We start from the raw sequence: 65356 nt of genomic DNA, 5'->3' as shown, positions 1-65356 counted from the left end.
TGATAGGGGCCTTTGAGAAGTTGCGAAGCGAGGAAAGATAGCACCCACTCATCTTCCACGGCTCGTGGATGTATCTTCTGGAGGTCCTGGTCAATAACGGAGTAGCAACTGCGGGTGGGCACCTATGCTTATGCTTATGCTTTATGGACCGCTCTAAAGATAATGCACTTCTCTTTGGCATTATTTTCGTAACAATTTTCAATGATTGTTATTGTCATGATTGTATCAAGCTCGAACAACGACTCAAAACAAAAAAGTTGTTGACACTCTGCCATTTGCAAAGGGCGCATCTTTTATTTACCATTCGCTTTCAAGTAATGAAAACAACGCCGCAATCAACTCGAGTCAAACCAAATTGAATTCTCTTGTGTTTTAAGCATTAAAATGGTACAAGGCAACAAAGACTTCAACGTGCGACTCATTTCCCTGGTCAAAGCCCATCCCATAATTTGGAACCGGAATGATCAGCACTACCGCAGCACGCGTAACCGCAGAGAGAACCATCTGGTCGAGATTTGGAAGCATATCGCCAGCGAAATCGGCCAAGGAAGTGAGTAGATTTTATTGTTCTCTAGTGCCTGAACTTGAATGAATACCGCCTCAAAATTGTTTCCAGTGACCCCCGATATGTGCAGCGCCAAGTGGAGCAACCTCCGGGGGAACTACAGCCGGTACCTGCGCAACATTGCGGTCGGAAATCCCGGCAAGTTCTTCATGTCCGAGGAGATGAAGTTTCTGTTGCCCCACATGGACGTGAAGCTGCCGGAGGAGACCGCACCCGGCAACGAAACCGAGGAAAACAGCGTTAACGGTCAGGATTGCGCGGAAGCGATGGAGGAGGAAGATTCCGAGGGAAGCGGGAGTGGGCCTACCGGCGCTAAAACCTTCCGACAGTGTAAGCACCTGGTGGTGGACTCGCAGAATACGGATGCGGTTTTCCTGCTGAGCTTGCTACCAGATTTGGGCCGCATGAGCCCCGCCCAGAAGCGACTGTTCAAGCAGGGAGCCCTCGAGTTGTGCCAGCTAATCTTGGATTAGGGGGTGGTCACTTGAATTGTAGAAGATTAATGTTAATTTTTAAGAAATGTATAAAACATAAATGTTTTTAATCAAGAAAACATAAAATTTTGTATTTACTACTCAGTGAACAAGTTTTGAAAATTCTCTCCCATATTTTGAGTTACGTAGTAAAATCACACGCCTTTAGGATTCTTAATCTTTTGGGCAAAAATAGTTTTAACCGGCTGAAATTTTTATTTATTTTTTTTTTTTTCTAAATTCAGACTAATACAACCTTGAACGTTTGGCAGATAAAGCCAGATGAAAGTTATGTTTTGTTTTGATTTTTATTTTTGTGTCCTTGTTTTCATCGCTTTTTTCGTAACATAAACATATCGGTGAAAGTGTCAATATTCAATCATATTTTAGGATTAGTTTCATTATTTAGGAAGTTATGCTTCGCCTCAGATAGTTTTCCGCCAATGATATTTTAACAGTATTTTTTTACGAAATCAGAACCTTTTATTTTCAAAATGGACGCACAAATAAAACGAGCGAGATACCTTTCCTCGAAGGAGTTCAGCGTGCTCTTCGCCCAAACTGTGCACATCTTCCCGAGCATCTGGAACCGGAGCCTGCGCGAGAACCGGAGCCTAATAGTGGTTAATTTAGCCTGGGAGAAGATTGCTAATATTCTTGGCAACGGCTGTAAGTAATAGAACAATATTGACCAAAACGTTAACTTGTGTTAATGAATTTGGTTGGAATTTGAAAGCATTGTTTCCGAAATCGGTGACAGCTGGACCAAAAATTGTTTACTTCCAGTAACGGCCAAGCAATGCCAGCAAAAGTGGCGTTCGATGCGGAACAACTACACGGCCCAGCTCCGAATGGCGGCCCGCGACGGGACCGACCTCGTGTTCTTGAACGGCGCCATGGACTTTGTCCGTCCGTTCACGATTTCCGGCCTGGGTTATCCTGCTGGCAACGGTAACGATTCAAGCAGCGACTGCGAAGTGGTCGAAGAGGAGGAGGAGACGATGGTTAGTTCCGGTGTCAATAAGCCGGATGACGAACCGCAGGTCACGACGACGAATGGTGACGGCAAGGTAGTGCTTGAAGATGCTCCGGCAGCTTGTCAGCACGTTCAGATAGATAGCTCCGACGGAGATGCGCTGTTCCTGCTGAGCGTGCTGCCGGAAATGGAAGCAATGAACGAGGACCAGAAGCGAGCCTTTAAGAACACCGTGCAGGCATTGGGCAAGCAGTTTCGAGATTGATAGGTTATGAGAAGAGTTTAGAGTTAAAGTGGTTAAAGGTTACAAATAAAAGACTCAACATTTTAAGTAAATTTGAGTAATTTAATTCTTTAAAAAAAAAATAAAGAACTAAACCAAACAGAGCTCGTGTTATCAGACGACAGTGATTTTGAGGGGTTCCTTCGGCCAGAATCGTTCTGCGCAGACTCGACCCTGGCACTGTATCGCACCCTCGTCCTTTATCAACCATCCCTGCGTGAGTCCTTTTTCGTAACAATCATTCAACTACGTGCCAACAGGAAGCTTCCCAGAACCATGTCCGCCAAAAAAATCGAAACATTCCTCAAAAACACAGCATTCATGACCGAATTTATACCGCACGTGCAATCCTTCCCATGTCTGTGGGACAAAGACTTTGAAGAATCCCGCAGCCGTTTTTCGCGACAACAAGCCTGGGTGCAAATTTCGGACAAAATCGGACCGGAAAAGCGTAAGTACAATAAGTCCTGACAAAAACAGGGGCTGAACTTCCGCTCTTTTCCACCCACAGTCACCGCCAAAGAGTGCCAAGCGCTGTGGACCAAGCTGCGGATCTGCTACACCGTACACCTGCGCCATCTGTCCCGCGGACGCACCAGCCGATTCAAGCTGGCCAAGCCGCTGGAGTTTTTGGGCCCGTTTGTGGACATTCAGCTGAGGAAGCCGGTTAAAAGCGCGAAGGTGCTGCCTGTGGCGGACGAGGGAGATTCCGACGAGGATGATCCGCCACCGGTCGCGGAGAACGGCGTGACCGAAGAGGACTGCCTGATCGAGTACTGCCCGGAGGTGGATGGAGAGGAGGAGCAGGTTGACGGCTTGCAGAACATTGCGGATCAGACGATTGTGGTGTACGTGTTGTTTCCGGAAGCAGCGTGCTGAAGGCGTGCCAAATATTTGTCATTTACTTTTAGTGTGTAATTTTAGTAAAGAATTTTTAAATACTTTTGATTGAAAAAAAGTTTTTGTTAAAAAAAAGTCAAGCAAGCGACGACCGAAAAGTGAACATCCAAGGGGTGGAGCCTAAAGGAGGCGTGGCCTGCTGCCTATAAAGTGAGCTGTCACTTGCGATCTCTGAATCATTGGCACTGCGAGCGTCAAGTTTGAAAAGCATCGTACAACAAAAACTCGTAAACAAGTGTTTCCGTTTTCGTTGAAAAATATCAATCAAAATCAGAAAATAAATCCGATGCATCAAGTGATTTGTTAACATTTGTTGGCAACCTCCGCAAACGTCAAACCATACAAATTTGTCGGCGAATCTTTTCCGATATTTTGCATCTCGCATAAGTCAATTGGGTATTAAAGCCCTATGTCAATTTTTATGTACAACGGTAAAAAACACAATTAAAAACCATTTCTGATCACTTTTTTTTTCATTTTAATGCAATTTTTTTTTTCGATGGATCAACTATGGTCCCCTTGGAACGGGCTGTCAAGTAGGAGCTTTTCTGTCAAGAAGGACCGCAAGCTCGACCGCGAGGTTAATTTTTCAAAATTGATTTAAAAATCCATTTTAAACTCTTTGTGGTCGTACAAAGGGTCATTGTACTCAGAAAAAAAGCTTTATCGCTGAAAACAATAATATCAGCAATCTAAGCTTCATTTTAGGACCCAATTCTTTATGTAAACTAATGTCAAAAAGATAAACAATGACTTTTAAGACCCGCCGTTTGACATCCATGATTTTTAAAACCCGCCAAACTAATCGTAGCAAACTAGGCGTTGTCAGGTTATTTTTTAGTTGTTTGGAAATTTTCGTTTGGTGGAACTTCCTGAGTTTGGTTCAAGTTTGGTATTTAATAAATTGATCTTTAGTTATTTTATCTTAAATCGGCATAATCTAACCACGTCCTCCCCAGGTTTGAAAATACTTTCGCTTCAAATCGTTGGAACGTCCGGATCATGTTTAAAACGGCCCTGTAACCGCCTCCGGTTAACTGACGGAGAACGCAAACGACGTTCGCTTCCCTGATGCTGAAGAGCTTCGTTCCGACATCAGCGCCACGGTTTTGTGAGCGGTAGAAACGGATATTTGTTCCGAATTCAGTAATTCAGTTCGGGATTTTGGTAGGACCGGTTGATTCGGTTTGAGAACCGGTGCAAGGCTGAAAGTTTCGATATCCGTTGGAGTTTAGATGATGGCAGCCAAAAAAATCGCATATGAAGTGGCTTAGACCTTTGGAGAAGGTAGCAAGATGTATATTAAAAAAAATTGTTGAGTTGTACGTCAAGATTCGATAAATAGAGTCAATTGTTTTAAATAAAACCGTATTTATTTGTTTTCTTTGAATTCAATAAAATTGAAGGGGTTTTTCATGGTTTTTATTTTTATATTTGTTGTGTTTTTTTTTTGAACAGGGGATCGATCTTCAAACTACTATTCATCGATATACTGTTGATAAAGTCGTCCGGATCTTGACTGCACTGTAAATTTCCAATAAAAGATTCCGGAACATTTTCTTCTGCCCCTCGCAAGCTGTGTTTATAGCCTCGTACTCTTCGAATTGACCATGTTCTTAGTGTTTAGTGCTGAGAGTAACTGTCCAAACCATTGCCGTGCAAGTTACATTCAAAATACTTTTTTCAGCAGGGTGAAACTGCAAAGATACTAGTTATTTTATCACACGCCAAACCCTTCAGGGTTTGATAAAATACAAAGTGAACTCCTACAAACCTTTTCCAACTCAAATCCAGGTTTAGACCGTTAGAATTAAGCTTTAGGAAATCGTGACAATGGATTCGCAGTTGATGTAAACAGAAAATATTTGACAATATTTTTAGTTCCATCGCAACCAAGTAAGTTTGCTGCGATTTGTTTGGCGGGTTTGAAAAATCATGCATGTCAAACGGCGGGTTTTAAAATTCATTGTTTATGTTTTTGACATTAGTTTACATAAAGAATTGATCTAGGTGATTTGACATTAACCGCTGAGCATATCGGTAAATCATCGGAATTAGCATAAAAGACACTTGAAACAAATAAACGAATTCTTTTGAGCAGCGGATTAGATTTTTACTTGAAATTGACAAAAAAATAATCATAATGAATGGTCAGTCTTTATTATCTCGCCAAATTAAATTAGTCAAAATTCAAACTAATCTTAATTCTCCTCCATGATATCAAAGGTCAGATTCATGACGCCCGCCTTAAACTTCCGCTTCTGCCGTTCGTTCATGTTCTTAAAATCGGGCAGCAAACTCAGCAGAAACATCACATCACAGTCCCGTTGCATACTGTTCGGATCAAAGTCGATTGACACCGAACTGTTGCTGAACCGGACTTCATCGCTTCGACTCGAGGACGTCGCCGGATATGAGCTGGACGCCGGCTCCGGTTCTTGAACCGTTCGAGATCGCTTTCGCGACTCTTTCCTCTCCGGTTGAGGTGTCTCCATCGGCACTGGCGATGGTCGCTTCCGTGCCGTAGGTCTCGCCTCACTGACCGGTTCTACGAGCAGAGATTCCTCCTCGATGCAGGTAGGTTTCAGGTCGAGTTCACCCTCGTCGGACGATTCGATGATTTCCACCTCGCCGAGTGTGATCGACGGCGTAAAGAGGTGACTGTTGTCCGAAACATCGCCGGGTTCCGTTCCGATCTGTTCGAACTGGGCATCGGTGAGGCAGAGGCGGTTCTTCATAAAGGGAAGCACGAACCGTAGCGCACTGGCCAGGTAGTACGGCGTGACTGTGCTGTCCTCGGAGTACGCCTTGATGTACTTTGTGAACCGTCCGCGGATGTTCCGCCAGCGGGCTTTGCAGTCCTGTATGGTAGCTGAAACGAACGGTTTGAGTATTTTGACTTTAGTTGACTTGTGCTGGGAAGTTACCTCCGATTCCGAGCTCATCGACCACCTGCTGCCACCCTGCATCGACCTTTTCCGCTATGGCGTAGTCCGGGTGGGTTGTGTCGTAGATCCACGGATAGCACTCAATCAGCGCCACGAACTTGTAGTTGACCCGGGGATCGTCAAACGAAGTCATTTTCTTTCTCTTGTCAATAGGACGTAACCTTAGATGTAAACAAGGTGATTTTATTCAAATAATTATTACAAGAATACGCTTTTACAACAAACTCAGTCAGAATTTAGTTGAAGACAAACTGACGCAACTGGAAGAAGAGCTCTCCAGTGAAGATCTGCACTCAAAGCGCGCTGGTAGTGGTGTTGTTAAGGCACGATAGGCAGCAGTATTTTGTTTGTACCTGTGCTTTGTTCTGTTCATTCGTAATAACAAACGCGCGTTCTCGTTTGACAGTTCCTCTGACGTTTTTGGCATTTTGTTTATAACTGTGTAGTTTCAAACAGAAGGGACAAAAACAAACCGGTAGCGTCCAAACAACTGACCATGGCCTCCCACGATCCGGACTTTGACTTCATGTTCGTAACGCTGGTTCAAAGCTTCCCGAGTTTGTGGGACACGAGCACGGCCGAATACTGGGACGCCGACCAGCAGGAGAGTGCGTGGCAGGAACTGGCCGCGGACATTGGTGATGGATGTAAGTAGGACTCCACAGAGTTCATGACCCCGTAACTAATCCGTATATTGCGCTCGTTGTAGATACCGTCGCGCAATGCAAATCCACGTGGACCACGATGCGGGATGCCTTCGCCAAATACCGCCATGAGTTGGCAGAAGGGACAAATCCGGAGAAGTACCCACTGGCCGATTCGATGGAGTTCCTGGTTCCGTTTATGAAAGTTGAAAACGGCGACGCGGAAGTCAAAACCGAACCATCCGTGGTAGGTAACGGGGAATCGTCGGATCCTGGCGCCGGTCACATGGGCAGGGTGGCCATTGCGGCGGCCGCCGCCTTGCAGTCCGGCTCAACGATCGTCACCAACGTGGTCGACGAAAGCTGTACGCACAACGTGACCGTAACGGTGGCGGATCGTCCACTGTCGGCGATGCAGGATCCGACCAGTAGTAGTAGCTACGCGGACGAGGACTACACGATGGAGGACGATTCGAACAGCTGCAGTCACATGGCGGTGAATGCCAAGGACGGAGACGCGCTGTTTTTGCTGAGCTTGCTTCCGGACATGAAGCAGATGAACGATCAGCAGAAAAGTAAGTTCAAGGCAAAGTTGCTCACATTGAGTGGGAACATACTGACGGCCAAACCGGGACCGTCTTTACTCCGAGCGGCGTTAGATACGTAAGATTTTGAGATATTATTAAAATGTAAGCGTTTCTTTAACATGGAAATTACACTCAAAAATTCGATTATTCCAGAAGAATGTTTATAAGTTCACATCAAATGTTCAAAATCTGAATTTCTAATAATAAAAAGAATTTCTCAAGATTAAAAAAACATTCTAAAATACAAACTTTCAACCCGATTTATTCACTTCCCTACTTCCGCAAACAACTCTGCACAGCCTTTTTCGCGCCCACCATGAACGCGCTCTTCCGCTTCGCGTCCATCCGTGCCATATCCTGCACGAATCGTAGCAAAAACAGCACATCCTCATCGCTTTCGTCGTACCGGAGGTACCTGAACCGCTCGACAATCGCTGCTGGTGCGTTCAACCCGCGCTCTTCCCCTTGGCAAAGCTTCTTCCGAGGAGGCCCAGCTCGCTTCGCCCGCAGGAAGGGATTCAGAAAGGCCAGATGTGCCTCGATGCCGACCGGTTTCATCCGGGTTCCGTCCAGCAGAAAGCGGGAGTACCGCTCTCGGAACCTGGTCCACCGGGTTTGACACCAATCAACTGAAATAGAAGAAGTTGAATTCGGAACTAATAACAAAGAAGTATCACTTACTAGATGTCCCCATTCGGTTGGCAACGTCCTCCCAAGCCGCCGGCTTGGAACCATCCCGTTGTCCGTTGTAAAGACACCCATGCTCGCGGATGACACCCACCAACCGCACGTTGTACTCCAGACTATTCTCCGGAGTTTCACGCCAAAACTTCAAGTAGGGCTCCAGAAACTCCAGGTAAGACTCAATCCCGTACGGTTTAATTTTAACCCCATTCTTCAAGAACATCGTGTACCGATGTCTCAAATTCCGCCACTGCACCTTAAGTTCTGCCCAGGACGACGCCTTTCCGGCACCTCCGATCGCTTCCGCCACCTGTTGCCAAATCGGATCGAGCTTGCTGTTCGAGTAGGCGCCATCGTACAACACCGGATGGTGCCGCACGATGCTGGCCAGCCTTGCGTAGTACTCCAAGCTGTCGGCTAGGGTACCGCTCGCGGTAGTTTCCTCCGCGGATGGTTCCAGCTTTACGTCCGGGATCAGAAAGTCTAGATGCGGCTCAATTCCGGCGGGTTTCATGCGGCTGCCGTTGCGTATGAAATCTGTGTAGCGGCACCGCATGGTTTGCCAGCGGGCTTTGCATTCTTTGGGCGTTGCTGGAATTGTGGGTGATTGTTAGTTTTCTAGCATATAATTAAATTAAACTTCAAAAAAAAATTATTCAGTCTTCGATATTCGACTAAAGTCTTCATTTTAAAAAAATGTTGCAGGTGTTGCATGATCAGTATTCAAAAAGTAACACCAAGCTGATAATGGTTACCCTCCAACATCCCTGCTTAATCGCAGCTCGATCCGGAACGCTTCTTTAGTGTGGATTAAGATCAGCTTGAATATCCCTCTTGAATCTCCCCACAAAATAAATTGCACCGGATTTTGACATCGTTACTCGTTTGAGTTCACAAGGCTCTTCAGCAATCCTGAACCGATCAATCGTCAGTCAGCCATGCCAAAACGAATCAGATGATTCGCGTTGTACTTCAGATCAGGTCTCCCCAGTTTCTCAGTAACGGGTTACGTACAGATCGCTTGAATCACAGCAGGTCATTTATTCCCGAGGATCGGTCAACATCTAATATATAATACATATCATGTAACTGACAAGTGCTACTTGGTCCAAGCGGGTCTTATAGTTCTTAAACCTGGCGCTGTACTCGGAGAAAATGTGCCGCAGCTCAGCCGAACTGTAGAGCCAGTGCTTCCTTTGCTGCTTCCTGCGGGTCGAGAGCGATCCTTCGTTTTCCGTCCGGGACTGCACCCGGCAGCGGAGGGAACTCCGTCGGAGTGAACACCGGAACTGCTGGAATCTGCTTCTCCGCTTTCCGTACGGTCTATGGGTTTGGTTTCGACGCCTGCACGCTTGGGGCAACTTAGACTTTGCACTCGTCCGTCTTGTAGGGACCTCCACAGTTGTCGCACATCCCCTTGATGTGACAGTTTCTAGTTCCATGACCCAGCTACAAGCAGTTCCTGCACTGCGTCACGTTCGGTCGCTTGTTCCGGTACCCCTTGAAGAACGTAACAATAGGTAACAATGTACGGGGTTTCCTCCGACGAGGCTAACTCTTATTTTTTTTTATGGCGGCACCTCTAAATCATCCAGTCTGTGCGATTCCTTTAGGTTTTTCTTGACGTACACTCAAACCCCGATGGTTTGACACCAACTGTTGTCAAACGAACGGGGTCACTTTTTAGTTTGACACCCCTTTTACACGGACTTCACACAAACTACAAAACGTTTGTTTTGATTGTGTGCGTGAGCGCCGTGTAAAAAGTGACAGTTCGTCACTTTTTAGTTTGACTTTGACCAACCAACGGGGTACAAAAAACGAAAAAGTGTCAAACGAAAAAGTGACCAACCACCGGGGGTTGAGTGTATTCAGGTGAAGCCGATGGAATTCCTCTGACAACGACGCGGAGTTGCCGCTTGCTTCGTTTCTCGTAGGTATAAAACTCCACTTTGTTCGCAAACAAGTGGGCCGGCGCGGTTTCGAAACGTTCCTTGGAGAGACACAGCATTTTGATCCCAAACGGAGTCAGCTTGTAACTTGGTCTGCCCTTCAATGTGGTTAAGTCAGCCCCCTGGCACCACTGTAAATGCCTAGAACGTTTGACAGTTACCAAAACCTCGAAGAGCCCACGCATCAGTATGTGTGAAGAGCCCACCATAAACAATGCATTGGATAGAGTTTGAGCATTAGTATGTGTGAAGAGCCCATCATAAACAAAGCTTTGGATGAAGTAGTATTGGTGTCTTCTGATTGTTTACATAAAAATAGGGAAATGGCGCGCTTAATCAAAGATAATAATTTTGTGATAAAATTATTACAAAATTTGATTCAAGTGGTCACGCGAGTGGTCCTGTGTATCTTGGGCATATTTCCGGACGTTTATCGTGTGTGTATGAGGCCGGAAACCAAGGAGCTCTTGAATCGGCCGGCTGGCTGGCTGCAGCCGGAGAAGCAGAGTAAAATTTTACCTCTTCCGAAAATCGGTACCGGCCGGGTTGCTGTTTTTTCGGAGCAAGAATCCGACCGAAAGCTGCTTTGAATCGTGGAGTAAGTAAAGAACCTTCAACAATAGCAATGGAGGATAAACCATATTAAAGGAAAAAATCCGAATCGACCGGGAAAATCGGGGACCGAGGATCGACAATTGTTCACCCCACTTTGTTTATTTTTCAAAATCTGACAGTAGACACCTTCGTTTTCTTCTTTGTTTTCTTGGTGTTCGTCATCGAATATTTTGGTTTCATAAACATGGCGGCAGTGACAGGGGGCTGGGTTAAGTAGACGCTTGTGCGCTAACATAACTTCAGTGACATACCTACATTGCCGATATCGTTGGCCACCTTGATCCAGAGCCGATTCAGAACCACAGGTTTAACGTTGTAGTACGTTCCGTCGAACTTATAGATATGTTTCTTCACCGCTGTCACAAAACTGGCCACTTGTTGCAGTTCGGACGTTTTTTCCTCGTTAGTTGTTGACATTTTTGAGGCGGAAAGCGGCGAAACGTTCCCAACTTGTTTTGTTTTTGTTGTTTGGAGATCTTCTCAGCTGTTTTATTTGTTCATCCTAAAAACGGTCAGATTTGGAATGAATGAATTTTCGAACAAGAAGTTTATTCAACTCATGAAACCATGCACGCACACTTTAAATTAGTTTTAGTTATTTTCAATTTTATTGCGCTTTAAAACAAAGTTGCCGTATAATTAATTTACATCTAGATTTTCTGCATATCACGTCAGTCAGTCAGTCAGTCGCGTCATCGCCGAGAATCTCCCGGGCTGTCTTAACCGCCCCAATCCGGAAGCGTCTCTTCTGCGCCTCGTTCATGCTTGCCATGTCCGGCAGAAAGTTCAACAGATGCATCGTATCGTTGTCCCGGATATCGATTTGCAGGGCCTGGCACTGCCGACCAAAGGTGACCAACAGGCCAGCTCGCCGCTTCGCTTCCGTCATGTGGGTTTCTTCGGCAGGCCGTTTATACATCACGTACGGCTTTAGGAACTCTAGCCGTTGAATTAAGGCGGGATTTTTCAACTGAAACGTTGTGCCCTTCAGATGAAGTTTCAAATTTTTGCGCAGTTTTCGCCATCGGTATCGGCAATCGCTGGCAGTTGCTAGGGTTTTGAAATAGATCAAATGTGGGCCATGAATAAATTATTCGGCAACTTACCTCCGTTTCCTAACGTTTTAGCCACATTCTGCCAATTAGTTTCAAAGATTGCAGGATTGAATTTGGTTCCATCGTACAGGATAGGATAATCTCGGACGACGTCAATCAGCTTGTACAGAAACTTGTCGTCTTCGCTCTCCTTCAAGGGTGGCGGCGGTTTTTGTGAAATTTGTGGTTGCACATTCACGTACTCGTTCAAAAATTCGAGATGCTGTTTCATTCCGTTTGGTGTCATTGGAGTTCCCATTCTCAGGGAGTTGGTGTATTTGTTTCGCAGTCTCAACCATCTGGTTTGGCATTGTGTGCCAGTTGCTGAAACATAACGAAATAATTCACAATTCTCGTGTGTGCTGAAAGTTGTTACATACTTCCATCTTCCATATCCGTTGCAATCTGCTCCCAAATGGATGCCCTAAGTTGCTTGCCACGTTTGTTGTACAGGCAAGGGTGCTCTCGAACTAAACCTGTTAGCTTTATCAAGTACTTCAAACTATTCATCGGATCAAGTGCCCTTTCTTCGGTGGTTTGCAGCTGCTTCATAAACGGAAGCAGAAAGCTCAAATGCGGAGCCAGTGCACTGTTGGGTGATGGCGAAGTACGGCCTAGGGACAGGCTAAACTCCTTTTTCAAGTTGCTCCACTTGATTTGGCAGTCCTTGGGGGTTGCTGGAATTTAAACCGTGAAGTTGTTTAATGTTGAAAAGTTAACCACACATGTTTTTGAACATCTTGGTAGACCAAAGTTAACTACACAAAAGGTAGCGATCTGTCAAACGTAACATTACCTTCCTGTCCTATTCGCTTCGCAACCAAGCCCCAGGCAAATTGCCTTTTTCTGTAGTGGATCGTTCCGTCGTACAAAATCGGATACTGTTTGACGATTCCTGCGAGCATCACGGTGTTGCCAAAACTCCACTCCATTTCGACTGTGTCTTTTTATTTAATTATTAACAAAAATTATAAGAAAAATTACACTTGAAAAATTGTAAACAAAACTGATCGAAACAAAAACGCCCGTTCAACAAATTTCCCTGAACCATCCTGCAGGTTCATTCAATGAATTTTCGAACTCAAATGCAAACTAAGTTGCACGGTAAATTAGAGTCAGTTACATTCTTACCAAATTCGAGTGTCAGATGAACCCAAAGATAAACCTCGTGATTTTGAAAGATCTTTTTATACCTTTTCGGACCAGCTTATGGAGAAAACCAGTGTAAAAAAATAAATTGGTTTATTTAACAACTTTACGTCTCACCACACCATCCAAAACCGCGCGGGATGCCTTTACCGCACCAATTCTGAATTGCCTTTTTTGTGATTCACTCATCTTTGTCATTAATTCCAGAAACGTAAGCAAAAACTGGGCATCCGGATCCGACTCATCGACGTGCAGACGATCCACCCTCCGGCCTGTAGCGGGAACTGCCTTCCCTACAGGCCGGACAAGCTGTTCAGCTGACGCTGGGAGCGGTCTTTTCGGCGCGAAGCCCGCTATAAACGCGTTCAAAAATGTCAGGTGGCCTTCAATTCCGCACGGTACCATTTTGCTTCCGGTTTTCAGATGCCGCTCGTACTTGCCCCGCATCCACGCCCACTTGGTAATGTATGTTTCGACCGAAAATACGTTCCCCAAGCGCTGCGCTACCTCGTTCCAGAGCACAACATTTTGCCCAGACTGAGTGCCGTCGTACAGTGCGGGATATTGCTGGACTGTTTCTATCAATTCTCTTGCTAAACTAAATTCTATGTTCTCAACCGGTTCTTCTATAAACGGCCTTAAGAAGGCAAGGTACGGTGCGATTCCCTTTGGCTTTGCAATATATCCTTTTTGCAAGTGGAACTTGTAATAATAATGAATCTTCTTCCACGTTAGCATGCTGCTTTCTGCAGTTGCTAAAACATAATGAATGTTACTTAATATTTCCTAAATTCATGACAAACTAAGCTCACCTCCACCTCCGAGTTTGGCCGCAACCGCTTCCCAAGCCTCGGGTCTTGCTAAAGCATTACTTCCATCGTACAAGTAAGGATACTGCCGTACGTAGTTCACCAGCTTGATTGCGTACTCCAAACTATCTTCAGGTTTGATATCTTTCGGTTCTTTCGGTTTGATGTCCATGTGCGGGTTCAGAAAGCTTAGTTTATCGTGAATCCCGGGAACTTGCATGCGGTACCCGACCCGGAGATATCTGCCATGAGCGCATCGTATAACTCTCCAGCGGTCCTTGAGACTTGCGACATGTTCTAAAATGTGTACAATACGGTTAGAAAAACTGTGTACAGTTTGAAAGGGGGCCTACCTTCCACACCAAGGTCTTTGGCTACTTCCACCCATGCTGCTGCGTATTGTTCACGCCTTTTCGAAAAGTTTAGCGCGTCGGAAAACAAAATTGGACGTTTCCGAACTGCCTCTATTAAGGCATACGTAAACTCAGCACTCGTGTCCATCGAGTTGCTGTTTGTTATTGATGTTTTATAACAGAGTGATGAACAAACACTTATTTAAGTAACTTATTAAAAGTTTAATTTGTTTGATCCTGAAATCTAAATAACTTGCTGCTGGCGTCTTTTTACCGAACGACCATTGTTGACATTAAAATGTAAACAAAGTCTATATTATTATGGTCCGTTTTGTTTACCACTTTCCAAATTCATCTGAGTTCGCATTCACCAAATGAATATTGTACACTGTAAATTTTAACTAAAAATCGTGTCGTTTTCCCATCTTCAACTGATGATTGTTGAAATATTTCAACCAAAGAAAAACAAAAACAAAAGAAGAAAAAACGCCAAAATGAAAGAAATTCTACAGTCAAATTAAGTGTAAAACTTTTAGATCAGTTAGCAATGAGATTTTGAAAAACTGTAGCAGTAAAAGATTTCATTTTCAAAACAAGAAAAAAACTTTCAATGTAGCAAATTTTTACCACCTTTTATTTCAACATTAAGTTACTTTTGTCATTACAGTAATATTTTTTTGTGTGTAAATACAAACTAAAAACGTTGCTTAATCCACCTTTAGGTGATTGGTGCCTTCCTCACATACATATAGTAAATATCTTCACCCAGAATTGCATCATTCCCCCTTAACATCAGATGTTTAACAAATTAAGCTTCAATACTCATTTCTTTCGATAGGGTTTTCAGATCTTCAATCCTTTCGGCTCATCGGTAAGGTCTTTTGATAACTTATCCAACGATAGTTCGCATGATAAATCCGGACAACGTTTTCATCAAAATATCTGAGATCCGGCCTCTAAAAAGTGTATAAACAACACTAAAGTGCATATAACTTGGTTATCAGAACTTTGATGTGTAGGCTCAACTGACGACGGGTCGCATGATGGACCCGGACATCATTTTAGTCGAAATAACTGAGATCCGGCCTCTGAAAAGAGTATAAATGCCACTTAAGTGCTAATACCTTTTGATAGGATAATTAGATCTTCTATGTTTTAGGCTCATTGGAAAGGTCTTTCAAATACCTTTCTAAAAATGTATATCATGACGGGACCACCCTTTTTGCAATCTTCCGGACTTTTGTTAAAAGACGGATCGAATGAGACCAACACGGTCCAAATCAGTTCAGCCATTCTGGAGATAATCGTGTGCATATTTTTCGGTGCACAGACTCACATCCAGACACACGCACAGACATTTGTTCAGAATTTGATTCTGAGTCGATAGGTATACGTGAAGGTGGGTCTACGAGGTCGAATAAAGAAGTTCATTTTTCGAGTGATTTTATAGCCTTTCCTCATTTAGGTGAGGAAGGCAAAAAGTCTCAAACGGAAAAGTGACCAACCACCGCACTATGGTACATTGGGTGGCCAAGTTTCAAAAAAGTTACCTTCTCCAAATATTTTTTGGTATTTTTTCTCGAAAGTAAACATTCTAACTAAGAAAAATCCAAATTTTCAAAGCTCTAAGTTTGTTCATTACGGAGATCAAAAGCTGAAAGTAAAAAAAAATGAGTAAAAAACTAGCGTTTTTCGTAAGAAAGGCTGGTTGTTTAATTTTAACATAGCTCAGCCATTTTAAATATTTTATTAGGACAGTTATACATCGTTGGAAAGGTAATGAGATAAGCTTTGAAACTATTAATAGATAAAATGTTGTTTCCAAACCAAAAAGTGAAGTTTTCATCGAACAACTGAAGCATTTTTTTTGACAAAACTTATTTTTTTGTGTTTGTTAATCGAGTACTTTTTTTGCTAACCGATGAAACTAAGATCACTTGAAAGATTGGATCATAATCTAACATTGCTGAAATTTCCAGCCTGCGATTTTTTGCGTTTTCGGAGATATGCCATTTTGAACATTTACGTTTTATCAAAATTTGCTGCAATCTACATATGCGCCCGTTTATTTCACTTGCTTTGCTACCTTTTTCGTGGGCATCGTCGCTTCAAAAATCAATACCTGGTTTCAAGTAGTTCGAAATGACTTTATTGGAATTTTCTGTTGCCTTCATTTAAAATTGATTACCTTAGTCAAACTAAGGTATTCGTACTGAAGTTTCTCAAGCGAAACTGGAGAATGGAGAATCTTAGTTTGACACCGAAAAAAGTGTTCAGCAAAATATTGACTAAGCATGATGAATTTCTGCAATCAATCCATGAAACTGATCCACATTTAAGTTAATTTATTATTTTAATTAATATTTTAAATTAAATTGATTTTTCTGTTATTTGATTTAACAATTGAAATTTTCGCAATTTAAACGCGTGTCAGCCAAACAAACATCTTGGTACAGATTTTCATTAGGCATAATGTTTTAATGTCACTTCTTTGTAACTTTGTAACTGTAAGCCGTCATCCATAAAGTACGTCACGCTCTAGGGGGGAGGGGGTGTTGTCACAGTGTGACAAGGAGAAGGGTGTCCGTGAGATTTGACGTCACGCTTGACTGTTTCTTGAATACTGAAAATTTAGGCTTAAAATATATTTAAAAATAGTTTATTGTTTGATAAACTTTACTCATAAAAGAAACTAGAGACATGTTTTAAAAAACATACTTTTTGATATTTGAATGAATCAAATTTTGAAAAAAAAAAAAATCAAACTCAACCAGCAAAAATAAAAAAAAAGTACAAAAAATCGAGATGGGGGGAGTTAAGGAGGTCCGACAAAGCGTGACGTACTTTTGAGTGTGACATGGGAGGGAGGGGGGTTGATTTTGACCAATTTTAGCGTGATATACTTTATGGATGACGCCTAAAATCACTCGAAAAGTAAACTTCTGAATTCTTGAACTTCAAAATAAACTGTTTTTTGTATGAAAAGTACTTGAATGATCTTTCCAGTGATCCCAAAAAAAATCAAGATCTGATAATCCTATCAAAAGTTTAAATCACTTAAGCGTTATGTATACACTTTTTTAAGCAGCATCAAATTTTCTTTAATGAATCAATACAATAAATGATAAATTTACTTAATTCGAATCAGTTAAAATCACTTAGCATATCCGCACTTAGCGTGACTGCACATACTTTAAACTTCCTTCGCTGATGTCCGGTCATGGCCTTCAGGTGGGGCAGGATACTGAGCAGGAAAGTGGCATCCTGGTCTCCCGGATCGTACCCGAGGTGGTCGTAATCCTCGACTCGAGTGGTTTCCGACTCTGTCGGCAAATCGGAACATTCCACCGATTTGGGGACGAAATTTGTCTTGATTGGAAATTTCAAATGCGGTATTAGAAAGTGCATGTACGATTCGATTCGTTGAGGACTATCTTGGGGACTATCTTGCATGAATTGGACGTAAATTCGACGCAGAGATAGCCACTGTGTTCGCATGTCTTCGGAAGTTACTGAAACTATGAAAATGAACCTTTAATAAAAGTTTACGTAAATTTTTACATTGAATTACCATCATCGCTCATGATACTGGCGATTTTTTCCCACGCCTCTCCATCCTCTGCTGTGCTCCTTGGTTGATCGTTATAAAGCCACGGATGCTGTTCCACGAGTTTGACTAACTCAATATTAAACGCTAAGCTACGTAATTGAGATCTTTTTGCTTCCTTGTCCTTATTGGACTTGATCCAGCTATTTAGAAAACTGAGCCGCTCGTGAATGCCAGGAATCTTTATGGTATTACGACCTGTCCGTAGAAATTTCGTGTGATTTCTTCGAAGGACATTCCAGCGTTGTTTGCAGTCAGTTGCATTTACTAAAAGACGAAAAAAATGTTACAAAATCGTTTTGAAGTCATCTGTATTCGGTTAACCTCCTTGACCGACTTCCGCTGCCACTTCGTTCCAAGCTTGCACATGATCCGCGCGACGGGCGTTGAAGTGGGACTCTCCGGAGTACAAAAGTGGATACTTTTCAACGGCATCTATCACCGCCAGAGTTACCTCCTTCTTATCCATTCGTTTTATCTACGGCCACTCCGAGTTATCTATCAGTAACATAAGAGTGTTTAATACACACCTGCAAACAAAAAAAGTTTAGCAATAAAATATCCTCAAAACTGATAGACATTGAGCTGTTAAAAGGTTTGGCATAAGGAATAAATTGAACAGATTGTAAATAAAGCTAACACCTAATGAAAAAGACAACATTTGTTAAATAGAGTACCTATTTCACCGTAAGGTTTGTTAACTAAAACCTTCTTGTTAAAGTTGTAAACTAATAACTAAATAACAAAGAGTAAAATGACGTTGCACGAACTCACACTAGTGTCTCATAAGGAATTACCTGTTTTCACGAATACATTCGCGGGTAGTACATAGCTGATGAATATAAACAAAATTTATTACAACCAAAAAAAAAATTCATTTGAAGCTGCACACACTGAATGAACATTCAACCGGCGGTTCATCCAACAACACAGTTTGTTTTGGTTTGTTGCACTGTTAAGCGCTTCGATGGAATCGAGCCTGGAAATCACTATCCAGTTCGTTGAACTCATCCGGAAACATCCCGTCATATACGACGGGACGATCAAATACCTCCGGAATCCCGATGCCCACATTGCCGCTTGGGAGGAAGTGGCTGCCAGAATAGGAGGTAAATCCACCGCGTATGACAGAAAGCACACCTTGAGCATTGCATATCTTGACGGCGTTTAACGCAGCAAGGTGAGCGATGCTGAAGGTGAGCCAGTTGTCACACGAATTTGAATGATTTTTTTTATTTTTAGCAACCACAGCGCAATGTAAAAAGTGGTGGAAGAAGCTTCGTTCCTCGTTATGCAGAAAAGTAAGAGATAATAACCACAAGGTAAAGCCAGACGGTATTGAACCGCATCTGAGCTTCCTCATACCAATCGTAAGGCCAAAGAACGCGGAAGGACCAGAGCTAGAGGATCGCTTAGATTACAACGTAACGTTCGTGAATTTAGTACGTATGCGACCCTCTCTGTACAACGGAACCCATCCCCAATCAAGACCGACCCTGTGGGAGGAGGTAGCGCAACAGTTGCGGGAAGCCTATCCGGCCAGTTCCGCCAGCGGAGCAGAGTGCAAACGCCGGTGGGAAAAGTTCCGGTATAGTTACAACATCTTCCTGCGAAAGGGCTACCGGTTTCGGCCGTGGGGAATCGAGAGGCACTTTCGGTTCCTGATTCCGTACCTGCAGTACCGCGTTCCGGACCGGGTGGACGCATTCAGGGCTGCGAGGCAACTGATAGACCTGGTTCGGAGTTATCCCTGCCTGTACGATGGTTCCGATCGTCACGCGAAAACCTACGCTTGGGAAGCGGTGGCGAAGGGCATGGGAGAGGCAGCAACCCCCCTGGAATGCCTCCGAAAGTGGCTCAAACTGCGAGACGGATTCCAGCGCCATCTGAGGGACGGAAAAGATCTCCATCCGCGTGGCATCGAGGAAGAGCTGCGCTTTCTGGAGCCGTACCTCTCCACGGAAGAGCCGCTGGCCGAGCGGGGCCTGCCAGTCGATGAGGATGAGCTGTTTGTGATGCAATTTGTGGAAGATATGGGGCGGATGAGCGCGTCCCAGAATAGACTGTTTCGGATTGAGGCGATCAGGGCTGCGCGGGAGATTTTGGATGGTTAAACAAAAGCGAATTGAATATTTTCATTTTCAAATAATATCATAAATTCTAAATAAAAAGTTTCCTTTAAATACAAATGCTTAAATTGGTGTTTTTAATAGTTTCAAGGGGTTATTGCACTCCGGGAAACTTTGTTTGCAAAAAAAATCATGGAAATTGTATTGTAATATAAATATAATGAACGGTAAAACTAACCCGAAACAGACTAGTTCTTACAGAAGTGTGTACAGTGGAGAGTAAACGTTAAGCTTGAATATGTGAGTTTGATTGAGTTGTGCTGGAACCAGTAGACGGAATCCGAAATAGGACACGAAGGAAGCGGACATGAGACCAGTGGGTGGTTGGGAGGTTATTAATCGGCAGCGATGGTGCTGCGTCCGGAATGTCGTGTCTCAATGAGCCCTGGTTGCGACTCTACACTTATATTTATTTCAGAAATTATCTGAGATTTCGGACAATGATTATTTTTTTGCATTTTTTAATTCAATTTAGTGAAAACAATTGAATTCAATACAATTGATTTGAATTTAACTTTGTATGTACTTTTTCTATGACCAAAAAAGGCATTTTGCATCATTAGTTCATTCATCCAGGTTTCCATACAATCTTGACAGCAGTCCAATACAAATATGCTATTTAAAAATTTAAAAATCTGTATCTTGAGAACAGATTTTGTGATCGATTTGGTGTCTTCTGTAAACAAAACTAGCAAATGGCATCACTCACATGCAACTGAAAATTATTTACCAACTTGAGGAAAGGCTTAAGGTAGATAAAAAAAGTAAATCTTCCCCTGTTCCTAAGGGGAACACCCGTGAAGAGTATAGGGGCCGGCATTTACAACGCGAATTCAGTGGCAGTTTATTAATCAACATAATGTTAAGGTTAATGAGCAATTCTCTACCAAAACCGGAAATGGATTTTATTTGTAATTTTTTATTTGACTCAAACTTTGTGGGGGCCTTCCCTATGACCAAATAAGTTGAAGGAGCGGTCGTGGCTGAATGGTTACGATGTTCGCTTTGTAAGCGAATGGTTCTGGTTTCGATACCCATCTGCTCCCAATGAGAAAGTTCTGGACTCATTGAATTTGAAATTAATGAAAAAACTTCAAGCTCACGGCGGGGTTCGATCCCCTGTCCTTAGGATTGGCAAGCAAAATGCTTTCCACTTAACCGTGGAGCAATGGTATACACTGAAAGCCCGACCATGGTAGTTTTAAGAAAATTTGCTAAAAATGCTGCTTATTAAATTAACTGTGGCTTTTTGGTGAAAGTAAACGCAAATATGGTAAAATGTACCATGCTTCCACAAAATTGCATGGTAGCAAATACGAAATCATTATAATTCTCTCCATAATCGAGGGTTAAAATTACCATACCGCTCTCGACATAGTAAAACTGACTGCGTTAATCAGTCAATCCAAGCACGGAATGTTTTTAGCAAAAATACGTCGGTGCGTGTTCTCAATTTAACCCTACAATATGGTAGCAACTACCATGGTTGGGTTTTCAGTGTAGCTTGAGGAGGAATTAGACTGGTATAGTTGAATCCAAGAATCGGACAAAGAGTCAAAATTGAATGCAAGTTGAACATCAGAACTCAAACAAGATTGCATGCAAGATTGCAAGCGCAGTTGAAATTGAATCTAAAAATACCTCGCTATAAATAGCCTGGGCGACTGATAGAATTCATCCAATAAGAGATGAGAAGAATTGATAGCATTCCCATTAGAAATGAGAACATACGAAGAATTCGAACAACAATGCCAAAGGTCGTTACCACTCCCCTAGGGTGGCTCCTCAGACCATTCACCTTCCCAAAAACCGTCCAACTCCAAGCGAAACTTACTTGAGAATACCGTGGAGATTTTCCCTTAATACTCTTAAAAAAGTGAAGCATCAACACTTCCCGTCTTCCGCATCCCTTTCCTTGTCCCTGGTGCGCGGTGGAGATGGGAGCGGCCGGCAATGGACGGCTGCCATGGTGGTGAGAATCTGGTTCAGGTGGAATTGGTTCTATTCCCAATTATCGATTCCTAGGCAACTTGGGCTTAGACAATCATCACATCACATGGCGAAAATCCAGTATGCAATCCGCTAAAATCACCGTCTCCTAGCGAAGCGAAGCCTTCTCTATGACCAAATAAGCTATTTTGTGTCATTGGTTCACCCATACAAGTCTCCATACAATTTTGGCAGCTGTCCATACAAAAATGGTATGTAAATATTCAAACAGCTGTAACTTTTGAGTGAATTTTCTGATCAATTTGGTGTCTTCGGCAAAGTTGTAGGTATTGTTGAGGACTTTTGAGAAAAAAATAGGTACACGGAAAAAAAATTGCATATTTTTTTCTCAACTTTTTTAGCACTAAAACCAAACTAAAACTAAAACTCAATTTCAACATGGTCAAAAAATCTGCCGCCGAGTTATGAATTTTTGAAAAAAATGAGATTTTTGGAAAAAAATCGAAGTTTCATGCAAAAACAAGTTTGACATTATTTTTTAATGCAAAATTGAATTTGCATTCGAAAAGTACTTTACAGATTTTTTGATAAAGGGCTCCGTTTTCAAGATATAGCCACCGAATGTTTGATTTTAGCGAAATATTTGCAGTTTTTCAATTTTTAAAAATAGTGACCATGAGTGTTCATTTCTAAAAATATTTTTTTTGAAAAGTTCAGAAAAGTTCACTTTGAAATTTTTTAAATCAAGACTAACATTTTAAAAGGGCAAAACATTGAATATTACGCCCATTTAAAATGCTAGTCTTGATTTAAAAATTTTTAAAACATTTTTTTCAAAAAGATCGGAAAATTTTACGAATGTTTCATGTATTAACATTGAAAATCGGACCATTAATTGCTAAGATATCGTCATTAGAAAATGGTGGGCTGTTTGGGTGTGACTTAGAAAACTTCAATTTTAGTGTTTCTTTTTCTTTAAGCCGCTGTATCTCAGCAACCAGAGGTCCAATCTTCAATGTCTCTTAGACAATTTTATAGCAAATTTTCTGAACTTTTCAAAAAAAATATTTTTAGAAATGGTCACTCATGGTCACTATTTTTAAAAATTGAAAAACTGCAAATATTTCGCTAAAATCAAACTTTCGGTGGCTATATCTTGAAAACGGAGCCCTTTATCAAAAAATCTGTAGAGTACTTTTCGATTGCAAATTCAATTTTGCATTAAAAAATAATGTCAAACTTGTTTTTGCATGAAACTTCGATTTTTTCCAAAAATCACTATTTTTTCAAAAATTCATAACTCGGCGGCAGATTTTTTGACCATGTTTCTCTATGGCTCAAAAGTTGCGAATTTTTGTCCCCTAAAACATATCAAAAAATCTCGAAAATCAAAAAATACGTATTTTGGGAAATTGAGTTTTAGTGCTAGAAAAGTTGAAAAAAAAATATGCAAATTTTTTTTCCGTGTACCTATTTTTTTCTTAAAAGTCCTCAACAATACCTACAACTTTGCCGAAGACACCAAATTGATCAGAAAATTCACTCAAAAGTTACAGCTGTTTGAATATTTACATACCATTTTTGTATGGACAGCTGCCAAAATTGTATGGAGACTTGTATGGGTGAACCAATGACACAAAATAGCTTATTTGGTCATAGGGAAGGCCCCCACAATGTTTGAGTCAAATCCAAAAATACAAAAAATAAAAATGGTCGAAATCGGCCGATTTCGTAGAGAGTTGCTCTAATGTTAACATTCCTTAGGTTGTCTCTTCCTAAGGTTTCTTAATAAGGTCCAGACGATACACTACCTTCCTTTTGCTAAGCAATCGAGAATCCAGAAGGGAAAAGATCACCAGTTGTGTTGGTCCGAGCCGGGATTCAAACCCCGATCTACAGCTTGCAAGGCGGAAGCGTTACCACTGGGTTACGTGGCTCGGTCAGATAAGGTTACGTATTATTATAGTTCAGGCCTTCACCTTATTTATTTATATTTTTTATATTAAAATTCATGAAATATCACTAGCTTGCAAGCATTTCCGCACTCAGCTTCACAGCGCCCATCTTGAACTGCCTTCGCTGCTGCCCGGTCATGACCTTCAGATGGGGCAGGATGCTGAGCAGAAACGTGGCATCCTGGTCTCCCGGGTCGTACCCGAGGTGGGCGCAGCATTCAACTCGTGTGTTTCTCGGCACGAGTGGCGTAGACGGTTTCCGGTTCCATTCTGCCACCGGTGGCGGCGGCGGAGCGAGTGTTCGACTCTGAATACGCAAATGTGGCCTCAGAAAGTGCATGTGCGACTCGATCTGAGCTGGGTGGTCCGGTTTCCGAAGTTTGACGAATTGGGCATATTTCACGCGGAGCCACCGCCAGTGGGCTTGTGCGTATCTGCAGGACACTGAAAAGGTTGTAAATGTATTAAATACAGAAGGATATTTTCAATAGCGAATTTTCAACTCACCACCCAAGATTTTGGCGATTTCTTCCCATGTTTGAAGTTGATTGGTGCGCATGGGTTCGTGGACGTAAAGCGAAGATTTCTGTTGCACTAACTTAACAAGCTTTAAATTAAATTCCATGTTATGTTTTAACTTAACATCTAATTTTTGAGCCACATTTCGGAACATTTTGCTCAATAAGTTATCAATTACGGACTTGAATCGAGTAGGTAACTATAAGCTAATGCCAGTAAACAAATCAAAAACAGTTCGTCGCTGTCGTGCTAACATGTCGTACGTGCATTTTGGGCCAAACTGAGTTAATAACGCCATTTTGTGCAGCTCACAATGCCCACCTTTTAACCTTCACAGATCCCCAATATTCGATTTAAATTTTGTCACTTTTCATAATAAAGTTTCAATCTTGTCGTGCTATCTTGACACAGCTTCAAAATTGATGTAAATGCGACAACTGGCCAAAGGGATTTCAGGTCAGAACGTGTTTGACACAAGTACGAGCTCGATTGCCGTAAACATTTCCAATTATAACTCGGGACTCCAGCAACCAAATTCAACCAAACTTCAGGACAATGCGCAGAATGGTCAACCAAACAAAACGTGTTTGTTATTGTTTTGATTGCGTGCTCTCGTTTTTGTTTATTCAAGGTCAAACATTAAAACGCATTTTTCTCGGAACGTCAAAAAGCGACGTGCGACAAGTTAGCACGACAGCGTCGAGTTGAAGAAAACAAAAATGTAAACAAAATGAATGTTTTTGACCAACACATGTAAGGAAAATGAATTTTGTTGATTTGGATGAACTTTTCGATTCATTTGGCCGGTTTGGCGCAATTTTTGTTTATTTTTAAAGAAAATGTTTTTCAAATGTTCAAAATAAAGTATTCTTTACGAGAACACCCACTCAATTGCATTAAAGTAAATTTTCATATAAACATTCAAAATTATTTAAATCAATCATAAGCTCAAATTTTTTTTTCATCAATTCATTCTGAAATAAACATTATTCGTTCAGTGAATCTTTAGGTTTCTTTTTGTTTTGATTTACAGTTTCACAACAAGCAACATTTTACTTCAGAGAGATTATTTACACAGCAAAAGATTTACATCAATCAGAAAGTTTTAAAAGGATAGGTAAATATGAATGTACTATAAACAAATAACTGAAACCAAATTAAGGTTTTTTTGTACTTGCACTTCCAGAATCAAGATACAATAACACTTGCAATAATAATGAGTATCGAATGGAGTCTGGAATCTGTCAAAATTTTAGTAGAAAATGTCGAAAAGTACCCATCGCTGTACGATGGCCTCTCAACCTACAATAACTCAGGATCGATACAGGAAATATGGGACCTCATAGCGGAATCTGTCGGAAATGGAGGTGATAATGCTTAAATGTAAACAAAAGCTCAAAAAATTCTGAAATTTTGTATTCCAAATGTAACCGTAGCAACTGGCTTTATTTGCAAACGTCGCTGGCAAGTCCTTCGAAACGCGTACCGCAACCATGTCAAGTTTGGTTACAAGGTGTCACCGTACGGAATAGAGCCGCACCTTGGGTTTATGAGGCCTTTTTTCCGCTCCAAAGCGGAACTGCAGGCCAAAAACAACCCGGAGGATTCGCTGGAGTACTGCAAAAAATTGACGCAAATCGTGCAGGAGTATCCTCACCTGTACTTCGATAACCGGTCCACCGCTAGCAGTGACGATTGGCAGGAAGTGGCCACCCGAATGGGGAACGCAGGTTGGTGCTTTGGTATTTGACAGAAGCCTTACCTTCATCATACTTTCACGCAGAAAAATAAGGCATATTTGAATCAACAAAACGTTTTGTTGATTTGAAAATCATTATTTTTGTTGAATCAACGCTAAACGTCAAAGCAGCTTTTTCGAAACAACAAAAGACTTTTGTGTAATCGAGAAAATCAAGGCTTGTTTCAACGCAAAATCGGCGTTGATTATATTCAACAAAAATTTTGTTGATTCAAACCTCGTACAGGCTGATTCTACAAAACATTTTTCTGCGTGTTGCATTGGTTTGCGAAGAATGCATCTGTCAAACGCAGGGCTGGATTTAAACGTGTTATTTGCCAACTTCCTAACTTTCCAGACTCCCCGGAGCAATGCACAGCTCACTGGAGCAGGCTGCGAACCCGGTACAGCTACCACCTGAAGCGAGGCTACAAGATGAGACCGGCGGGGCTCGAACAGGACCTAAAGTTTATGGCCCCACTGTTGGCAGCCCGTGAGGAGGCCACCCTAGAGACTACCATAATGTTGGTCGACCTTGTTCGTGATCATCCCATTCTTTACCAGCACGGGAATGTAAAAGAGCATCAAGATGTTTGGAAAAATGTGGCTGAAATGATGGGAAGTGGAGGTTAGTGACATCTTACCTTACCTTAACTTTGACACTCAAAGCAAATAACTCAAGAGGTGTCTAACTGTCAAACGAGACGTTGGAACTACCTTTACAATAGATTGTCTAGTAATCCGATCATAGTATTTACCACTTTGACGGTCAAAAAAGGTAAATAATATGATCGAATTACTAGACGAAATTCAACATTTTGTGTGACAGTTACCCTACCTCTGCCACAAAAAAAAATTCAAATGGTTTTCGAAATTTCCCCATTAATTTAGCAACGGCCCAGGACTGCGAGAACCACTGGAGGAGCCTGCGGTACGCGTACACCAAATGTCTGCAGAAGGGTTTCGCGATGCGGCAGAGCGGCATTGCGGAACATTTGGAATTTTTGAAGCCGTACCTGAAGCTACCGGAAGGCTCGGACTCGGAACCGGCGGCGAAGAAGATCAGCCTGGTGAAGAAGGCGCAGAAGTGGGAGTTGAGGCGGGAAGCGGCCGTGGAGGCCATCCAGAGGCATAAACATTTGAAATTTGACGGGGAGGACGAAGATACGTTGTTTTTGTTTGAACTTTTGCCGGATATCGCGAAAATGAACGACACGGACAAGATGGCGTTCAAAGTAGGCGCGGTTCAACTGGCTCAAGAGTTTTTGAACGGATGAATTCAGATTTGTAAGCGAAGATGGCGTCATAAATGGTGCACGCCCGAAATGTAAAAATTGCGCCGCGGTATCATCATTAGAAAAAAAGTGTGCCGTCATGCCATGGCACACTTCTTTGTCATGTTGGTACAACTGTGCGATTTTGACATTTCGAGCTTGCATCAATCGTAACGCCATTTTTGCTTAAAATTCTGGACAAATCGATTTTCTCAATAAAGGAAATTTTAACACATGATTTGTTACAGATTTTATTATTTTCCAAACTGTTTCGAACAGACTACTTTTTATTTCACTAACACGACTTGACAAACTTTACACACAGTCTGATGTAAATACGCGTGGATGTGCAAACACTAACTGGAAAAATACATAAGAGATGTAAATATTGATAAACTGGACTTTTTTTTCGTAGGTTTGCTGACAAAAAATATTTTCTTTAAATAGAAGTACTATTTTATAAATATACAGTACGTACACAATGTTTGTAGTTTAGAAATGGAAATGATGCAAAGAATATGTAAAAAAAAAATCTCAAAAGCTCAGCTTCAGCGGATTGCCTTAACTAAAAATTCTAACATTTGCTACAGTTTTTTGATAGTTGCTTGCTGATAGTCTTTTTTCTGCTTTGTGTAGATTAGAAAGAAGCTAGTTTTGTTTGTGGTTTATCTAGAATGGCGAGTTCATGCCCAGTTTGGTGCCAAAGTCCAACCGCGCTCGGCGAATGTACCGATTGTTGACCCTGTTTTGGGAGAAAAAATATTGATTTAGACAGTTTGCACGCATGACTTTAGGTTACCTAAATGTCGAATTGCCTTGAGTTCAATGCTTATCAACATGGAGGTAAGCTACTTACTTGATTTCTTCCCACTTGAAGAACTCGGTGAGCGCGAGCGTCAGCAGGGAGGTCAGCATCAGGAACAGTACGATGGGCCAGACCCGGTTCATCTCCTGCCAGTAGTAGTCGTCGGTGCAGGTCTGCACGACGATGGTGAGCAGATGAAACAGGAGCAGCCCGGCGGCGACGGAAACCCAGCACAGGTTCGTGAGCGGGCTCCGCTTGAACGTGGTGTAGTCCCGGTGGACGAAGGAGGTTGAGATGGTGATGAAATGGACCACGATTCCGAGCAGGATGAAGCTACGCGCTACGGACAGATCTTGGTGGAAGTTTTCCGGCACGTCCTGTTCGTCGTCGGAGAAGATTTCGATGGGATGGGAGAGGAAGGAGCAGTACGAGATGACGAGGAGCAGGACGACCAGGGAGAACTTGATGCCGTAACACCAGAGGACAAAGACCACCAGGCGAGAATCGATCGAGGTTTGCTTCTTGCCGGTGGCCCGCTTCATGATGGCCGGATCGGGTTCAATCCGAAGCAGGGAGAGGGAAATCAGGGGGACTGCGAAGCACTGGAGATAGAGGACGTGATGTGGGACTACCATCGGGGGTAGGGACAAGATGGCGGTGATGGTGTTCATGACGGCGAGGGAAACTCCGCAGCACACCCAGAACTGGACGCAGCTCCAGAGACCCTGGAGAAAGCGTCGGGAGAGTTCGATGACGGCCACGATCGAGATGGGATCGTCTCGGCAGGATGAGATCGAGCAGGAGATCGAATTGAGCATGCGACTGAGGTAGATGGGTGAGATGGTAACGATGCGATCGGGGATCGAGCGGAACAGTTTGGAGCGTGGCGTTCGGCGAAGTTTCGCTTTGTTGTTGTAGATGTTCGATTCGGTGTACGCGGGAAAGTCTTGGCAGACCTGCGGGTAAAGGGGTTCGATAGCTAGCGAGCAGTCTCCCTGAAGGAAGATCTCCGAGTTGGCATTGGAAGCGGACGATCCGAGGCAGACCACGATCTCGCCGTATTGTTGCATAATTTTGAGCATTTCTTTGGTCGCTTCTGCCGAACAGTCGGTGAAGAGCGATACCAGCAGCGGCACGTTGTCTACGTTCTCCAGGTGCGGCCGAATGTTCTCGATGCCTCGGGGCAGTTTGGCACGGTTCGACATGTCAAAGTTGATCGGCGCGCTTTGCTCTGTGCTGTCGGTAAGGCAGCTCAACGAGCGGCAGTTTTCGTCATTAGCGGCGCAGTCCATGGCAGAGTCCTGCGAAGTTCTTCGTCTATGGTTCGTCCGCAGGTCTCGCATTTCGAAACTGTCCTGCGATTGGTCCATCGAAGGGTTCCGGTTGTGCACGATCAGACTTGAGTCGGGGTTCGAAATAGCTCCCGGTGCGGAGGAACTCAACGCTTTTGTCCCTTCTAGCGTCGGCAGCAGTTTGTTCAGCTCGTTCTCCTCCGTGACCTGGCTGTGGTGTTCCTTCGACCCGGACTGTGTTATCTTGAACTCAAACTGTTTCGCCGCCGGTGACGGAACTCCACTGTCGTTATCGCTCAGCAGAGAAATGTGACAATTCCACCCCGATTCCAACCCCATCTTCTCGGAAAACACCCGCGATCGGAGTTCGTTCTCCTTGCTAAAGTGAACAAACCGAATGCACGCCCGTTCCAACCGTTCGATCAACTGGACAATGTCCGTCTGTGCCTGGTACTGCATCGTAATCATGCCAATAAACACCTGATGGCTCTGCATCTCGTAACATCCGTCTACGTCGGAAATGTCCTCTTCCTTGTTCTCCGTAAACAGCAGCGAATCCGTACTGATCGAGTGGTGCGTCAACGGGGCACCGCCCCGATCAAACTCCGGCAAGCGTTCCCTGTTGATCTGCATGTCCTTCCGATTCTTCGTTTCCGGTGGCAACTCCAAGTAAGCAACCTTCCCATCGATCCCCCGAGCGCCCCCGTAATCCCGTGCCTCAACGGCCTGTACGCAAAGGCTGTGCAGTACGCCGTCAGTGCGCTCCGCTGGTAGAACTCCTGCGCCCGCTTGCGTTCCTTCTCCGTCAACGGGTGCAGGTCCTGGCCGTCCCAGTAGTCGTCGCAGCTGTCCAGCACGATGTCGGCGGTGCCCTGGGTCAGCAGTTGGAGCGAGCCGCCGGGCATTTCGCGCATCACCACCGACAGCGAGTGCGGAAAGGGAACCTTGACCTTGGCGGCCAGCTGGAGCGAGCGGGCGAACTTGATGTCACGGCGGACCACGTCCGGTTGCTGGCAGGAATAAACAAATGCAATGCAAAGATTCTCATGTTTTGTAGTTGTTGGTTCGTTCGTATCCACTCAGCGCAAGACAGTGAGCAAAAGAGCAAATCCCTTCTCTAACCTTTTCCGCCTTGCTTCAGTTTTTTTTTGTATTTTACTCTTGCTCTAAATCAAGGAAGCAGAGAAAACGGTAAGAATATTGACAAAATTGTTTTGCTTTAATGCTCAATATCTTGACTTTGAGAAAATGATACAACTTTATAAATATGTAATATTTTCATTATAAAGGAGCCATTACACTACCGCAAACAAACAAACAAACTCGCACTTTTTCGTCTTTGATAGTTTGCCAAACTCGCAAACTTGTTTGCGGCAAATCCTCAAATAAGTCAAATTTTTTTATACAGACTGACGTTTGTACAAACAAATGCAGGCAAACAAACAAAGCAGACGAACTGGCAAACTGTCAAAAAGTGCGAGTTTGTTTGTTTGTTTGCCGTAGTGTAATAGCTCCTTAAGTCTTACCAAATGCCGATAGCTGGAAATTTGTCCCTCCAGGTTGAAAATGTCCCGAGCGTGCGTCGTAAAGCCAATCTGGCGGGCCAGCTCACACAGACAGCGACTGCATTGGTTGGGCGAAAAACAAATGTAGATCGCGAAAAACTCTCAGTTGAATTTGTCGGGTTAGGGGGAGGCTTAGGACATTTCCGGATTTGGATGAGGAATTCGAGGGGCGGATCAGGGATATTTAAACGAACGGCTTTACGCCGTTCAATTTTGCGGTCAGAAATCCAAACAAAGCCAATCGAAAAAAAGAAGTTGATTTTAATTGTGAAACGCAATGCTATTAATGGTAATATTGTTGTAAAAGCTGAAATTAATAGATTTACAAAGTGTATGAACAATGGCACGAACTGCGAAAAAATATGAAAATAACTTATAAATTTTGCATAGAAACACTGAACACAGCTTAGTAATTTAATATTCAAATTGTCAAACTTTAACAGAAGAGAAGAAAATCTATGAGGGCATAGCGTGAAACAGATGAATAAAAACTACATAGATAAATTAAGATGCATTGAAAACAGTAATTGAAAAACCACAAATGTAGCAAAAATTTAAACGATTTTGCCCAAATCCAATCGAAACAATGATGAATTGTAGTATAAAACATTGATTTACACATTACCTGATGTCTACTTTTGGCTAAAATCTCTTATTATTGCAACATTTAAAATTTGTTTGAAAATAAAAAATGGACCTCGATTTCTGATCCTTTTTTGAGATTTGATTTTTGAAGACCTATTCTTATGTTAATTTGGAAATTCATGCCTTTTTGCATTTTGCATATCTCCAAAAATCATCACCTCAAAAAATAAAAGAAAAACACAATGTAAGGAAAAAAAAGTGGAGTAAAGGAAAGTAAAGAAAATCAAAAATAAAATGAGTAGCAAACACCAAATTAGCAACTTGGTATGCCTATTACATACCCATGCATAAAACTATTCAAACTCGACTCTACAATCGCATACCGGTTGGTCACGGGGACCAAGTCCTTGTCCAGCATCGCCACCGCCGTCACGTGGCCGCAGAACTTGGCGTAGTGAGCCTGCGTCAGGGGGCAGCACGTGTTCACCAGGATCGCGAGGCCTGTCGATGGAGGGAAGGGGATTTTTGGACTGATATAAATTTGAAAAAATATGAAAATAATTTCCAGCAAAAAAAGTTAAACAATAAATAAAAAACAATCGGAACTGTGGGGTTGGGACCAAATTGGTAGGAATTAGCCATGTTTGGTCAATAATAGTATCAAAATAGTCAATTTATTATACCGAGCATGAAATTTGATATTTTTATAGAATCGCTTTAAATTTTGATTGTCGTTTTTTTCTTAATAGACTCTTTTGTATTTTTATTATCTGAAGATTTTCTTTTTCATTCTGGTCATGTCTGTAACATAGCAACTTGCACCTTTGTTTTGGCAACCATTTTTTTTTCAAAATATAAATAATATGCAGTAACTTTTTACATGCCCGGACTTGACCATAGGCATTTTTATAATTTTGAAGCTTAAAATATGAAAAAAAAAACACTAAAAAAATATGAATCCTCAAAAATGGAAAAAGAATAGACCAAGAAATAAACATACACTGAAAAAAAATAAAAGTACCAAATTCCTAAATTTTAGGAATTTTGGCTCCTTTCTTTATTAAGTAATCCAAAAAACCCGATTACTAAATAAGGAAAAGAGGCAAAATTCCTAGAATGAAGGAATTTGGTACTATTTTTTTATTTCAGTGTAAACATAACAAGTTAAATGCATATAAATATACACTCATACCCGATTGTTTGACACCAATTGTTGTCAAACGAAAAGGGTCACTTTTTAGTTTGACACCTCTTCTACACATAGTTTACACACACATTGTTTTGATAGTGTGCGTGAGTGCCGTGTAAAAAGTGACATTTGGGACTTTTTAGTTTGACTTTGTCAAACCAACGTGTCAAACAAAAACAGTGACCAACCATCGGGGGTTGAGTGTACTAAAAAAACACCTTAGAAAAAAAAACAGTAAAGGGTTAATTGATTTTTCTTGCACAGTTCAAACAAAATGAAATATCATAAAAATAACAACAAATTAAAATCTTACCCAGTGGCTTCAGCGAACTAAGATGATTTTTGTAGTCGTGGTCGTCAAACTCCAGCTTGAACGGGCTGTGCTGATCGTGGGTCAAATCCAGCACTTCGGCAATCGCTCCGGAACCTTCCTTTTGTGAACTCTACAGCAAAAATATTTCGCAAAAAAAAAAAAAATAAAACCGAAAAATCATCGATTACTAACAAATTTCGAAGTAAAACTTTCACACAGACATTTAGAGTAAGCCTAGTTTTGTTTTGGTTTGGTTATTTGATTTTCCGAAAACAACTCGCTGGAAGGAAGAAAACAACACCAAAAGTTCGAAAAACACAAAAAAAAATCACTAAAACGTGACTAAGAGGAGATAAAAAATGAGTACCAGCTCGATTATATGCGAGAGTGGGTGGTAGTGTTCCTGGCAGCACTGCAAAAGCGACAGGAGATTATCACATTTTGTTTTTTTTTTTAAATTATCGGTTCAATTTAGTTCGGGTTCAATGTGGCAACTTAAACAGTGCAAAAGGAGTGGTGGTGATCTGGGGGGTAAGGGGATGAAATTTTGCGTAAATTGTCCGAATTCTAGGGATAATTTGAGGGGTTTTGTGTCGTTTGAATCAATTGGATTTCAACGACACGTGCAAAGTGTTTTAAAGTATTTTTTGGTTTGTTTTGAAATTGTCTTAAGAGATCAGTGATATATAGAATGTATATTTTTTCAGTTCGATTCAGCAGGAATTTCGTGCTCCGGAATTTTTATATTCTTTTTTAAAGTTTTTGAATTTTGAAGAAAATTTTCAAAAAAGTATGCAAAAACCAAGGCATTTTTTTATGGGAACTGTCAAATCGCTTTTACTGAAGTTGTCTGTTGATTTGTTATTTGAACTGGTTTGACGTTGGCTGAGGTTGCCGAAAAGTTTGGTTATGTCACCGCTAACAAAATAAAACAAATAAAAAGCAGTGCAACCTTTTCGACTCCACTCTACTATACAAATTTTCTGCCGGATCTTATCCGAAAGAGATCCGAGACGAATTTGTATGGTTCGACGTTCGACGTTTTAGTCGAAAAAAATTTAAACACATCACTTTGTGCATCAGGACGGCCTCTGCCAGTAGTTTTTGTCTGAGTAACTTTTAAAAATGGCGTAACCCAGAATGTAAACAAAAAAGTTCTTCCCACAATCTTCAGTTTATGTTTACATTCAGTGATAGCGGGATGAATTGATGTTTACTTTGAGTTGCTTGTTTATCTAGAAACAATTTACACCGTCACTGACCTCTCAAGAAATCTCAAATACAACCGCGATTTCGAAGAGGGGTGACACTTCCAAAATTTGTGGATCCTCAAACTGGATCTAACAGGATCCCAGTATAGATCCGAGCCAATGTGTCATCCCCCTTGGATGTATATCAGTCCAATGCCCACACTCTGACCATTTACGCAAACAAACCTGCGAGTTCAAACTGCTCTGCTCGGACTGTTCCGAGTTGTGGTGACCCTCTTCGCCGGATCCATTCCGCAGGAAGAACACCTTCTCCGCCGTCGGGTTCGGCCACGACAGGATGCCCTTCTTGTCGACGCAGCAGAGGGCCTACAACGGAAGTTTTTATAAGTCGATTTTAAAGGTTATTCAAGCGCACTTCATACCGTGATCGACCCCAGAACCTGCACGACGTTTGCGCTTCGGTTGAGCAGTTCGCTGCGGCCGGCGAACAGCCGCCACCAGTAGTACGTCACGATACGGCGAGGCAGCTTGACGTGGTCCAGGTCGCCGGTCGGGGTGTCCAGATCTTCTTGGAAGGATTTTTGCACCTCGGCACGCATCACGGATTGGGGAATCGATAGGAGGGCTTCGAGTCGGGCCGTTCCCCATAGGTTGATGGTGATCCAGAGCATCGGGAAGACTAGCGGGAGGATGGGAAGCAAAGCGGCTGCTGGATTCAGGAGGAATACGTTGCGCCAGTTTGTGGGGACTTTGCCGTTGAAGTAGAAGCCAAGGTAACGGAGGGCACCGACGGTTAAGGTGAGTAGCAGAACCACGAGGAATCCCCACTGCTGGATGCAATTGGTTATTAGCAAGTGGCGCTGCTGGTTGATGATTGTCGTTGGACGGTTCAGGAAGTTGTCCAGGGTAGTACGGAGATTGTCCAGGTACGGGGTGACTTCTACGACGCAGGTCAGATCGGGTATTGGTGCTCGTGCAATGGGTCTCTTCGGGGGTTCCATCGGCTTGGTCAACCCGTAGGTTTCACCGCACTTAAAAGACCGCTTTCCGGATATCTCCGTACATGTTCCGGGGGAAACCTGCCCCGGTCGCATGACTATGTGATCTCCTCTGACAAGCAATGCCCAAGGAAGGTTCACGATCTTCCCGTCCCGGTACGTCCACTGAAGGGTCACGCAAGGTGATAACGGACTGCACTGATGTGGATAGTTGAACGGGGTCCACTCCCTGCACAGTTCCGTTCCGCACTTGATCTCTCCAAGCACGCTGCGGACCTTCCGGAAGATCTCCGTCTTTCGCAGGTTGTTCTCCCGAACGGTGATGAAAATGGCTAGCACTAGCAAAACCAAGAGAAATCCCGCCGAGAAGTAGTAGCCGATAGCGAAGAACGCTACCACCAGGATTGCCGTTGCCAGCATGGGAAACCAACTAAGTGCACTCGTCATGTTACCGACGAGCGCCGACCGGAACTTCAGGAACCATCTGGGAATAATCGATATCATGCACCTTCTACCCTTCATGCGTATCAAACCCCAAGACCAACCTCTGCTTGGCGTACCGTTCCTCGTACGCGGCCAGCACCGTCTCGATGTCGTCGTGGAGCCGCTGCAGGGCAATGGTCGTAGACAGTCCGAGGTACTCTCGCGGTTGATCCTTCTCCGACTCGCCATCATTTTGGAAGCCCATCCTGGACCATTCCAAAATGCTCTCTATTTACCCTTCCGCAAAAGCTCAACTCCTGAGCTGGTGGTGGTTGTAGGTACTACGATGGTGTTGAGGGATCCGCTCTCTGGACAAGCTTGCACCCCGCCAATGTCTACATTGTAGGCCAGAACACGATTTCACAAATCCGATGGTCGATGCGAAATGCACGATTTTTTCCACTCTCTGCAATCCACAATAAACAACACTGGCTGACTAGCAAGTTAAACAAGCACTGGGCAAGGTAAACTGATAACAGCTGTCACTTTGGTTGGTCGATTCATGACTGTGTATTTCGTCTACTTTTTCCGTTTTTGTTTTGGGTACAGTCTTTGCTCGACTAAATGCTTCTCTTTGGATGGCTTTGTGCCATGAGTTTGTTGGTGTTCACTGTGCCGGTTTTACTGGATGAATGTTTGGATTCGTCTTTTGGCTTGTTAACTGTTGCTAAATTCACGCACTCACGTTGTTTGAAAATTGGTATTTTCAAAGAAACAAAAATAGGCGATACGATCTCAAATATAGGGGAAATATACCCATTTTAATCACTCTAAGCCGATCGACCAATTCTCATCACTTTTGCCGTTTTCCACTATTAAATCAACATTGTTAGATGTATCAACAATGAAGAGTTGCTTGCTCACTTTTATTTGAGCTATGTATTACTTTGGAACAGTAAAAACACTTTATGAAAGCTGTAATTCATGATCAAAGTGATGATAGGCCGATAATAGAAATAGGCTGAGAAAGGGTATAGTTCCCCTAGTTAAAAATAGTTGAATAGAAAACATTTTCTTTTTAAGTTCTACTTTTATTATTATTAAGAATTGTTTTGAACTTTAGTGTAAATGAGAACATACTCGACGTTGAAGTCCGTACTTGAAAACATGTTTGTTTGATTGCGACTGCTGGTCAAAAAATCAAATAAGAGATGAGAAGAATTGAAAGCTTTCCCATTAGAAATGAGAACACACGAAGAATTCGAATAACAATGCAAAACGGTCGTTACCACTCGCTTAGGGTGGCTCCTCAGACCATCCACTTACCTAAAAACCGTCCAACTCCAAGCGAAATTTACTTGGGGGCACCGTGGTGACTTGCCCTTGACCCCTTAAACAAGTGGAGCATCAACACTTCCCGTCTTCCAAATCCCTTTCCTTGTCCCTGGTGCGCGGTGGAGATGGGAGCGGCCGGCAATGGACGGCTGCCATGGTGGTGAGAATCTGGTTCAGGTGGGATTGGTTCTATTCCCAATTATCGATACCTAGGCAACTTGGGCTTAGACCATCATCACATCACATGGCGAAAATCCAGTCTGAGACTTGATCCCTGCATTTTTACAGTCACTGGAATCGGCCTCAAACCTAATTAATTGGTTTGGTTTTTCGTACATGGACTCCTTAAATATAGTTGTAGATGATTTAATGCAGTTTGAACCATTTTTCAAAAGTTTTTTAAACAAAAATTACCAGCTTTTATAAACATGCTCAATTTTGGTCTAAAAAATAATATTGTATGTTTTCAAATATTTTACACTCTAAACTTGATTTATTTTGAATCCAAACGTTTATGTTTTATGAGAAAAACTGTAACTTATAGAAAATCAAAAGTTAGGATGGATAATAAACATATTGCTTAAGCTTTCTTTAAAATGTTGAACGGGGGATGAAGTTACTCCTAATGTTTTGAAAATGTCAGTTTAAAATATATTTTTAAAACGTTTGGTATGATTCGAAGAATTCATCTGATTAAATACCCTTATCAGCCAAACATAGTTAAATATTTTAGCTTCCAATTCATGCATAAAGTTGTTTTGTGAAAAATTAAGAGAGTTATGTGTGATAAAAAGGTGATCCAGTCTCCCCACTCTCCCCTACATTAATTTGAATTCATGGTTTTGTTTTCGTGTAATCGAATTTGGACTTTAATCCATTTAATCCATTCAATTAATTGTTTGACTCACTATACTGTAAAGTTTGAGAACAGCAGAGTAGCAGCAGTAAGGCAAGAGCTTATAAGAGTAATCTGGGACTATCATTTGAGACTGCGAACGGTTTGGGTTTGAGATCTAACCGGTCTCACGAACAAACATTTACAACCCAAACATTTACCTTAAGGAATACATTGTAGAAAAAAGCAAAAACTGCTCAAATGGAATTGCTCCATTGGCATAATGAATAATGATATCAAAATTTCAACAGTAATACAATATCAGAATCGCTTCAAATAAGACATCGGGACTTGTGATAACTGCTGATACCAATTGATTTTTTCCTTTTTTAAGGAGGCAAAAAACTCTCTTTACTAGGGATAACTGCTGAATGAAAATTCAACTTATGTCAGCATGCTGCAGCCTGCCCCTGATCGCATAAATGTCCCATATGCATTTTCATCGTTTTTGAGTTATTGAGTATATTAACTTTAAATGCGTTTTTCTCAGCTTGCTGATTTTGCATATGGGACATTTAACTTTTGTCAGCAGTAATGACAGTCAAGAGAGTTTTCCCTGCTTTAAAGCATTACACAGTTCAACAAGATTTTGTCTCTGAGACGAGTATATGTGTTCCTAGTAGAATTTTGCCTGCTGAATCCGAATCCGGGTTCAGAATTGCTCCAAATGGTCCCAATTTTGAGATACACCCGTTTGAAATGTTAGTTTTGGCCAAAATTAGCTACTTTGTCGACTATTTTACAAAAGAACTATTGAATAAACAACTGAACCAATACATGTATTTTATAGTTCACGTTTTCCCCTTTCTGAAACACCCCTGGTTTTTAAAATTTGATTGTTTCTATGCATATTTATAGCCATTTTAAAATTATTTTTTCAGTTGGTTCTCATTCAAGTTTTTCCAACTTGCATGCAAGTCATATTATGCTGGGATATCAATAATAAAAATCAAAAATGCTTTGCAGAACGTTAAAAAAGTATGTCTCGGTAATCTAATTGATCATATTTCATGTAATTTTGTCTGCTGAATCCATTCCTATCATTAGATTTTTTCAAAAAGGTCAGCTTTTTGAGTAAAAATTGAATTTTCGATGATTTTTTCAAAATAAAATCTATTTTATGCTAAAGTATGACTTAGAGATAACTAAATGTCGATGTCTCGTCAGTCTAATTGATCATTTTTTTTGTATTTTTGTCTGCTGCATCCATTCTCATCATTGGATTTTTTCAAAAAGGTCAGCTTTTTTAGTAAAAACTGAATTTTCGATGATTTTTTCAAAATAAAATCTATTTTATGCTAAAGTATGACTTAGAGATAACTAAATGTCGATGTCTCGTCAGTCTAACTGATCATTTATAATGTATTTTTGTCTGCTGAATCCATTCCCATCATAAGATTTTTTCGAAAAGGTCAAGTTTTTGAATAAAAATAGATTTTTTCAAAATAAAATCAATTTTATGAGCAGCTCTCTTCGAAATCGGCCGATATCGACCATTTTTATTTGTTGTATTTTTTTATTTGGCTCAAACTTTGTGGGGCCTACCCTATGACCAAAGAAGCTATTTAGTGCCATTGGTTCACCCATACAAGTCTCCATACAATTTGGGCAGCTGTGTGTGTGTGTGTGTGTGTGTGTGTGTGTGTGTGTGTGTGCAACCAACCAAACGGGACCACGCGGTCGCTTCTTACAAATTGAGTTGTTTCCATGTATTTTTAGCTCTCATTCTATACATGCAAATAACTCGCATAGGCATTTGGAAGGTGTTAGCTCTGCCGAGCTTCGGTGACCCATTTCTACGCTGGCTAGCCGAGCGCGAGGTACTTCAGCTTTGTCGACAAGCCCCGCCCTGAAGAACGTTTGGACCAATCGGATTCAAACGTTATTTAGAACTTCCGAACCCTTGTCAAATGGACAAGGACCCAGCGCGTATATAGTTGATGGTGGTAACAGTATTCCTAATTCCAGTCATAGCTCACCATGTCGCGATGGCCTTAGTGGTTAGCATTTTTGCTTACAAATCCAAAGGACGGGGGATCGAACCCCGACTCGAGCGACTTAGATTTTTCGTACATGTTCAGAGTTTCAAGATTTATATTTCCTATACTTTCTCGTTGGGAGCAGATGGGAATCGAACCCAGGACCATTCGCTTACAAAGCGAACACCGTAACCAGTCAGCCACGGCCGCTCCATCCATACAATTTGGGCAGCTGTCCATACAAAAATGGTACGTAAAAATTTAAACAGCTGGAACTTTTGAGTGAATTTTCTGATCAATTTGGCGTCTTCGGCAAAGTTGTAGGTATTTTTAAGGACTATTAAGAAAAAAATAGGTACACGGAAAAATTGCTGAAAATTGCTCAAATTCCCAAAATACGTAGTTTTTGATTTTCGAGATTTGTTATATGTATTAGAGGACAAAAAACCTCATTTTTTGAGCCATAGATAAATATGGTCAAAAAATCTGCCGCCTTGTTATGAATTTTTGAAAAAAATGTGATTTTGGAAAAAATCGAAATTTCATACAACACGAAATTAGACCTAATCATTTTATGTTAAATTTGATTTGCAATCGAAAAGTACTTTACAGATTTTTTGATAAAGGACTCCGTATTCAAGATATAGTCACCCAAAGTTTGATTTAAGCGAAATATTTGCAGTTTTTTTTTTGATTTTTAAAAATATTGACCATGAGTGACTTTTTCTAAAAATATCAATTTTTAAAAGATTCTGATCTTTGATTTTCTATGAAATTGTCAAAGAGACATAGAACAGCGGTTTAAACAAAAGAGAGAAAAATTGAGGTTGTCTAAATCTTACCCAAAATCCCCATAATTTTATAATGTCGATATTTATCTCAGCAACTTATGTTCCGATTTTCAATGTTAAAACATATAACATTCTTTACGAAAAAAAATCCGATCTTTTCAAAAACAAAATTTTCAAAAAAAAATCAAGAATAACATTTTTAAAGGGCGCAATATTGAATGTTTGGGTGGCTATATCTTGAAAACGGAGCCGTTTTTCAAAAATCTGTACTTTTCGATTGCAAATTAAATTTAACATAAAAAATTAAGTCAAATTTAGTTTTGTATGAAATTTTAATTTTTTTCCAAAAATTACTGCCTTTTCAAAAATTCATAACAAGGCGGCAGATTTATTGACCATACTTCTCTATGGCTCAAAAAATGGGGTTTTTTGTCCTCTAAAACTTTTCAACATTTGGGAATTTGAGTAATTGTAAAAAAAATGTTAATAAAGAATTCGGCAATTTTTTTCCGTGTACCTTTTTTTTCTCAATAGTCCTCAACAACTTAACAACTTTGCCGAAGACGCCAAATTGATCAGAAAATTCACTCAAAAGTTCCAGCTGTTTAAATTTTTACGTACCATTTTTGTAAGGACAGCTGCCAAAATTGTATGGAGACTTGTATGGGTGAACCAATGGCACAAAATAGCTTCTTTAGTCATAGGAAAGACCCCCACAAAGTTTGAGCCAAATCAAAAAATATAACAAAAAAAAATGGTCGATATCGGCCGATTTCAAAGAGAATTGCTCATAAAATAGATTTTATTTTGAAAAAATCATGGAAAATTCAATTTTTACTCAAAAACCTCACCAATTTGAAAAAATCTTATGATGGGAATGGATTCAGCAGACAATTTACATAAAAAATGATCAATTAGACTGACGAGACATCGACATTTAGTCATCTCTGAGTCATACTTTAGCATAAAATAGATTTTATTTTGAAAAAATCATCGATAATTCAATTTTTACTCAAAAACTTTACCTTTTCGAAAAAATCTAATGATGGGAATGGATTCAGCAGACAAAAATACATAAAAAATGATCAATTAGGCTGACGAGATATCCACGAGTCATACTTTAGCATTAAATAAATTTTATTTTTAAAAAAATCATGGAAAATTCAATTTTTACTCAAAAACCTGACCTTTTTGAAAAAATCCAATGATGGGAATGGATTCACCAGACAAAAATACATTAAAAGTGATTAAAAAGACTGACGAGACATCGACATTTAGTCATCTCTGAGTCATACTTTAGCATAAAATAGATTTTATTTTGAAAAAATCATCGAAAATTCAAATTTTACTCAAAAAGCTGACCTTTTTGAAAAAATCTAATGATAGGAATGGATTCAGCAGACAAAATTACATGAAATATGATCAATTAGATTACCGAGACATACTTTTTTAACGTTCTACACAGCATTTTTGATTTTTATTATTGATATCCCAGCATAATATGACTTGCATGCAAGTTGGAAAAACTTGAATGAGAACCAACTGAAAATATAATTTTAAAATGGCTATAAATATGCGTAGAAACAATCAAATTTTAAAAACCAGGGGTGTTTCAGAAAGGGGAAAACGTGAAATATATGATACATGTATTGGTTTAGTTGTTTATTCAATAGTTCTTTTGTAAAATAGTCGACAAAGTAGCTAATTTTGACCTAAACTAACATTTCAAACGGGTGTTTCTCAAAATTGGGACCATTTGGAGCAATTCTGAACCCGGATTCGGATTCAGCAGGCAAAATTCTACTAGGAACACATATACTCGTCTCAGAGACAAGAAACATTTGATTTTTTGTTGAACTGTGTTATTGACAGCCAAGAGAGTTTTCCCTTCTTAAGAGAAGAGAAAATTCAGTCACGACAGTTTCCCTTCTTTAAAGAAGAGAAAATTTAACAATTATCACAAACCAAGTGAGTTTTCCTTTCTTTAAAGAAGAGAACATTCAACTTTTGTCAGCATTTAGCACAATATAGGTGAAATCTAAACACTTAAAAACTGATCACTTTTTGAAATAAATTACATTCGTAATAAAAAAACTTTTCTGGGGAAAGGGCAATTCTGGGGAATGGATTTCTGAGGAATGGCATTCTGGGGAATGGGATAGAACCCAACAAACTATTCTGAATCTTTTCGTTCGATCGATCGATTCCTGGTGCTTTGCGATGATCTTCAAAGTTGTTCCCCAGTTTACATAAAAAAGATAATAAGAAAATTTCATCGGATCGTATTAGTTACAGACATTTTCAGATTTTTGAGGTTTAAGACGATCAAATTTTGTGTCCCATTACATCTCTGCTTAGCTTATATCTGTAAGCCCATACATCCAATTGAAATGTGGTCAAAGACAAACTTATGGGAAATTGGACGAACTTTCCGGTTAAAATATTTACGAGACTGAAAAATCAAGTCTGTCATATAGAAATTGCCAAAAACCATCAAAAAACCTATTTTTTCTACATTTTTATTTTTAAAACCACTGTAACTTCACAAGGATTGGACTTAGGACAATGGTCAATATGGAGACTTTTATGTAAAATTGTCTGGAAAATCGATTTCCGTATTCGGTTTTTGAAAATTTTGACGTTTAGAGCACTTTTCAAAAAAACAGTTTCAGTAAATGATTTTTGTAGTTTTTTAGGTGAGTTGCTCCATCCTGCATTTTTCGTCAGTCTTTTTGTAACATCTTAGGCTATCATCACAAAAATTTTGAACGAAAAAAAATCGTGGGCTCCCCCTCAAATTTGACTTTTAAACTTAAAAATCAAAAAATCTCATAAACGTTGGGTGTTTTTTTCTTTCAGTGTATTTTTATCGAAAAGCCCGTCAAATTTCCTACAAGTTTGTCTTTGACCACTTTTTGATACGATGCAACGGCTTCGAAATACAGAAATATTTAAATTCCGAATTACAAAAATATTTAAAACACTTACGCCCTTCTCAAATGTCATTATCGTGTGGAACTGGCTCCATATACACAAAAATGGCTTATATAAGCGAAAGATAACATGTCTACAAAGTTTCATTGATATCGGAGAGGGTCGGGTACAACCGATTCCCTATTTGGCATGGAATTGCTCTATGATGATATTTTGGCAGAGTTCTATGCTTTCGATGACAAATGACAATGACAATACAAATTCAATTACATATTAAGAGCGAGTTTTTCACCAATGTGTAACAGGTCGTATCGAGGTGCTCCGATTTGAATGAAACTTTCAGCGTTTGTTTGTCTATGTATGAGATGAACTCATGTCAAATATGAGCCCTCTACGACAAAGGGAAGTGGGGTAAAACGGGCTTCGAAGTTTGAGGTCCAAAAAACCTAAAAAATCTTAAAATTGCTCGCATTTCCGTAAAACTTCATCAATTCCAACTCTCTTAGATGCATTCGAAAGGTCTTTTGAAGCACTTCAAAATGTGCCATAGACATCCAGGATTGGTTTGACTTTTTCTCTTAGCTTTTGCAAATTACTGTCAAAAATGGATTTTTTTAAAACCTTGATATCTTTTTCCAGCAGCCTCCAACACCCATACTCCTATAGGTCAAAAGAGGATTCCGAATATGACAAAATTGAGACCAATAAGTGCCGCTATGGAGGCCTACAGGGCAAAAACTAACGTTGTAAAATGTTTGTTGAAGAAAAATCGAAAAACTATGAGAAAAACTGCGATTGGCCAAAAAGTTAATACCGTAAGCTTATAGTCCATGAAATTGCCTATCTTTTGACCTATAGGAGTATGGGTGTTGGAGGCTGTTGGAAAAAGATATTAAGGTTTTAAAAAAATCCATTTTTGACAGTAATTTGCAAAAGCTAAGAGAAAAAGTCAAACCAATCCTGGATGTCTATGGCACATTTTGAAGTGCTTCAAAAGACCTTTCGAATGCATCTAAGAGAGTTGGAATTGATGAAGTTTTACGGAAATGTGAGCAATTTTAAGATTTTTTAGGTTTTTTGGACCTCAAACTTCGAAGCCCGTTTTACCCCACTTTTCTTTGTCGTAGAGGGCTCATATTTGACACGAGTTCATCTCATGCATAGGCAAACAAACGCTGAAAGTTTCATCCTAATCGGAGCACCTCGATACGACCTCTAGAACAAACCGAGCAATATTTACAAATACTGCCTCTTAAACACCGAGTCATATCAAATTGCTGATGTTTGCTTACAAGTGACTTGTTTTACAATGTTCTTAAGATGACGAACTTTTAATTGTACTTATGGCAAACATATTTTTGATTTGGTCCTAAAACATTACCACACATAATTTTTGACACGTTCCCTATGCCAACCTGAACTTATCAAACAGAACATTCAGGTCATTTCCTGTACCTTCCATTCACACAAAAGGCCAACTCAAACTCCGTGTGAGGTGCACCATACCCAATCACCTCACAGGAGGGTATCAATTATCTTCCCATTCCACACTCTTGTTAAGGGCTCAGCAGCTACCTAACGAGAGGATGGTTTCTTCCCAAGATTGAACAGAGCTAGCACCAACAAGATCAAGATTCCATTCATGATTCCCAGAATTTCTCCAACTTTGCTCAGCCGTTCTATACTCTCTTCGATTAGCTCGCTGGCGCTCAAAAGCCAAAAAACAGCATGCTTCTGGCACGTGTATAACGTCTTCTCTTCTCTTTTCGTTCGAAAAAGAGTAAAAGAGCGAGAGAATTTCGGAAAAATGAGCAAGATCACCGCGCGATCTCGCAGTCGATCTCAAACGATCGCGGACCACCGAGAAAGTCAGTTGTGCCGAGAGGAGGACGCCCCAGGTTCGATCCCCGCGCGGTTTGTGTCGCGTCGCGAGTTCAAATCAGGTTTTTTCTCCTCTACTCTATCTGTGTGTAGAGGTGTTCTGCAGTGGTCAGCTTTGTGTGTTAAGGAGAGGGTTTTCCAGAAGAAAAGAAGGTGCAAATTTCAGAGGTGAACGATTTGGGGATTGTGTTTGGCGAGTTCGTGACGAGATCGGAATAAAGGCGACCTTAAAAGCGCAAAAGGGTTCTTTGAGAAGTCGATTCCGGAACTGCGAAAAAATCCAAGAAGTTTCTAAGCTTCCTGTGGAAAGGGAAGGAATTTTGCGCTTATACGCGTGAGAGTAGTACACACTTTAACCAAGGGGTGCCTGCAGAGAGGTTGGCTGGTGTTGGTGCGATCGCGATCGACGATCGTGGAACGTCACCAATACTTACCTGTGTGAGACGACGGCGACGTCCAGTCCAGTGATGTGTTTTGGGCCCTGACGATGGATGGGACACATGCACGCACACTAATCAGAAGGATAAGTTTTGGGTGATGATCAATAATATTGATCGAGTGTTTACAGTACGAGTTAGGGGAGGAGAATTTTGTGGATCTTCTTTTTCTTTTCTTCGGATCACAAAGATGAGTAAAAAAGTATTATGGATTATCGACCCTTGATTCTGAAACAGACATATAATCTAATCTGATCTAGTCTAACCCTAGAGCAGCCAAACTTTAGAAGAGATTCTGGATAAAGTCTTAGGTTAGGTTACGCCTAGCCTTCTTCTTGTCATTTATTTACATTTGTAGTCCGCACTGCAACATCACAAAAGTTAAAGCGGCCAGGCCTACTGCGTAAAGTAGAGAGGCAGAGATGATTCGTTGAAGTGGCTTTAGTTTGAACACGGAGATGCGAGTTCGATTCAAGTCTTCAGAACAAAGTTATTCTCAGTTACCTAACAATGATAAACAAGAGTAACTATTTTTTTGTCATTTATTGCGAAAAATATTATACTACCCTAATATCTCTTTTTGTATTAGTACCAGTTATCGATCTATGAGCGATCGATCTATCAGTACTCGGAACTGGAAGCGCAGCTTCCTTACATCGGCATCAACATCTTCACTGTGTTGTAGTTGATCCAACCAATTCACCGTAATGTTCGCTTAGTGGTGATGAGTTTTGTTTACATATAAATTACTCCGACCCGGCTCAATATACGCTATAGAAGTTCGAAAGTGATCTTCAGCCGTGAGTGTGCACAAGACATTCCATCGAACCTGCGCGTAAGCGTTGTTTAGCTTACCCGCACTTGACTTGCTGAACGGTTTGTGTCTACACATTGAACTTCTGGAATTAGCTCTGGGTGAAAGGTTAGTTGGTGAAATTCTGCGAATTCTCAACCAGCTAGATCGAGTGATCGCGTGGTTCGCGTTGCCAGAACGAACCTCGATGACCTTGACGTCGTCGTCGTCGTCGTCGTGTTTGCGTTGGGGAGTTCTGAACAACAACCTCTACGGCAGTCGCGTTGTCGTCCGATCTTGTCAGACTTGCTGGGGACAACAAGTGGATTCATTCAGCTGTCGAAGTCGTCAAGCTGCGCAAAGTGGCTTATCGACTTCCGTTGATCTATCTCGCGCTGGTGTAAAGAGTGCACTAATCTGAGCTAATTAATTCCAGAGACTGAAACTGTGAGGTACGTGTAGTTTGCTGCTGGTCATCCTTAGATATCCAGACCACCATGGCAAGCCGGAAGATCCTGCTGGTGACCCTGGCCACCGGGTTCGTGGGTCTGCTCTTCCTAGCCCAGTACGCGTACGCCTGCAACGAGATGGTCTGCGCCAGCATCGTGTCCAAGTGTATGCTAACCCAGAGCTGTAAGTGTGACATGAAGAACTGTTCGTGCTGTAAGGAGTGTTCCGAGTGCCTCAGCTATCTGTACACCGAGTGCTGCAGTTGTCTGGAGATGTGTCCCAAGCCGAACGAGACGACCAATGAGTTGAGCAAGCAGTCCCACGTGGAGGAGCTGGAGGGTTTCCCGAACCTGTTCAACGTGCTGACGGCGGAGGAGGATCCGGAGGAGCGGTGGAAGATCTACACGTTTCCGATCGATTTCGACGCGGCGCTGTACGGGTCCAACGGGGAGAGCGGAACGAAGTATATTATGCGTGAGTAAAGGGAAAACAATTGCGCCGGTTAATGGAATTGGGGAAAATTGAATTTTGTGTGGGTTGTTGTTTGGGTTTTTGATTGATTTCATAATCCACAGTAGCCATAGCAGAGTTATATAATAATTTACAAAGTATAATCGATCACAATAGTCCGGCAACCAGTAGTTTTCAAAGAATCGAAGCTTTAATGAAACTTCAATTTTATTTGAGATATAGCTCATATTCAGAATGAAATATGCTCAAATATAAATATAAAAATTAAAAACAATGATTCTTAATTTAACCGTTATTTTGGTTGATTGTTCTCCTAACTTCAAACAAAACCAAAAACTTACATGCAACCAGCTTGTTTCTTAAAAATGTTTTCATGTTTTGATCTACACGCCTATGAGGTTAGTATGGATTGCGAAAATGGCTAACGTGCTCAAGAATGGCCATAACTGAACAATTCTAGAGTTTTGGCCTTCCTCACCTTACTGAGGAAAGGCTGTAAAATCACTCGAAAAACGAAATTTTAAATATGATCTCCTAGACCCACCTTTATGTATACATATCGACTCAGAATCAAATTCTAAACAAATGTCTGTGTGTGTGGTGGGATGTTGATAAAAAAAATTGCACCGGATCTCATACATTTCGATGAAAACGTTGTCCGAATCTATCATGTAACTTGTCGTTGGATAGGTAATCCAACAAGTTCAATAAATTGCAGATCTGACTTATACGTTATACGCACTTAAGTATTATTTATGCACTATTTGGAGGCTGGACTTCAGATAGTTTGACAAAAATATTGTCTGGATCTATCATGCGACCTGTTGTTGGATAGGTAATTACAAGACCTTTTCAACGAGTTCAAAAGATTGAAGATCTGACCAGGGCTGCGGAGTCGCGTCATATTTCAAGTGACTTCGACTCCAACTCCGGCTTTCTGAGTTAAACTGACTCTGACTCCGACTCCAGCTCCGGCTTTCCATAAATCGACGTCGTCGTGCTATCATGTCGCACACGCCATTTCGACGTTCCGAGAAAAACGCGTTTTAATGTTTGACCTTTAATAAACAAAAACTAGAGCACGCAATGTAAACAATAACAAACACGTTTTGTTTGGTTGACCATTCTGTGCATTGTCCCGAAGTTTGGTTTATTTGGTTGCTGGAGTCCCGAGTTATACAGTAAGTAAAAAAAGTATTTACACCCCTTGGGCACTGTGCACATTTTGTGATGAAACATGTAAAAAATTTAAAGTTTGACAGGAACCTAGTACTACGTTTTGTTCAGAAACTCATGCCAAACATTTTGCTACAAAAAACTCATGAAAAGATGATTTCTATAAAAAGTTATATAACAAATACTATTACGAAAATAAAAAAGGTGCAAAAAAAGTTTGTACACCTTTCGAAAAATTAACATAAATAATGTTATTTGTTGACAAATCACCATAAATCCAGTCTCCCAACTCCAAATAGGCATCCTTGACTGATTAAAAAAAGAATTTGGATTGAATATAAAGTTTACTAACTACTTAGTATAAAAGTTTATATAACTCTGGAAATTCTATATAAAACTTATCTAAACTTAATTTTGCAAACTTTTAATTCAACTAAATGTCAATATATTACCATATAATTGCTAAATAAACATTTTGGAGTGGGTATAACACCGTTTTGGGGGTATTTGTATCGAAAGAATAGATTTTTCGTTGGAATTTCGTACCAACCCGGAATTACGTCGTAGGAAAATCCGCCGGCATCCGAACTGGTCCACGATTCACAAGTTAACCTATGTGGAATCGGAAAGGGCATGAAATTTCCGATCTTTTGATACCCATACATCTAGGTTTTCTTTAAAACCTACGTTTTGGTCGGGACCGTGGTGTAGGGGTAAGCGTGGTTGCCTCTCACCCAGTCGTCCTGGGTTTGATCCCAGAAGGTCCCGGTGGCAAATTTTGAGACGAGATTTGTCTGATCACGCCTTCCGTCGGACAGGGAAGTAAATGTTGGTCCCGGTCTAACCTAGTGGTTAGGTCGTTAGCTCAGTCCAGGTGCAGGAGTCGTCTCCCTGGGTCCTGCCTCGGTGGAGTCGCTGGTAGGCACTAGGCAGTTGGACTAACAATCCAAAGGTCGTCAGTTCGAATCCCGGGGTGGATGGAAGCTTAGGTGTAAAAAGAGGTTTGCAATTGCCTCAACAATCAAGCCTTCGGACACCTAGTTTCGAGTAGGAATCTCGCAATCGAGAACGCCAAGGCAATGCTGTAGAGCGAATAATTTGATTTTTTTTGACATACTTTTTTTGCGCCTTTTTTATTTTCGTAATAGTATTTGTTATATAACTTTTTATAGAAATCATCTTTTCATGAGCTTTTTGTAGCAAAATGTTTGGCATGAGTTTTTGAACAAAACGTAGTACTAGGTTCCTGTCAAACTTTAAAGTTTTTACATGTTTCATCACAAAATGTGCATAGTGCCCAAGGGGTGTAAATACTTTTTTTACATACTGTAATTACAAATGTTTACGTTAGTCTGCTTTGTACGTGTGTCAAACGCATCCTGACCTGAAATCCCTTTGACCAATTGTCACACTTACATCGATTTTCAGGGAGTGACAAGATAGCACGACAAGATTGAAACTACTTTCATATGTAAAGTGACAAAAATGCACGGAGTTTTTTCGGTTTTTGGTGAATATCTCAGGATTTAAATCGAATTTTGGGGATCTGTGAAGGTCAAAAGGAGAGGCATTGTGAGCTGCACAAAATGGCGTTCTTAACTCAATTTGGTCCAAAATGCACGTACGACAAGTTAGCACGATGGCGACGAAATTGTTGACTCCGGCATACCAACTCTAGCCAACTCCGACTCCAGCTTATTTAAATATTAAAATAAATGCATTTTCAGCACAACAATTTTCTGAGTGAATTTGAATTTTGTTGTTTGGAAAATTGTAACATTTTATTTAACTACTTTAAATTTACATTCATTTTTTAAGTTAATAAGCTAGCTACACTAATTTTCAATTGTTTTTTTAGCAGGTCATTTACTGAAAATTTCAGTAGTGCAGATTTCAGTAAATTTAACTGAATTCAGTAATGAGAGATTGGTGTACAGTAACTATCAAAGGTACCCTGGTTTTGAAATAAACAATTTTCAAAGTTACTATTTTTTAAAGCTTTTTTGAATCTATTTGAGAAGACGTACATGGACATTGTGTGATCCAGCCCAGTACACACTTCAAACATACAAATGATGAGAAAATTCTAATATTAGAAAAATAAATTAAATTATATCAATTATACCACCCCGATTTAAGGCATTTAATAAAAAATTAGACTTGTTCAACGATATTATTAAAGGATCAACACTTCAAGAGTTTTGTAGCGAAATTGTAAACATTGGGGTAATCGATACATCTAATAAATTCAATGACTCTCGCATATGCAACGCTGGTTTAACTGTATTTCAAAGTAGTTGCAACTTATTTTCAATATTTTTTGTCAGCTTGAGATTTATTCAGCACGTCACTTTGATTTGTTTTTATTTACATACAAAATGAACATGTGGCGTTCCAAGTAGAAGATGGATATAATAGTTGGTAATGTTTTAAAAACATAATTATATTGGTTTAATACAGATAGTGAGCTTTCCAATCACAATAAAAATGCTTCGAAAACATCATGGTATCTGATAAATATCTTGAACCAAAAAATACATTAAATAAAAAAAATGTCAACGCAGTGCACGCAATTCAATAAATAAATTTAAAATATAAAAAAATGGGAAGTAACCTGAATTATAACAAATATTGAACAATAAATAAGTTCGTAAATTATATTAAATTTTTTGACAGATCCGACGCCGGGTCTATCAGAAATTTACGACTCCGGCTCCGACTCCGACTCCAGCTCATACAATTTAGCCGACTCCGACTTCGACTCCAGCTATTAGAGTTTTGACGACTCCGACTCCAACTTCTAGGTCCCCAAAAAGACCCGACTCCACCGACTCCAGCTCCGACTCCGACTTCGACTCCACAGCCCCGGATCTGACATCCGTATCAAAAGTTATAAACACATAAGTGTCCTGAATTATGAAGATCTGACTACCCTATCTGATGGTATGAATAATGAATCAAGTTGATAGAAAACTGAAAGGTCCACCCTTTATATCCATTTTGGATAGCATTACCCTCTAAATGTGAGGAAGGCACAACCACCTAAGGGTGGATTATCTAACTTTTTTTCAAAGATCTAAAGATTTTTTTTATAAATTCATTGATATTTTGCAAGTTTTTGATAAAGGCATAAATTTGCATACTTTATGCATCACAATTTTGAAAAATGTTCTTTCACTATCTTCCTTGAAGAGATGAATGCACAATGGTGTAAAGTCTCTATAAAAAAAAAAAAATGTTCTTGAACTTTAGTATTTAAGCCGTGGGACAAAATTTCAAATAAAATTTGAAAAAGTAGAAAAGTCAAAATTGTACCACTTTAAAATTGTTCAAATGGCGTTTTAACCGTTTCTGGACCAAAGCGCCTCGAAAAATTTCACGAAACATATAAAAAATTACGATGTCGAACCATACATTTCCGAGTTGAATTTTTTGTATACTCAAACCCCGGTGGTTGGTCACTTTTTTGTATGACACTTTTTTAGTTTGCACCCCGTTGGTTGGTCAAAGTCATGTTAAAAGACGAACTGTCACTTTTTACACGGCACTTATGCACACTATCAAATCAAACGTTTGGTAGTGTGTGTGAACTCCGTGTAAAAGGGGTGTCAAACTAAAAAGTGACCCCGTTCGTTTGACAACAGTTGGTGTCAAACCATCGGGGTTTGAATGTAATAAAATCCGGGTTTTTCGCTGCGCCGCGCGCAAAAATGGTAAAATTACGAATTTGGCAAAAAATCATTTTTTTTTTCACTAAAAAACCAAAAACCAAATTTCAGTGATGACCTATACATGTTTGAGTATTTTTTTTCTTTGTAATTGAAAGACGCAACTTTTGGTACCCAAACATGTATGTTATTGCAGTTTTAGCGAAAAATGTTGTTGTTTTTTTGCCGTTTTCGTTCGTACATTGATACCCCGATGGTTTGACATCAACTGTTGTCAAACGAACGGGGTAAATTTTTAGTTTGACACTTTCTTTACCAAACGTTTTGTTTAATAGTACGTGTGAGTCCCGTGTAAAAAGTGACAGTTCGTCACTTTTTAGCTTGATTTTGTCAAAACAACGAGATACAAAATAAAAAAGTGTCAAACGAAAAAGTGACCAATCACCGGGGGTTGAGTGTATATCTTTAAATCCTGTTCCGATCCTGAATCCGATAAAAATATTTCCAGAGATAGGCTCTTTGGTCCCGTAAAAACTACACTTTAAAGTTTCAAACGACCTTGTCATATGTTAGGATAGATTTTTGAAACCTCGTACTATTTTTTTGAAAGGCCAACTTATTACAGCAAAAATCGGTTGAAATGGCGAGGAGTTATGATTTTTTGAAAAACGTGTTTTTTTGCGAAAATAGTCCAAAATGGCTATTTTTTTGAGCACCTTAACTTAGCGTAGGTACGGCGTGAAATACGGGTCTAACTTTTTCGGAAAGGGAACCTCTAGAAAAGTTTTGTGCCCGATCCGAGCACTTTTGTTTTTTCCATGCTATTATTATGGGGAATTGCTGAATAAATTTATCTCATTCCACCTCAAAAGTATTAGCAATTGTAATCAACATTTTCTGACAAACTTAAATATGGTAGGGTTGTTTAAACCACTAAAATAAGGTTAAAATTTCGATTTTCATCCAAATCGGACCACCGCCTCCATTTTGACATCACCTTACAATTTTGCCTTTTCGGCGGAAATTCAGGAAATCTGCGGGCAGAATGGCCCGTCTAAGTAAAATGCGCCAAAAACCGTAGAAAAACATACAAATTTATGAATTCAGTGTAGTAGGCTTATGCTTTGGGATGTTCCTTTCAATGTTGTATGCTTGTTTGATGAAAATTTTTAGCTTAAAACTATTTTTGAGCCACTTTAAAAAAAAGTTGTTTTCGGCTACTTTTCCTGGGTGCGGGGCAGAATGGGCCACCTTAGAAAACAAGCCATTTTGTCTAATAAAACGTTGAAGGGAGATGATAAATGATTAAAGGGAACTTTCTAACATAGTTACCATAAAGTTAGACCACTTTTATGAAAATAGTCACTTACCAAAACAAACATTTTTGGAAATAGTTTTAATATGTTGAAATAAAACACTAATTTTACAAATAAGCATCAAAACAACTAAAAAATCAACTTATGAACCTACCAGGAGCGACATAATCCATTTAACCAAAATTCCATAACTTTTGATTGTTTTTATAAGGTAGGAAAAGGGTGGTCCATTCTGCCCTCAAGTGGATTTGAATTTAACACTTCCACCACCAAGCCTCTAAATTGATTTGAGGTTCCGTTGTTGTTTGATTACGTTCGTAATAGCTCCTGGTAACATTATAAACATTGAACAAACTTTTTCAAACAATCTAACTTTCGAGAAAGCTTATTTAAGAATCTCAAAATAAATAACATTTGCGTGATTCGGTCAATAAATTTACATTTTTGCTCATAATTCGAAAAATACAATGAATACAAACGTGGTTTTCGGTTCAGTGATGTATTTTGACGTCCTTTATAAGACCGTTGCCTTACAGTTGGTTTAAATCTGTCATTCTGTCCCCCTTCCCTGCCCTATAAACTTGTTGCACAGCGAGCTCGTTTTATGTTTTGTTCTACCCTCGTGTTCAAAAGGTTTTCTAACTTGGTTAATCGTCTAGGTCACGAGATGATGAATTTTGAAGTACACTCAAACCCCGATAGTTTGACACCAACTGTTGTCAATCGAACGGGTTCACTTTTTAGTTTGACACCCCTTTTACACGGAGTTCACACACACTGCCAAACGTTTGATTTGATAGTGTGCGTGAGCGCCGTGTAAAAAGTGACAGTTCGTCATTTTTTATTTTGACTTTGACCAACCAACGGGGTACAAACTAAAAAAGTGTCAAACGAAAAAGTGACCAACCACCGGGGTTTGAGTGTAAATTGCTAACCACCTTTGGGGTAATGTAAAAAAGGAGGCTTTCTCAGTTTCTTACATGTGCAAAAACTAAGCTTCAACATCATAATGGGGGTTGAGGAAGACAAATTAAGAGGGAGTGGCTAGATTTGTCTAAAAATCTAGTATTAATCAATTTTATCATATTTTTTTTTGCAGACTCCAGCGATAACGATCTAAAACCGCGCTACGACGACTCGTCCAAGATCACGGTCAACTGCACCGTCGCGTACATGTCCCAGTGCATGTCGTGGAACAAGTGCAAGGAGAGCTGCCAGACGATGGGCGCCTCCAGCTATCGGTTCGATTCGACCTTGCAAAGTAATTTCAGTATGTTTAACTTCCTGTTTTTTTTTCTCTCTCAGATGGTTCCACGACGGCTGCTGCGAGTGCGTCGGCCAGACGTGCATCAACTACGGCATCAAGGAGTCCCGCTGCCGGGAGTGTCCGGAGAACAAGGACCTCGATCTGGACGACTTCCCGAACGAGGACGAGCTGGACTATGGCGACGGGGTCGGTCCGCTGGACAACGGTGGGGTGGAGTCGACCAATATCTGAATTTCGGTGCGGTTGGCAGCGTTGGTGGTCGCGGCCGTGGCTTGGGGATGGAACTAAAGTGAGAGACAGTCTGGACGTGAACATACACAGAGTCATGATGTGCCTTATTAGAAAGAGTGATGTTCGAGGGACTTTCTTAGCGAACGGAAAACAAAAGTGTGCAGTGCAGTATTTGACGGTTTTAAATTATGTGTATTAACGATTGGGAAACAGAAAGTATTTTAAAATGTGTACTTGAACAAAATGAATAGCAGTTAGGGGTTGGAGTTTTAAGTTTTATTGAACGGACAGTGCAGTAGCAGTGATTGATGCCGTGATTGGGCCGCGAAATATTTTCTATTCTTAACTTTTAAGCATTGTATCGCGGTGGAAAAGTGAGCTCAATCAAAAGTAGAAGGACTTATTTTTATGACTTTTTATGTAAAATAAAATCTTAAATGTGTACTCAGTTGTGGCTTTGACTCTTTTACCAAGAAGGAAATTTCTCACGAATAACTGACGACTCATTTAAATTTCTACAAGTCTTTCTTATTCCTGTTTTTCTTATTTTTCTTAAACTTCCCTACTGCTTTCGCAACTGTTGTTGCTTTTCTGAACTTTTCTTCAACGTCTTTTCCTTTCTTACCCTTAGTTAGTTTTTTCTTACGTTTTTCAATCTTGTTACCCGTCTGAGCATTCTGCAGCGTCATTTTATTCAAAAGTCGGCTCATTTTCTCCATCTCAAGCCTGAGTTCCTCCAGCTTGACATCCGCTTCCAGCGATCTTCCGCTAGCAGCTATCTCCGCCCTGCTACTCTCCTGAATCTCCTTCACCATAATACTCTGATCGACGATCCTCAGCGCCTCGTCCATGATGTGATCGTCCAGCGTAGAAAACAGCGGAAACTTGCAGAACTTGAAGTTCACAAACAGGCCCTGCGATCCACGCACCAGAAACCCTCCGGGAATGTTCGGCACAACCCTCCACTCGCCCTTAGGTGCTCGCTGATCGCGACGATTGTCCGCTGGCTGATCCTCGATCGACTGCACCAGTATCTTGCGCATCTCGTTGGGACGCACCACGATCACGTACGAGTGGTTCTCGAAGAACGAGCTCGGGTAGAGTCGTCGGATGAAGGCAAGCGGCATTTCGCGTAGTCCCCGCTCGTAGCGTTCAAGAATGGTTACCTTTTTGCTGATGCTGATTAGTTCGGAGCGCTCGCGGATGGCGGTGATGTCACTGACGGCTTTATCAGGTTCAGAATGACTATCGGTGCGAAGAAGATAAACAGAACGAAGATGAGCATTTTGCCGCCGCTAAAGTCGACGGCAGCCGCCTCGAACTCTCCGGTGGTCATGACCAGGGTCTTGAGGGCGGCGTCCGAGAAGGTGCCAAACGTGTTGAACGGGTTGTCGTCTTCGGGAGCGGTTGAGTTGGTGGTTTGATCGTTGTACGAGAGGTAGAAACTGTACGTGAAGGACGCTAGCAGAGGGATGAACAGGAGAAAGCTGAGCAGGAAGTTGAGCGATACGGTTTTGAACATGTGCATGTAGGTGGCGATGCTGTTGAACGGGAGCGAACCGAGAAGGACAGTTAGTTGCATGGCGAACGCGATCACGGTTAAGGAGGACAGGATAGAGTTACAGCCGTTTGATAGAACCACAATCATGGCGGTGATCGTGGCGATGTCCAAATAGTTTTCAAATGTCGATAGGTAATTGAAGCGTAGAAATAGCAACTGAATAATTTCCCGGAAGATCATGTAAACAGCACCGATCCAGGTAAGTACGGTTGGCACGATTGAAGATCGTCCATCATCGCACGCATCTAGCGAGTGCCAACTGAAGCAAAACACCGTTATTAGCGTGCATATCAAGTTAATGTAGCTCCACTTGGTCAGCCGTAGCCACTTGACCTGGATGAAGGTGTACACAACGGGATGCACCAGCAGCCGCTGAAGATCCTTTGACTTGGCGATGATCTTCACCGGGTCCATCTCCGTTACAAACGACTGCTCCGGCTTATTTGTAACGTTCGACGCTGAAGCCTTCTCCACAATCCTCCACAAATTCAGCTCGCTGCGATCCTTCTGATTAGCCTTTTTAACCATGCGCTTCTTAAATATGTACGGATCAAACCCGTTCAAGTTTAACCTAACCTCGTTGCGATCAAAGTACGATCGCCGCACGTCGATCGTGACGCACTGGTCAAAGTATTTCTTCCAAAAGTCGTACCGTGCGTAGTCCAGCGGAGTCAGGTTGTCCTTGTTACGAACTCCTAGGAATGCATACTTCTGCTGCAGCAGCTCCAGCGCAATGTCCGTGAAGCCAAACTTCAGCGCGCTGTGCAGCGCCGTGTTCCCGTTGTTGTCCGTACGCGTCAGAAAGATCTTTTGGTCCTTCGCTAGCAGCGAGGCACACTGCAGCACCTTGGCACGCTCTTCGTCCCGCTTCCACAATTCGTGCGCTCGGTTCAGCGTGATCACCAAAATAGGATCGTCGTTCACAAGCACCTTATCGGTTATGTGACCCAGCAGTAGTCCCAACGTGGTCACATTCCCACACTCGCAAGCCTTCTTCAGCAGTCCCTTCAGCTCCAGCCGGTACATCAGCTCAAATGTTTTCGGTTCGTTGACCGGTTCACAAACCCGTACTCTCTTCCCTGGCAGGGGATTCACAATCTGAAAGATCTTCCGACCGGCATGATCCACGATCTTCTTGACGCACCGCTCCTGATTCAACTCCACTGCGGTGTGCAACAGCAGCTTGATGACACACCTAACATTTCCGATGTTCACGTTTAACACCTCAAACTCCGCCATGAAGCGATCCTGCTCGTTGAACCGCAGAAACAGTTCCAGCAGCTCAACGGTCACAATCACCACGGCTCGTTCTTGGTAGAACCCAACGACCCTCTGTTTAAGCTCATTCGTCTTGCCGATCGCGATCGCTCCCTGGAAGATTCCGGTGCACTCCTTCAGGAACTGTTTGTTATCTTCGGATCGGTTCTTCATCAACAGCTCAAACGGAAGCTTCAACCGATCGCTGAACATGTTAAAGTCCGCACCATGGTACAATAACAATCGAATACATTCCCGTATATCATCGGTCTTCGCTGGGCTTTTGGTGACCTGCAGGGCACGCTTCTTAAAGTTCGGATTGTTCAGACAGGCGTCGTACTGCTCGCACAGCAGAAACAGGGCCGTTTTGCGTTGCTTGTTCCGGGCGTTGACCTCGATCGAGGGTTGTGCCAGCAACCACTCGATGAAGCTGATGTTCAGCGCTTCCGCAGCGTAGTGCAGGGGCGTGTTCAAGTCGGGGCAGATTTTCTACAAGAAATCGACGTTTTAATCAAGCGTTCACTCAAGATAACTTAGCTCTGTAATACCTCGTTGACCGCGTCGAACCTCGGTATGAAGCACTCTAGATACGGTCGATAGCGAAAACTGTTCTCGAGCATCCGACTCAGCTGCGGCTGTAGCTTCGCGTTGAACAGGAACGACTTGGGTTCGGGGATGGTCGTCAGCGTGTCCCAGTGCTTCATCTCCTCGATCAGGTCGTACAGCACGGTAAACTTGTAGTCCTCCAGCAGGTTCTGAAGCATCGCGAGACCATCGTTGATGGAGTCTTCGGCGATAACCTCATCCAGCGCCTTCTGGAGTGATATCTGCAATGACGATTCAGTATTACGACCAAACCAGCTGTTCAATCGGCACGATTCGACGATAAGAATCACGTGCTGGCAGCACTCACTCTGAACCAATTGTACAAAAATTTGTTCACCATGTTTCGCGCTTATCACGGTAAACAAACTCTGTATAAATTTATCTCCGCTCGACAACACAAGTCTCGTACTCTTACCTGCAACTGTTTCCTCTCGGAGCGTTTCTGCTGTCGAGTATCTTCAAGTTCTAGTCTTGTTTCCTCTGCGAGGGCAAATAAAGTCAATTGAAATTCAATTGATTAGAGTCTAATCCCCACCGAAAGTGAGTCATGCTTACCGGGCACCGCTACGGGGGCTTGCTTTTCCTGGGTCATCTTTGTAAAACGGACACGGTTGTCGATTACCGGTCTGCTGGAATGTTTCTGACTATTTGTCGGCATGTTAATTAAATTTTGACAGAACTCCTTAATGCACGGTTACGACACGACTGTCATCCACATACAAAGCGAGTGAAGTCAAAATCGAACCAAGATCGAACCAAGTTTTTAGCGCGTGGCATTTGAAAAGGTCGTATGCGCATCGGACATAAATTACATAAATAAAAACTTTTTTCCGGTTTTTTGTCTTTAGAAAGATTTATGTTTTTTCTCAAATTTGAACTAGGGGAATAGCATATAATTCCATCGAGAACCTAATGTTGGCTTATCAGCACTTTGGTGTTCAGTTACAGCTAGTTTAAAGAATTTTCGACAGAAATTTAGTTAGTATTCTGAAAGCGTAATTCATTTTAACACAACGGACAGGATTTTAACACAACGGAAATATCAAACAAATTTTATTTTGTTTCAAGGAAACTGAAGCTATTCAGTTTTTAGTTCAGTTCAGTGTGTTGTGTAGTTTTTCTTGCATGGCCAAGTAGAACTTTGTTTTATTGATCTAATAAATGTTAAATGTAAAAATAACGTAATACTTGTAACTATCTCATATATATGCAAAAAAGTTAAAACCGAGGTAGAAACTAACAAAAAACATAATTTGAGAAAAAAATTGTATTTGTTTCATACGACCTTTTCAAAAACCATACGTAAACAATATTGACAGCGCCTCTGGTGGGGACTTCAGGAAACTGCATGCGTGTCAAATCCCTGCCTTAATGGGGCCTACATACGACTCGACACGGACGCGACATACTGGCCAGCTTAAGCCGCGGGAGAATACTGACTAAGTGAGTTGGCAGACAGTGCGGAGATACAACATGAGAGCGAGGTTCAACTAAAGTAAGTTGAGTTGGGCTCTCTGTCACTGGAGAAGAAGAGCGCGAGAGATATGGAATTGGGAGAGTAGATGGCTTGTGGTTAATAAAAAAAACTATTTTAGTTGTTTACAGTCATCCCTCGATAGTAGTTTATTACCGTCAACTGTGGTGAGGACTATAGAGCAATCTAAGCCCAATCTCTTACCATTTGTTTTTGCTGGCGGGTACAAATTTTAACCTAAAAACCCTTCGTGTACATATACATACACGCAATACATGCGCACGTAGATAACTCTATAGGCTCTATAGTCTAAATTGGAACAGTTGTTCAATAGCACTTACACAGAAAAAAAGTTGAATTTTGGAAAGTTGAAAATTTGGTAGGTTCAATATTACCTCTTTTTTGAGTGTAAAAATGTGAACCTGATGAATATTCATCAAAAACTGATGAAAACTCATCATTTTCTGGGGTAAAATTAATCATTTTTTTTATTGACACATAATCTTTCACCATTTCCTGATGAATATTACCATCATTTTTTTCTGTGTATGATAATCAATAAGTATAGAATTGGAAGTACCCACACAAGCTCATTTAAGTTCTTTAGGGTATTCTGTTCAAGCAAAATGAGCGCTTCCCAAACACGGACGGGAATGTCAAGCCACCGTGGCTCACACTCAACCGTGATGTGTGTCAGGCAAGCAAACAATCGACCTCTTTTGTTCGACGGTGCTCGCGAGGTAAGCACAGGCGCTGGGAGCTTCTCGTTACATTTTTGGGAACCCAAACATGTATATAGGTCAATGGTGAAATTTTAAAGTTATCGCAGTTTTAGTGGAAAGGTAGATTTTTTTTGCGGATTTCGTCATTTTCCGGCTACGAAGGCAACGGCGTTAAATTCCACGCCGTTAACGGAAGTTATTTCCGCCAAGAACTCAACCCCGACGGTATCCCGCGCCGGGGTCCACAGATGCTCCATAGTCAGTTGGTTGTCATCTGGGAAGTGTTTTCCCGTCGAGGGTGAGTTCTCTAGGCAGATGGCCGTTGCGCGCCACGCTTCGCCGTACCTTACCAGCCGCATGCGGTACAGCTTGCTTGGTAGGAAGATGGCACGACATGGCGTTATCTGCGACGGACTTTTACGAAACCACCCTCCTACCTTCAGCGCAGCGTTTGTCCCATCTCTCCATTTGTGCCCACAGGTCTCTATTCACCTCCCTATCCATCAGCACACAGAACGTCAACCACATCTTCAAATGCCATCCGCGATAATATGTGGCACAGATGCAGACGTTTCTCACGGCCGATGACGTCCGCCTTTAGTATTTTTTCTGCATTGGAAGTATTTGTGCAAGAACGACGTAGGGTAAAATTTTGATAGCTCCTTCCAGGATATACGCCGGAAGCCTCTCTCATATCGCTCTAGAATCATAACCTTCTTGCCGATAATGATCAGTTCTGATTCCGTGCGGATTTTGGTAATATCGCTGACGTTTATCAAGTTTAAAACAACAATTGGTGCAAAGAAGATAAATATCACAAGCAAGATCATTTTGCCTCCGCTCAACTCAAGCGAAGCGAAAGAGTTTTATAGATGTCTGATCGAACACATGATATTCACCATCGAATGGCCGTTTTTCTTACCGCTATTCGTTTGATAATTTGATGGCTGGTTTCTTTCTCCACGAGCACACTAGTTTCGCCTGCGGACGTTCCTGGTGGGTCCAGGAAATTAAACGTATATGCAAATTCTATCTTTTCTCTAGTTTGGGAGTTTGTGCGCTGAATAAAAACAAAATAACCAGGTTCAGATGAAGCCATTCTCTCAAGTTGGCTATCAGCTATTTATAACAATCAGGATGGAGAATTTCTGAGAATTTTGTTTACAGTCTTCGGTGGTTGTGTTTTGAGAAGGGTTGACATTTTTTTCAACTTATTTCAAGTTATAGTTTATCACATTGTATTTTCAAATAAAATACCAAATATATATCAGCCACGTCCACGTCAAACAGGAAGTACCCAAATCAAAAGTGTTCCAATTTGGCTAAAATTTGGCATGAGAGTTCTTTGGCCAAAATATTTGGTGATTAGGGATTAGGGGTTGCCAAGGAAAAATATGTTGAGGTTCGACAATAACTAGCTGAATATTTGGAAAGGTCCTAGGAAAAATGGCTGATTTGAAGGTCTTGGAACCAAAGAACTCATATCTGAAATTATTTTTCCCTGATTCCTTGTAATGTTTTACATAACATATCCATTGACAAGATTATATTCAGTTACAAGATCAAATATTCAGTTAGTTATTATCCAACAAATTGTTTAAACATATTTTAATTCATTCTAAACGGCATTTTTTTTTCAATCAAATTTGCAACTCCAATACTTCAAACTTTCGAGGAATTTCCGAAGGAATTCGAATATGTCAAAATTGAGACCAAATAGTTCTGTCATCTAGGTCTACAGGGTAAAAAGCAGGGTTTTGAGCTCACGTGAGCTGGTGAGCCAAAGTAGGTAGTCGTTTTTCCCTGTTGAAGCATCTGCCTGGTTTGAAATGAAGTTTCTAGAACTACTCAGCACAGGCAGCAAAAACAAACAAGAGAGTGGTCAAACAAACAACAGTAAGCAATAAAATGGATTTAGTCGGCGAACTGTAATATACGTTCTATTAAAATTCAGAATTAGCCAAGGGGCAGAATGATTCACTCTTGAGTGTGTAACGTAGAGCTAACTCATACTTAATGTAAAAAATCATTGACGTGAAGAGATGCACTGATATGTACAAAAAATTGAATTAATTGACAAATGTTTATTTTAGGTTTTTGGAATCCGGAGTTTTGACTCAAGGCGGTTTTAAAAACACCAAAAAATAAAATTTGTTTTATTGTACCTTTAAAAAAACAGCAGTAAGCTTTTATAACAATCATCCCTCATATTCGGAACATTTTAGAGAATGTTCATATTCAAAAAAACATTTATTGAATCTGTAATTGAATATTTTCAGAGGCTTAGTAGCGGAAAAGTTAGATATAATTTACTTGATGGAAGAGGGGCCACCCTTTATGTGCTAAAACATAACAATGACAATTTATATTATTTCATTCAAATGGGTTATTTCAAACACTAGCAATTTGGAGGCTTTTGTAAAAAGATAACTGTTTCAACAATTTTACCCTATTTTCTAGAATGAGAAAGAGAAAGATTAACTTTATAAAAATGATCAGCCGTTTCCAAGCACTGAACGATTTATTAAATGGAATGACTTTTGTTTAATGGTTGCTTATTCTGATCCGCACGCTGGAATGGTAGCCAACAAACTGTTTAGGTACATAAAACAGTTTAATTTTATATTTTAACCAACCAAGCATAAAACATTGAATCGAACTTACCCCAGCATAAATCTTCTTGAATTATTTCATTGTTTTGTAAGTTTTTCTAAGGTTTACAGTCCTCACGCGCTCATACCCTTCCCTTGTTTCCACTGTCATGCTGCGCCTTAAGTACAAAATCTAACTGGGATTGAAAAACAAAAAAACTGTCTCAAAAAGTTAAACGATTCGCGATACATCCAAAGTGAGCGCTCCGTGAGCGAAAAACGAGCGCGAGTGCGAGTGTGGGGCAAACGCGAGCTGAAAAAATCGGAGCAAACGTGAGCTAGCTCGCGCAGCGCTCCTCCTCACGAATGAGCGAAAAGTGAGCGCTCACGAGCGCGTGAGCGCGTGAGGAACGCAACACTGGTAAAAAGTAACGTTATAAAAAGTTTGTTATAGAAAAATCTTAAAACTAAGAGAAAACTGCGATTGGCCAAACAGGTAATATCGTAAGCTCGTAGTTGTATTTACATGCAACGTATTCATTGTGTTTCCCAGACGGTTTTACATAAGAACCATCTCAAGTCTCGTCACCACGTATGAGTTAATGAATCATTCTGGATATAAAGTATGCGAACGCTAAAAAAAAGATAACGCTAAAAGATAAAATAATGGTAAAAAATGTTTATTTTCGTTTATACTTTAAATAGCATGCAAATAATACTGAAATTTTCTTCATAAACAACTTAAGTCTTATTGTATATTCTTACTTCTAAACTGAGTATTGCAAAAATGAGTATTAATTAAGTAGCATTTGATCATATGGAAGCACGAAACTCTACCTGTTAGGGTTGGAAGCATAAGTAAAATCAGATTTTATTTGCAGACTTGGGGCAGTAAGCAATTTGGCAACTTTTCTATGAATCAGCATTGCCAAGATCGACAATTTTCAGCACTTCATCCAGCAAGTGTTTATCCAATGTGTAATACAAGGGTATTTTAATCCTGCAGTTTAAAAAGATTCCATTCGAAACAGCTTTTTGTGATCGACAACATTTCGGAAAGATGGGTAGCACTTCCCAATTGCTTGGAATTGAACCGTACTGTTGGTTCTTGGTTGTTTTGGTTTGATTCTTCGGTAAAACCATAATTTTTCTTATTTCTTTTGGTTTCACCTTGATTTCGCAGTGATGTTTGCTCAAAAACGATCCTGGTGAGAAAAGTTTCACAAAACTAAACGCGTTTCGACAGCCACGACCGTTACGATAAAGGATCATGACCTTTTTCCGAATCCCGATAAGCTCGGCTTCCTTTCGAATCTCCGTGATGTCACTAACGGCCAATCCGTTGATCAAGTTCAGGAAGACAAACGGCACGAAGAAGATGAACAGCACTAGCAGGATCATCTTGCCATCGTTGAGATCCAGGTTGGATGCATCGAACTCACCGGTGGTCATGACCAACGTTTTGAGGGCTGCATCGGTGAATGTTCCGAAAGTGTTGAAGGAGTCGTTGTTTGCTTCCGTTGGTGATGTTATGTTTTTCGAGCGAACGCTGTGCGACAGATAGAAGCAGTACGTAAAGGCAGACAGCCATGGGATAAATAGGAGGAAGCTCAGCAAAAAGTTGTACGTGATTGTGTTGAACATGTGCATGTAGGTGGCGATTTTGAAGGGTAGAGATCCGATTAGGATGGTTAGCTGGCGGACGAAGGCTATAACTATCAGAGAGGATAGGATTGGGTTGCATCCTTTTGCAAGGCTTAGAAATGTGCCAATTATGGTAAGGATGTCCAACCAGTTTTCAAGAGATGTTACGTATTTGAAGCGTAATATGTCAATCTGTAACAACTCTCGAATGATCATGTAACTAATTCCGACCAAAGTCAGGGAAGTTGGTATGAGTAAAGAATGGCTTACATTGCAAGCATTCCATGAATAC

General features: G+C 41.0%; 16 protein-coding genes across 22 annotated transcripts in view; 7 read left to right on the top strand and 9 right to left on the bottom strand.

Moving 5' to 3' along the window:
- Nucleotides 1–236: 236 nt before the first annotated feature.
- Nucleotides 237–1125, top strand: LOC6034316. Of its 2 annotated transcripts, XM_038249090.1 has the most exons (3): nt 237–314; nt 378–550; nt 617–1125. In XM_038249090.1, the coding sequence occupies exons 2-3, from the start codon at nt 385–387 to the stop codon at nt 1036–1038; spliced, it is 588 nt and encodes a 195-aa protein (XP_038105018.1). In that variant the 5' UTR covers nt 237–314; nt 378–384; the 3' UTR covers nt 1039–1125. The 2 variants fall into 2 exon arrangements, with proteins under 2 accessions (XP_038105018.1, XP_001844649.2); XM_001844597.2 differs by lacking the exon at nt 237–314 and having other exon boundaries at nt 321–550.
- A 242-nt stretch (nt 1126–1367) lies between these two features.
- On the top strand, nt 1368–2350 carry LOC6034315. Its single transcript, XM_038249089.1, has 2 exons — nt 1368–1707; nt 1825–2350. Exons 1-2 carry the CDS (start codon nt 1533–1535, stop codon nt 2277–2279), a joined length of 630 nt encoding a protein of 209 aa, XP_038105017.1. The 5' UTR covers nt 1368–1532; the 3' UTR covers nt 2280–2350.
- Nucleotides 2351–2392: 42 nt separating this feature from the next.
- On the top strand, nt 2393–3255 carry LOC119765362. The gene is made up of 2 exons (XM_038249091.1): nt 2393–2748; nt 2809–3255. Exons 1-2 carry the CDS (start codon nt 2574–2576, stop codon nt 3174–3176), a joined length of 543 nt encoding a protein of 180 aa, XP_038105019.1. The 5' UTR covers nt 2393–2573; the 3' UTR covers nt 3177–3255.
- Nucleotides 3256–5335: 2080 nt separating this feature from the next.
- LOC6034313 lies at nt 5336–6470 on the bottom strand. Its single transcript, XM_038248283.1, has 3 exons — nt 6364–6470; nt 6125–6306; nt 5336–6069 (listed from the first exon to the last, which is right to left on the bottom strand). The coding sequence occupies exons 2-3, from the start codon at nt 6276–6278 to the stop codon at nt 5399–5401; spliced, it is 825 nt and encodes a 274-aa protein (XP_038104211.1). The 5' UTR covers nt 6279–6306; nt 6364–6470; the 3' UTR covers nt 5336–5398.
- A 79-nt stretch (nt 6471–6549) lies between these two features.
- Nucleotides 6550–7608, top strand: LOC6034312. The gene is made up of 2 exons (XM_001844594.2): nt 6550–6792; nt 6855–7608. Exons 1-2 carry the CDS (start codon nt 6642–6644, stop codon nt 7454–7456), a joined length of 753 nt encoding a protein of 250 aa, XP_001844646.2. The 5' UTR covers nt 6550–6641; the 3' UTR covers nt 7457–7608.
- A 10-nt stretch (nt 7609–7618) lies between these two features.
- LOC119765110 lies at nt 7619–11128 on the bottom strand. Of its 2 annotated transcripts, XM_038248276.1 has the most exons (4): nt 9641–9656; nt 8816–9560; nt 8058–8651; nt 7619–8005 (listed from the first exon to the last, which is right to left on the bottom strand). In XM_038248276.1, exons 2-4 carry the CDS (start codon nt 8823–8825, stop codon nt 7650–7652), a joined length of 960 nt encoding a protein of 319 aa, XP_038104204.1. In that variant the 5' UTR covers nt 8826–9560; nt 9641–9656; the 3' UTR covers nt 7619–7649. The 2 variants fall into 2 exon arrangements, with proteins under 2 accessions (XP_038104204.1, XP_038104203.1); XM_038248275.1 differs by lacking the exons at nt 8816–9560; nt 9641–9656 and adding an exon at nt 10879–11128.
- Nucleotides 11129–11206: 78 nt separating this feature from the next.
- On the bottom strand, nt 11207–12769 carry LOC119765109. Its single transcript, XM_038248274.1, has 4 exons — nt 12518–12769; nt 12102–12398; nt 11734–12045; nt 11207–11677 (listed from the first exon to the last, which is right to left on the bottom strand). Exons 1-4 carry the CDS (start codon nt 12651–12653, stop codon nt 11307–11309), a joined length of 1116 nt encoding a protein of 371 aa, XP_038104202.1. The 5' UTR covers nt 12654–12769; the 3' UTR covers nt 11207–11306.
- A 177-nt stretch (nt 12770–12946) lies between these two features.
- LOC119765111 lies at nt 12947–14326 on the bottom strand. 2 transcript variants are annotated; one of them, XM_038248278.1, is made up of 3 exons: nt 14033–14326; nt 13683–13976; nt 12947–13616 (listed from the first exon to the last, which is right to left on the bottom strand). In XM_038248278.1, exons 1-3 carry the CDS (start codon nt 14178–14180, stop codon nt 12964–12966), a joined length of 1095 nt encoding a protein of 364 aa, XP_038104206.1. In that variant the 5' UTR covers nt 14181–14326; the 3' UTR covers nt 12947–12963. The 2 variants fall into 2 exon arrangements, with proteins under 2 accessions (XP_038104206.1, XP_038104205.1); XM_038248277.1 differs by having other exon boundaries at nt 12947–13625; nt 14033–14324.
- A 2445-nt stretch (nt 14327–16771) lies between these two features.
- LOC119765114 lies at nt 16772–18417 on the bottom strand. The gene is made up of 4 exons (XM_038248284.1): nt 18317–18417; nt 17964–18169; nt 17604–17906; nt 16772–17550 (listed from the first exon to the last, which is right to left on the bottom strand). Exons 2-4 carry the CDS (start codon nt 18106–18108, stop codon nt 17177–17179), a joined length of 822 nt encoding a protein of 273 aa, XP_038104212.1. The 5' UTR covers nt 18109–18169; nt 18317–18417; the 3' UTR covers nt 16772–17176.
- An 8-nt stretch (nt 18418–18425) lies between these two features.
- Nucleotides 18426–19808, top strand: LOC119765113. The gene is made up of 2 exons (XM_038248282.1): nt 18426–18748; nt 18882–19808. Exons 1-2 carry the CDS (start codon nt 18607–18609, stop codon nt 19751–19753), a joined length of 1014 nt encoding a protein of 337 aa, XP_038104210.1. The 5' UTR covers nt 18426–18606; the 3' UTR covers nt 19754–19808.
- Nucleotides 19809–23692: 3884 nt separating this feature from the next.
- On the bottom strand, nt 23693–24509 carry LOC119765115. The gene is made up of 2 exons (XM_038248285.1): nt 24181–24509; nt 23693–24117 (listed from the first exon to the last, which is right to left on the bottom strand). Exons 1-2 carry the CDS (start codon nt 24344–24346, stop codon nt 23741–23743), a joined length of 543 nt encoding a protein of 180 aa, XP_038104213.1. The 5' UTR covers nt 24347–24509; the 3' UTR covers nt 23693–23740.
- A 716-nt stretch (nt 24510–25225) lies between these two features.
- LOC119765112 lies at nt 25226–27442 on the top strand. Of its 2 annotated transcripts, none has more exons than XM_038248279.1 (5): nt 25226–25309; nt 25379–25559; nt 25629–25922; nt 26289–26558; nt 26822–27442. In XM_038248279.1, exons 2-5 carry the CDS (start codon nt 25409–25411, stop codon nt 27205–27207), a joined length of 1101 nt encoding a protein of 366 aa, XP_038104207.1. In that variant the 5' UTR covers nt 25226–25309; nt 25379–25408; the 3' UTR covers nt 27208–27442. The 2 variants fall into 2 exon arrangements, with proteins under 2 accessions (XP_038104207.1, XP_038104208.1); XM_038248280.1 differs by having other exon boundaries at nt 25355–25559.
- LOC6034311 (transmembrane protein 94) lies at nt 27440–36138 on the bottom strand. The gene is given in 9 exon segments (XM_038248273.1): nt 27440–27946; nt 28061–29990; nt 29993–30311; nt 30828–30924; nt 31793–31952; nt 32954–33083; nt 34390–34530; nt 34587–35646; nt 35708–36138. Coding segments are annotated over 9 exon segments (4053 nt in total). The 5' UTR covers nt 35851–36138; the 3' UTR covers nt 27440–27873.
- Nucleotides 36139–45366: 9228 nt separating this feature from the next.
- Nucleotides 45367–55657, top strand: LOC6034310 (protein twisted gastrulation). 3 transcript variants are annotated; one of them, XM_038258547.1, is made up of 4 exons: nt 45367–45553; nt 47067–47554; nt 54811–54952; nt 55017–55657. In XM_038258547.1, exons 2-4 carry the CDS (start codon nt 47128–47130, stop codon nt 55207–55209), a joined length of 762 nt encoding a protein of 253 aa, XP_038114475.1. In that variant the 5' UTR covers nt 45367–45553; nt 47067–47127; the 3' UTR covers nt 55210–55657. The 3 variants fall into 3 exon arrangements, with proteins under 3 accessions (XP_038114475.1, XP_001844644.1, XP_038114474.1); XM_001844592.2 differs by having other exon boundaries at nt 45367–45568; XM_038258546.1 differs by lacking the exon at nt 45367–45553 and adding an exon at nt 46482–46759.
- A 58-nt stretch (nt 55658–55715) lies between these two features.
- On the bottom strand, nt 55716–60081 carry LOC6034309. The gene is given in 6 exon segments (XM_038258545.1): nt 55716–56437; nt 56440–58516; nt 58576–58854; nt 59049–59113; nt 59189–59315; nt 60001–60081. Coding segments are annotated over 5 exon segments (3237 nt in total). The 5' UTR covers nt 59292–59315; nt 60001–60081; the 3' UTR covers nt 55716–55724.
- A 4036-nt stretch (nt 60082–64117) lies between these two features.
- Nucleotides 64118–65356, bottom strand: part of LOC6034307 (transient receptor potential cation channel protein painless) — a 3312-nt gene continuing 2073 nt past the window's right edge. Inside the window, exon 4 of the mRNA XM_038249525.1 lies at nt 64118–65356. This exon is cut by the window's right edge and continues 1358 nt beyond it. Within this exon, the coding sequence (XP_038105453.1) occupies nt 64333–65356 (1024 nt within the window). The 3' untranslated portion in view covers nt 64118–64332.

This window comes from Culex quinquefasciatus, chromosome 1, assembly GCF_015732765.1.
Source record: "Culex quinquefasciatus strain JHB chromosome 1, VPISU_Cqui_1.0_pri_paternal, whole genome shotgun sequence".
In the NCBI taxonomy this organism is placed as follows: domain Eukaryota; kingdom Metazoa; phylum Arthropoda; class Insecta; order Diptera; family Culicidae; genus Culex; species Culex quinquefasciatus.
The sequence above is the reverse complement of the archived record's forward strand: the minus strand, read 5'-3'. Positions and strand labels throughout refer to the sequence as shown.

Excerpts from the sequence above, each read along its gene's own strand:
- LOC6034316 (XM_038249090.1), top strand. The coding sequence starts at position 385 with ATGGTACAAGGCAACAAAGACTTCAACGTGCGACTCATTTCCCTGGTC. Across the intron at positions 551-616 it reads CAGCGAAATCGGCCAAGGAA|TGACCCCCGATATGTGCAGC; the intron begins GTGAGTAGATTT and ends AATTGTTTCCAG.
- LOC6034315 (XM_038249089.1), top strand. The coding sequence starts at position 1,533 with ATGGACGCACAAATAAAACGAGCGAGATACCTTTCCTCGAAGGAGTTC. Across the intron at positions 1,708-1,824 it reads TAATATTCTTGGCAACGGCT|TAACGGCCAAGCAATGCCAG; the intron begins GTAAGTAATAGA and ends GTTTACTTCCAG.
- LOC119765362 (XM_038249091.1), top strand. The coding sequence starts at position 2,574 with ATGTCCGCCAAAAAAATCGAAACATTCCTCAAAAACACAGCATTCATG. Across the intron at positions 2,749-2,808 it reads CAAAATCGGACCGGAAAAGC|TCACCGCCAAAGAGTGCCAA; the intron begins GTAAGTACAATA and ends TTCCACCCACAG.
- LOC6034313 (XM_038248283.1), bottom strand. The coding sequence starts at position 6,278 with ATGACTTCGTTTGACGATCCCCGGGTCAACTACAAGTTCGTGGCGCTG. Across the intron at positions 6,070-6,124 it reads CGATGAGCTCGGAATCGGAG|CTACCATACAGGACTGCAAA; the intron begins GTAACTTCCCAG and ends CGTTCGTTTCAG.
- LOC6034312 (XM_001844594.2), top strand. The coding sequence starts at position 6,642 with ATGGCCTCCCACGATCCGGACTTTGACTTCATGTTCGTAACGCTGGTT. Across the intron at positions 6,793-6,854 it reads CGCGGACATTGGTGATGGAT|ATACCGTCGCGCAATGCAAA; the intron begins GTAAGTAGGACT and ends CGCTCGTTGTAG.
- LOC119765110 (XM_038248275.1), bottom strand. The coding sequence starts at position 11,044 with ATGTCAACAACTAACGAGGAAAAAACGTCCGAACTGCAACAAGTGGCC. Across the intron at positions 8,652-10,878 it reads CAACGATATCGGCAATGTAG|CAACGCCCAAAGAATGCAAA; the intron begins GTATGTCACTGA and ends CCACAATTCCAG. Across the intron at positions 8,006-8,057 it reads CAACCGAATGGGGACATCTA|TTGATTGGTGTCAAACCCGG; the intron begins GTAAGTGATACT and ends CTTCTATTTCAG.
- LOC119765109 (XM_038248274.1), bottom strand. The coding sequence starts at position 12,653 with ATGGAGTGGAGTTTTGGCAACACCGTGATGCTCGCAGGAATCGTCAAA. Across the intron at positions 12,399-12,517 it reads GAAGCGAATAGGACAGGAAG|CAACCCCCAAGGACTGCCAA; the intron begins GTAATGTTACGT and ends TTTAAATTCCAG. Across the intron at positions 12,046-12,101 it reads AACGGATATGGAAGATGGAA|CAACTGGCACACAATGCCAA; the intron begins GTATGTAACAAC and ends GTTATGTTTCAG.
- LOC119765111 (XM_038248277.1), bottom strand. The coding sequence starts at position 14,180 with ATGGACACGAGTGCTGAGTTTACGTATGCCTTAATAGAGGCAGTTCGG. Across the intron at positions 13,977-14,032 it reads CAAAGACCTTGGTGTGGAAG|AACATGTCGCAAGTCTCAAG; the intron begins GTAGGCCCCCTT and ends TACACATTTTAG. Across the intron at positions 13,626-13,682 it reads GGCCAAACTCGGAGGTGGAG|CAACTGCAGAAAGCAGCATG; the intron begins GTGAGCTTAGTT and ends ATTATGTTTTAG.
- LOC119765114 (XM_038248284.1), bottom strand. The coding sequence starts at position 18,108 with ATGGATAAGAAGGAGGTAACTCTGGCGGTGATAGATGCCGTTGAAAAG. Across the intron at positions 17,907-17,963 it reads AGCGGAAGTCGGTCAAGGAG|TAAATGCAACTGACTGCAAA; the intron begins GTTAACCGAATA and ends TTCGTCTTTTAG. Across the intron at positions 17,551-17,603 it reads CAGTATCATGAGCGATGATG|TTTCAGTAACTTCCGAAGAC; the intron begins GTAATTCAATGT and ends TCATTTTCATAG.
- LOC119765113 (XM_038248282.1), top strand. The coding sequence starts at position 18,607 with ATGGAATCGAGCCTGGAAATCACTATCCAGTTCGTTGAACTCATCCGG. Across the intron at positions 18,749-18,881 it reads AGTGGCTGCCAGAATAGGAG|CAACCACAGCGCAATGTAAA; the intron begins GTAAATCCACCG and ends TTTTATTTTTAG.
- LOC119765115 (XM_038248285.1), bottom strand. The coding sequence starts at position 24,346 with ATGTTCCGAAATGTGGCTCAAAAATTAGATGTTAAGTTAAAACATAAC. Across the intron at positions 24,118-24,180 it reads AATCGCCAAAATCTTGGGTG|TGTCCTGCAGATACGCACAA; the intron begins GTGAGTTGAAAA and ends CAACCTTTTCAG.
- LOC119765112 (XM_038248279.1), top strand. The coding sequence starts at position 25,409 with ATGAGTATCGAATGGAGTCTGGAATCTGTCAAAATTTTAGTAGAAAAT. Across the intron at positions 25,560-25,628 it reads GGAATCTGTCGGAAATGGAG|CAACTGGCTTTATTTGCAAA; the intron begins GTGATAATGCTT and ends ATGTAACCGTAG. Across the intron at positions 26,559-26,821 it reads TGAAATGATGGGAAGTGGAG|CAACGGCCCAGGACTGCGAG; the intron begins GTTAGTGACATC and ends CCATTAATTTAG.
- LOC6034310 (XM_038258547.1), top strand. The coding sequence starts at position 47,128 with ATGGCAAGCCGGAAGATCCTGCTGGTGACCCTGGCCACCGGGTTCGTG. Across the intron at positions 47,555-54,810 it reads CGGAACGAAGTATATTATGC|ACTCCAGCGATAACGATCTA; the intron begins GTGAGTAAAGGG and ends TTTTTTTTGCAG. Across the intron at positions 54,953-55,016 it reads ATGGGCGCCTCCAGCTATCG|ATGGTTCCACGACGGCTGCT; the intron begins GTTCGATTCGAC and ends TTTCTCTCTCAG.